This window comes from Ciconia boyciana, chromosome 1 (assembly GCF_034638445.1).
Source record: "Ciconia boyciana chromosome 1, ASM3463844v1, whole genome shotgun sequence".
NCBI lineage: Eukaryota > Metazoa > Chordata > Aves > Ciconiiformes > Ciconiidae > Ciconia > Ciconia boyciana.
The window spans coordinates 190133709-190205797 of record NC_132934.1 but is presented as its reverse complement, the minus strand read 5'-3'; the positions used below and the strand labels follow the sequence as shown (position 1 = coordinate 190205797).

Here is a 72089-nt window from a genome sequence, read left to right as displayed (position 1 = left end):
TAAATCACCTGTGATTGTGAGCATGAAAGCCCTCCCATAGGACCTTCTCCAGTGATCAAAGACAGCACGTCAGATGGTCAGGTGATAGAGCAAAGGCTGCAGCCTTAGGCTGCAGGAGGACTCCTTCGGGAGCAGGGGACCCACTAACAGGACACACCTCAGCTGTTTTGTGGCCACCAGGTGATGAGTAAGCTGCTGACAGATGAGGCTAGGTAGCTGTCCTTTGAAAGGGAGGTCAGAGAGTACTACAGGGTGGAACTGCAGATGTATGACTGCAGAATGACAAGGCCCCAAGGGGGACGCCAGATGTGAGATTTCCCTGCTCAGTACATGAGATACGGTATGTGTGCACCCAGCAGATGTACTCTTGACCCTTCTGTGATGGTCTTAATCAAACCAGGCCCTGCATGGAGGCAAGAGACTACAAACTTTCTGAGCAGAAAGGAGTCACTTGAGTGCCTTAGGATGTTCTCTCCTCGGGAGAGCAGGACAACTTCCTTCCAGCTATCTCCCTCCTCCATCTTATGGACCACGTCTGATCTTAAAAGGCCTGGTAATGAGCATGCTTTGATTAAGGCCACTGAGAATTATTGATTTTCCATTTGGGGAGGAGACTATGCATTGAACTGAAACAGAAAGAAAACAATTCCCAATATTCAGCAGAATGAAACAATTAATTCTGGCTGACTGAAGCATTTTAAGTGACCCCAAACAAATGCTTTCCTTCCATTGCCTTGGGGCTTTAAAAAAAGCCAAGAAGCAAAGACAGTCAGACAGGGAGGCTAGGTGTCCTAGCCAAAGCCATTGAAAGAAACACTGCCTTTCTCCTCACTTTGTGGCTGAAGGTCTTAAGCAATAGAGAGTGGGGACTCTTGCCTGGGATGTGTATAAATGGGCTTAAACCTTTGGTATACCCAGTTCAGACTAATGGACTTGCATTGACATCTTATGAGAGGGTGAGAGGATGGACACATGCTCTGGGTGATGATGTTGTTCCAATTTCTAAAAATGGTAACTGTGCAGGCCAAAGGAAGTAAATGTGTGATGAGGAGGACTTGAGGCTGGAGCTGAGGGCAGTGAACACCCATCTTCCTGTGCCTGACACTGAGAATGACCGAAAACCACAAGTGAGTCAGGACAGCTTCAACCAGGATGCTGGGGAGAACATCCTGATGGTGGGGAGATTCAGGGGAGACTCCCCTGAGCAGAGCCGTGCATCAGGCAGCAGGGGTATTTGAACTCAGGTCAAAAGTATTTGAACCGATTGCCTGTGCACTAGGTAGTTAGGGGAGGCTCCAAAAACAACCCTTCTTTGCAAAAGGGGCCCAAATCCCCCTGAGAAACCAACCCCTCCAGATGGAAATCGTTTGTATCAGAAATGTCAGCACTGAGCATAAATAATGCTGGTGGCCACCCAATGTTGGCTTTTGGCAAATTAAAGGTGTGCCCAACCCCTCATCTCTGAACGCATTCCTTTTATCAGCATTGCCACAGGTACAAAATGAAGGACAAGCATAACATGGGACTTTACTGAGCCTTTGAACACACAGTATGATGGCACATTTGTTACCTAGACTCACTGGCTGCTAACCGTGTCATTTACTTGGGTTGCTTGTTCTGCCAAGTGCGCATAAGTCATGAGGAGAAATGCAAACACATTTCCAATTTTTTTACATGAATTAGAGTCACGACACAGGCTTTCTTATATTTTGCTTCTATGGAAAATGCTTTTTTTTCTTTTTGTACCCGGCAGTTTTCCTCCTACACATCACGCAGACAAATAAACAGCTCCACAATCTAGCCAGGGAGGTTAGCAGGCTTGATACTGTGCTGTGTCTAACCGAGCCAGTCTTTTACATATGTTATATATTCACCTTTTCTCTGGCATCTGCATTGCACTTGGGAAAACACTCGCACGCAAAGGGATGGGCTCTGGGGAATGGAGAAACATTATCTAGCACGGGAATACTCAATTAATTTTCAGCAAGCAGCTTTTATAATACATAACATACACTTAACATAATACACTTTGGTCTTGTGCCAGAGATTCTAAATGATTAGGCTGTATCAATTTACTCTTGAAACACTGATTAAAATCTCAAAACTTTCATAGCAAATGATGCATGAACCAGAATCTGAAATGTGATGATTGAAATATTGCAATGTCACAGATTCATCACACAGCCTTTCCAAATCCACTCTCGGTTTCAGCTGGCCCCTTAAATGTTCTACTCACACGTCCTAGTGATCAGCTTTTTTCTCCCGCTCCATCCCCCCCTCCCCAACCCTCTGCCTCTTGGAAAGATAATAGCCAGGCCTTAATTGAAGCAAACAGGTCATTAAAATAGTAATTTTGTAGACATTTGCAATGACAGACATTCATTCACTGCCAAAGACAAGCAAAGAATCAAGGACTGGATATTCCACGCACATTAATTCTACCATAGACCCAATCAAAGTTAAACATCCTCCTCCCTTCTTACTGTGACAAATTTCCATTGGGCACAGAATTTAAACAAAGAAAAATGAAAAATAACTATTCAGCTCTTGCCCTGTGAATCGTGCCCTAGCCTCGAAGCAGGTCTTGACAAATGGTGTCACACCTTCTCCTCTGAGAAGGACTCTCATCTCCTGTTTCTTGGTGCACAGTCACATCTCATCATTTGTTGCAGATAAGAGAGGTCAAATCACCCCAATTACTTTTACAACCTCTCTGTAGGATGACTCTCATCAGAGTGTCACTAAAATGCACTTAGTTCTCAGTGGAATCCGGAAACTCCAAGCCAAATTGCCTGCTGCGTGAAGCACGTTGTCCAAAGAAGATGCCTGACCTAGGAACCATTGTACAAGAGTTTCCTTGAAACAATACTTTAGCAGCAAGCCATTGCTATAAATCTAGTATGGGGTCTCAAAAGTCTGTAAAGATAAGTACACTTGGCCTTCTTCAAACTGCCAGTTACAGGTCCCCTTACGTAGCTGTCAAACTGCAGCGTCTCCAGGGAGAAGTGATGTGCGATTCAGATAGATAGTCTGCTGGTGAGGATGTCCTGACCTGCTCCAGCAAAGGAGAGCAGTCATCGCCCTGAAGGTAGGCATCTGAGCCTGGACTCATCCCATTTAACCATTTAACTTCAGGCCAAGTTGAGAGTCTTATTACACTAGGATTTTTTCCCACAATCGGTAGAGAGAGGCACTACCAGACCCTTTGTCAGCACTCAAATGAAGACACATTTCTATCTCCAGTGACTCTGGAGGAAACTGCTCCTAACAAAATGTTCAGTTAAATGCCTAAAATGAGGTGAGGTGAGCTGGACCAGGCAGTAGCCCAGTGTAGCTGCCTCCTCATGAGCTGCCTGTGTGTCCATTGCCAAGTCCATTGACAGGTTAGGACCAACATGCCTAGCCATGACTAACATCACATTAGCACCTAAGGATACAAGGAACTAGGGCCTGGGGAGATGACCTCTGCTCCAAACATTTTAGGGGCCATGCAAGGGAGGGAGAAGTCAGAGGAAAAAGCACATTATCATTTCAAGGTGCAGCGTAGATGCCTCACTAGAACCAGCAGCAGTCCCCCGAGGGCTCCCCTCCTCCCAGCTGGCAGTGCTCTCCGCTACGCTTTCTGCATGCTTGAACCCACGTCCGTGAGCTCTCCTGGTCCATCACATGCCACTGTTCGGGGATAACTTCTGTGTTCTTTTCAGAGCTTTTACTCTGCTCCAGCTCAAGCTGTATGTATGCAAGAAGGGAAAAAAAAAAACAACCAACTGAATGAGATCATTTTTCTCTTCTCATCTCAGACATTCAGCCTGCTAGCCAGGGTTACTGGAATAAAGCAGGGAAGCTCTTTTTCCATAGCAAGCCATCTGGTTGACATAGACTCACACTGATGCTAATCTGTTGGTTTCTTTCTTTTTATTTTTATTTTTTTTTTCCTGAGGAACACTTCATCTGCAGCTGTAAATTCAGACCTGCTCCCTCTGTGTGCGGAGCATTCATTTTGCACACATATTTATTACCGCATTATGCCCCATTGTAGGTGTCAGGAAATCATTGTTATCCTTGGTGTGTCTACGTTGTTCTAATGTCAGGGATGTACTTTCAAATGGAAATTAAGCAATTATGTTTCACATGGGGAAACCTGACAGACGCATAGATTTTTACACCACTGGCAATGTCGCTGTCACAAAAGCAGACATTGTTCTTGGCGGACTGTCAAAGAAATATAATGTATTTCAAGAGCAAGGCGGGGTGGGGGAGGGGGACAAGGAGGGGGTACGCGGGGTAATTAACTGTGTGATTCAAGTTCATAGATCACGGAGCTGTTTAACTTCAAAATGCAATAATGACATAACAATGAGGCTACTTAACTCATCCTTGAAAATGAGGTTTTGAGTAGTCTTTTAAAACACAAATAAATGCTTTCAACCCTATCTTCACCTCCAGCCCATTTAAACTGTGATGCTACTGCATGTTTACTATTTGCATTGTTTATTGAATTGGTTTAAGGAGCCGCCAGGACAAGTGCTGTAGGAGCGAAGAGCCATGCTGGTTCCCAGTTTATTAAACATCAGCTCTCTAGCCAAGCTGGCTGGGCGGTGTCCTTGGGGCAGGGAGCTGGGGGATCCTTCACCTGACGAGAACCGTGTGCCGCAGGTTGGTGCCACACATGAAATAGGGACAGGGACCTTCTGCTCGGCCCCCGTGGCTCCGTCGTTGTAATGCAGCACACAGCGCCAGTCTAGAGCCTTGTGCAGCCCAACCCACCTTCCCTCCTCCTTGCCTCCCCCCAGTTATTTTTGGTTTGTTACAGGCTTTATTCAGCAGTCTTTTGTGTAACTCTCCTCTGCCCTTGGTCATTAGCTTCATACTACTCCCCTGGGTGTAATAGACCAACAGCAGTCCAAAGCTGGCAGTCCGTGAGCGCAGGCAAAGGGCTGTACTTGTGCCCAGCTGAAATCAAAAGGAATCTGGGGCCCAAGGAAGAGAATATCTAAAAAAATGAAGTCTTTTTAAAAATGTTACAATCAAATATTCACTAGTAAACACACATGTTTTACAGCAAGGGCTGTAAAGAAGTACAGCGGTATACATAGAAAACTAAGCATCCAGTTAAACAGATTTCTAGACAATATCGAAAAGCACTTAGCACCATTCAGGGAGAATTTATTTGTTTAATGGATATTTTAGATGGACAAATCCTGTAGTTTTCACTACGGCAAAATTCTTACGATTGAGATTACAGAGGGACAACAGAAGATCAGGACTCCTGTAAGCCAAGAGCTGCATGAACATGGCTGAGGAAATGGGCCTTGCCTCAAGGAGCTCACATTAAAAATACAAGGCATCACAAAACCACTGACAGGGGGGAAAAGCAGACATTTCTATCCTACCTCTCCTCCATGAGGCAAAAAAAGGTATATATCTCACCCCAGGTCTCAGTGGAGTTTTGGAGCAAGCCAAGAACTGGACTCAGACTGCTCAGAGGCCAGTCTGGGCTCTTAAGTTCCTCCTCTGGTCAGTCAGGTCACCTTTACCTGTGTGAGAGGGGAATAAAACCCACAGCTGTTGGTTTGGGTCCAGCTGGGTGCAGGTGTCTAGGGTCTGCTGCTCCTATAGATGCAGAGCAGAAGCACTTGTGGGCACCTGGACACATCTGCCAAACGTGAGGAGACCCTACTCCATCCCCACAGTCCAAGAAGCCTCACTGGGAAACTGTGCCTACTGCCACCCATAGCTCTCAGGCTGGGAACCGGTGTTGATGTCATTGGCTTCAGGACATGAACCCTTCTGTCCCTATCTTCTGCAGCTCCCTGCTCACTTTTCCTACCTACTCACCAACCCTGGCTGCAGGCTCTGGTTTTAATTCTTTTCCTGGTCCCTCAGGGAAGGCATCACTTGTTCATTAAGACACCCCCCTCCTGATCCTTCCTCCTGTCTCATTTATTTCATTCTCAGCCCCTTGCAGAAGATAAACCACATGAAACCTGAAAGCGTTCCTTGAGGAGATGAAAGATCACTGGACAAACAAGTGCTGCTGTAACACCAGCAGATTAACACCACACGGCTTCTTCAAGAAGAGACAAAAATCAATGTCCCACAGATTAAGTGGGTAAAATGAACAAAAAGACCAAGCCCAAATGATAGAGCTTCCTGTAAGTACAGAAGGGGCATCAGTAGCAGCATCAGCTGGGCTTCTGTCAAGCAAGGCTATGGTGGAGGGAGATGACCTTTTTTGGCCCTCCACAAATACATATTTTACAACTTGGCAAAACGCACAAAATCTTTCCTAGGAATATTTGCAGCTGATTGGGTGCTAAAGGAGAAAAACAAGTTAGTGACACTGTCAGGACAGTGGGCCACAAGCAATCCATAGGCATGGAGCGCTGCCATGCCTAGGGTAACGAGCACAGGCCACCCCAGGAAGCAATGAATCTGAGAAAAAAGCATGGTGTGGGCCCAGTGTGTTACTGATGGACCACCCACACCATCTGCAACATTGTGGTCAAAAGGGAGAATGTGATCCTTGGATAAGGAATTGCAAAATCCCAAGTAGGATCCAAATTTTGAAAAATTCAGACTTGAACCAAGAGAATGGGAAAGTAAGTCTTATGATGAAAGATTCTTATCTATTCAGCTTGCCCCAAAAAGCTGAAGGGTGACAACTGAGGGTACAGAGGGTGGTTATGTTGTCCACCCCACAAAGGAGGAAGAAATCCAGTGGCTAGAAGGTAAAGCCCAACGTACTTTGGATAAAAATAAAGTATATACTTTCAGTCAGGAGGTTACTTAAGCACAAACACCTTGCCAAGGTTTGGATGAGCAAATCAATGCTGAGTGTTTGTTATTCTCCTAAGAATGGTGGTCTGCTTTATATAGGAGGTCGTCTAGGTCCTCTATTATCATAGGACAGTAGAATAATTCTGGTTGGGAGGGACCTCAGGAGGTCTCTATGCAACCTCCTGCTCAAAGCAGGGTCAGATATGAGATCAGACCAGGTTGTTCAGGGCTTTATTCAGTCAGGTCTTGAAACCTTCAGGAACGGAGACAGCACAACGTCTTTACTGTGACACTGCTGAACTGTTCTCATGGGGAAAAAGTTTTTCCTTATTTGCAGTCAGAACCTCTCTTGTTTCCACTTCACTGTGTTTTGTCCTGTCTTGTACTGCTGTGAAAAGCTTGGGTCCATCTTCTCTGTGACTTTCCTATAGGCACTGGGGTGCTGCTGGTGGGTCCCCCAAAGGACATCTCTTCTCCAGGCTGAAAAAGCCCATCTCTCCCACCCTCTCCTCACAGAGCAAGTGCTCCAGACCCCAACCATCTCAGTGGCTTCCCCTGAGCTCCCTCCAGTTTATCAATGTCTTTCTTGAACCAGGGGCCCAAAACTGGACGCAGTATTGAGATGACTGTAATGAGTGCTGATCGGAGTGGGATGACCACTTTCCTAGACATACTGGCGCTGCTCCTGTCAATGCAGCCCAGGAGGCTGTTACCCATCATTGCTGCCAGGTCATGCTGCTGGCTGCTGTGCAGCTCGCTGTCTCCAGGCCCCCAGGTCCTTTCTGCAGAGTTGCTCCTCGGCCAGGCAGCCTCTGGCCTGTGTCACTGCAGAGCTTCTTCCTTTCCAGGTGTAGGACTTGGCATTTGTCCTTGTTGAATTTCATAAGGTTCCTGTCAGCCCATTCCTCCAGCCTGTCTCAGTCCCTCTGGATGGCAGCCCTACCCCTCAGTATATTGACTGATCCCACTAACTTGGTGTCATCTGCAAACTTGACGAGAGCACACTCCTCACCTCATCCAGGTCGCTGATAAAGCTGTTAAACAGGACAGATTCCAGGATAGACCTGCAATACCCCAGTAGTCACATGCACCCAGGTAGGGTCTGACCAGTGACCATGACCCTTCAAGCCTGGCCATCCAACAAGGCTTTTACCCATCTGGTTGCCCACCCATCCGGACCATAATGTCCCAGCCTGGGTACAAGAATACTATGGGAAAGTGTGTCAAAAGCCTTACTAAAATCAGTGCAAATGACATCCATCGCTCCTGCTTCAACCAGAAATCCAGTCATTTTATCATAGAAACCCATCAAGTAGGTCAGGTGTGATTTACCTTCTCATAAATCTGTGCTGTTTTTCTCCTTCATGTGCCTGGAAATGTGCTCCAAAAGGACCCGTTCCATGCTTTTCTCAGGGGCTGCAGTGACGCCAACTGTCCTTTAGCTCCCTAGATTACTCTTTTGGCTTTTTTTTGCAGATGGGTACATTCACCTTTCTCCAGTCATCAGAGACCTCCCTCAGTCTCCACAACCTTACAAAAATTATAGAGAGCAACCTAGCAAGGGCATCAGCCTGAACTCTCATCAACCTTGGACGCAGCCTGTCAGTCCCATGGACTGGTACAGGTTGGATTCACTCAAGTAGTCCCTGACTCAGTCCTGCACTGCTGGGTGTTCTCCTTGAACCCTTTCAACGTGCACAGAGGTCTGAAACACATTTTTTGGTTAAGATTGAACCAAAAGAAGGCATTGAGCACCTCAGCCCTGTAGGTATCCACTTTCAATATATCACCTGCCCTATTCAGCAACAGACCCACATATTTCTTGTTCAGCCTATTACTACTAATGTAGAAGCCCTTCATATTGTCCTTCATGTCCCTTGCAAACCTCAATTCCAGTTGTGCTTCATGTTTGATGACACCATCCCTTCATGCTTGGGAAATTTCTCTAAATTCCTTCTCTGTCATCTGGCTGTGCTTCCACCTCCTGTATACTGCCTTTTTGCACTGGAGCTCTACCATGAGTCCTCTGCTTTACCAAGCTGGTCTCCTGGTCTACTTGTTTTCATGAGTTTTGGGATGACCTGTTCCTGTGCTTGGAGGATGCTGTCCTTACAGACATGCCAGCTGTCATGAGGTCCTTTGCCCTCCAGAGCAGCCCCCATGAGATCTCACCTAGCAGTTCCCTGACTAAGCTGAATTCTGTTCACCTGAAGTTCAGGGTCTGCATTCTGCTGCTCTCCTTCCTCACTCCCATCAGGATCTTAAACTCCACTACTTCACAGTCATTATAGCTAAGCCTGCCATTATCACATCCCCAACCAGTTCTTCCTTGTTAGAGAATAGCAGATACAGCTATGCATCACTCCTGGTTGGTGCATCCAGTTACCTGAGCAAAGGAATTATCTCTGACACCATCCAGAAATCTTCTTGACTGCTTGTGTCCAGCTGAGTTGCCCTTCCAGCAGATGTTAGGTAGATGAAAGTCCCCTGTGAGAACCAGGGTCTGTGATTCAAAGACCTCCTCAAACTGTTTAAAGACTTCATATGCTTCCTCATCCTGGTCTGTGACACACTCCCACCATGATTTCAGACTCACTGTCTTCTCTTCTGGTCCCATCCCACAAGCTCTCAACCAGGCTGTTGTTGGTCCTGTAGAGGAGCTCCATACATCCAAAACGCTCCTTCATGTAGACAATGGTCCCTCTCTTCATCTTCCCTGCCTCTTTCCTGAGCCTGTATCAGTCCATCACAACCCTTCACTTGGGCAAACTGTCCTGCTATGTCTGTTATACCAATGGTGTTGTAGTGTTGTGGCTGCATGCAGAGCTCTAGTTCCTCCTGCTTGTTTCCCAGACTGACTGTATTTGTGTAATTATACTTGAGGCAAGTGCTCCTTTGCCCTGCTTTATCATTTATGAAGTCTTTCTTTCATCCCACACGCCACAGCCTCTGCTTTTGAGCCTTGTACACTGCTACCTCACTTAACTGGGTCATCATCGCTGCCTCCCTCCCTTGTCCTTCCTAGTTCAGCTCTCCTTACCAGGTTGGCCAGCCTATTGGCAAAGATGCTTTTGCTACACTTAGTCAGGTGGAACCCATCTCTCCCTAGCAGGCCTCAGTCCTCAGAGTGGGTCCCATGGTCGTAAATGCCGGATTCCTCTTAACACCAGGTGTGCAACCAGGTGTTCCTCTCCAAGCCCTTCCCTTCACTCATGGAGACCAGGTATTGTGAGCATAATGGCTTAGGCTCTGCCAACCTATAAACATAAGTGTGTTAATACACACTGTTCATTTAAACTCAATGCTTCCAAACCCCAGGACAGAATTTAGCTACACAACTCCCATTCTGCTCAATAGGATTTGTGTGGTTACACTTTGGCAGAGTTGAAAATACTCACACACACATAGAGCAGAACACATGGACGCAAGTATGAGGACATCTGAGAATGTCACTGTTTTTAGTTATTCTGCAAGTCCTCTGGGACAGATACCTCATCTCTCAGCGGTCTTCAAAGCCAAGTAGGACATTTTTGTACACTGTGAAAATAAACAGTCTTCTATAAAGAACTGCTGAAAAAAGCCCTGGAAAACTCTGGACCCAGAATCTCACTGATCCTTGTAAGTGCTACTGGCAAACTCATTTCAAAAGTGGTGGTTTTCTCTTAAAAAGGTCCAGTAAAGTTTTCTTCTTGCCATGGAGTAGCATGTCCGTTCTAATGAGTTACTGCTTTTTAGTAGTTGCCTGCTACCTAGTGGTTTTCACATACCACTGGCACAAGTAAAGAAGAACATTTACTGCACAACTCCCAGACAAAATGAGAGGATGGAAAAGTGCTGAACCACGGTCCTCTTTGCTCCCCTGTGCTGTCCAAGCTCTCTCCCTCCTCTCTGCCCTTCCTACCTCTTCTCCTTTATTTCCCATCTTGAGCCTTTTTCCCCCTGTAACTTCCTGCAAAAAAATTACTCTGATCCCTGCAGGAGATCATTTGGCCCATGCTGCTGGTCACTAGGCAGTAGCCCTGGAAGGGAAATGTCAATCACTTCAAGCCCGACATATGCACACAGGGACAGCTTGCCTTGGAAATAAAAAACACAGCAGACAATCCTCCCTGAAGGTCTCCCCTCTGCCAAAGCTGCACTCTCTAACCAACTGGCTGGGAAAAAAGGACATAGCACACTTGCTGCAGTTCTGTGGCAGCACATCCATTACAGATTTCATAGAATTATAGAACAGGCCAGGTTGGAATGGACCTCAAAAGATCATCTGGTCTAACTTTTTGTGGGAAAGTGAGCCTAGATGAGATTATCTAGCACCCTGTCCAATTGCATCTTGAAAACCTCCAGCGACGGGGACTCTACCACATCCCTGGAGAGGTTGTTCCAGTGAATGATTTTTCCTACTGTAAAAAATTTCTTTCTTTTGTCGAGATAAAACCTCTCCCAGTGCAACTTATACCTGTTGCCCCTTGTCTTCTCCATGTGACTCCTCATGAAGAGAGCACCTCATTTCTCTTTGTAGCTCCCCTTTAACTACTGGCACACTGTGATGAGGTCCCCCCTGAGCCTTCTCTTCTCCAGGGTGAACAGACCTAACTCCTTCAGTCTTTCCTCATAGGGCAGGTTCTCCAGCCCTTCAATCATCTTTGTGGCCCTCCTTTGGACCCTCTCCAGTCTGTCCACCTGTTTCTTGAATTCTGGGGACCAGAACTGGACACAGTTCTCCAGGTGCATCCTGACAAATGCTGTGCAGAGTGGGATGAACATGTCTCTCTCTCTGCTAGATTTCCCCACAACATTCAAACTTACTTCCTCATTTCAATCTCACTCCAGTTCCACCACTGCTCCATCTACTTAGAGCTGGAGCAGAGCACGTGCTTATGCCTGTGCTGGGTGTGGAGAACTTGCAAAGGTTAAAATCCTGTCCTGCCTGGGAGGAGTGTGCATGGGGAATCTCTCCTTGTCTTCACAGATCTTGCAAGTTGCCCAAATAACCTGCCACGGGAGCAGCCACCCTGCTAAAACCCCACAAACATGTTTTTTTGCCAGGCTTATGGTATACCCAGACTCCAGGAAGGCCAGAAGTTACAATTGGTGCTTACTAGAGGCAAAATCATACCAAAGCAGCACAAAAACTGTAGGGACTTTTGTTTGTGGGAACAAATGGCAGAATTAAGTCCTCCATAAAGCTCCTATTCCACAGAGCTCAGCCTAAACCAACAACTCATGACTTGGATCTAGAGAAAAACTTCCCTCCATCAAGATTTGGGAGCCTGGGTCAGGGCCCAGTTACTCTGCAGCAGGTTGTCTGCCTCACATGGTGTTAAGAACCAAGTGGTAATCTCACATTGCGTTTCCTGAAATCAGAGCAAATCAGTGTCTCTGTGTAGCTCTGGTCTCCAAAGAGGTATTCCTGCTTGTGGTAGGCATATGGGAATTCAAAGAAGTTCAGGTTGAGTTCACTGGATTCAGTTTTAAATGTATTTTTATTTAAACTGTAATCCTGTGAGCTAGTAACTGTCACAACTGACTGTGATGAGGTAGGGAGACATAATTCACAGTTTATAGATTGAAGGCTGCGGGACAGAGAGTTGAAGTACACTTGGATATATTCTTTCAGTTGAGCCTTAACAGCTTAAACAGTTACGACCCTCTGGCTGTTGGTTGCTGTTTTAATTCACACTGAAAGGCTGAATGTGCCTCACGCAATAAGTCACAGCATCGCAGCCAAAGGGGCAGGGGGCAGTTAACAGCTGAGAAACAATAACTGGAAATTAAGGGGCTGAAACTCCTTAAAATCAGTCACAAGAATACATCTGGAAAGGGGGGCAGAGGCCCAGATCAACTTACCTACCTTCATTGCTTGCAGATAAAGCAGATAGTCTAGTCCAATTCCTCAGTGCTTCCTTGTGGGCTGATGGGAATGTTTTAGGCACCAGGGAGTGGACTGCAAAATTATTACAAACAAATTTTGCCCTCTCAAACATAGAGGAGTAATTTGTGTGCGTGTGTGTGAGTAATAGGGCAAAATTTCAATGATTGTTTTAGTGGGCTGTAACGGAAAACAACATGGCAACACTGCAGAATATAATCTGTAGGGTGGAGAGGGGAGGTTTCCCCTCCCAACAGAACAGGTTAAAAATTAAACTTATTATGTATTTATAACACGAGGAGAGATAATAGAGAGAAACCCAAATTAGAAGCCAGATTTTAAAGCACAGCTTTTCACTTTTCTATTACCTTCCCTTTTTTAAAACTGATGAGCCTCACTGGGGCATTGTTTAACCTGTTTGCAGGTAAAGATTGCTTGCATTGCAACTATCTCAGGGTATCAAATGCACTTTAAAAGGGAGCTTTGGAAAAATTAGGGCAATTTGCAATGTGACAGACAGACCCTAAGAGACAGAACAGTTGTGCACACAGAGGGTACTAGCAAGCTAAGCTTAGACACTTGAGCTATGGCAGTTCTTCAAAGACGTAAAGCAACGTCCCATTTTCTTTAGTCTTTGCATTACTTTGCAAACTGACTCTATTGAGCTAAGTGGTGTAAATGCTATTTCATATTTAAATAGAAGCTGCCTTAGTGCTTTGTCCTTCGCACTGGTAATTCTGTTTCTACAGGTAAGTGCTGGTGAGTGACGGGCTTATGAAATGGTACAAATCTTAGTGCTTTTCTTGCTGGGTTCACCTTAATACCAATAAATGAACTTGACTGCCAAATAAAAAAACCCACCACCTTTGCTTTGCCCCTTGTTCTCTGGATTTTACAAATGAAATGGCAGTAACTGTCCTAACAGCCTTGAAGCCTCATGTCAGCACTGAGCACAGCATCATGGTGATACCGGCATAATGTTTTGGCAGAGGAACAGCTTTTCCCTTGTGTTGGATTAACTGCCTGCTACAAAAAACATGGAAAAAAATTGTCTGTAAGTTCTGTGTAAGTCTGTGACGGAGCACCTATATACTACATATGTGATAGCGAAGAACGCAAAATATGCAAAAAATGACATGAATATCGCATAATTCTCTTCACCTTGACTCTCCTCCTCCTGCCATCGCTCAGAGATTCACCACCACGTTCATGAAAATCAAAATGGCCAGAGTACTTGGGCCAACAACTATATGTACACAGAAACGGGTTTTCACTAGAACATCTGTACAGTCAGGTCCTCAAGGATTAGCCTAATTGCTTCACTGAATGTCTTAATGAATTTTTAGATTCGCATCTATCTCAGGATTCATTATTTCCTTCAACTCAGCCTAAGGATTACTGACTGGCTTATGGAGGCTAGCAGTATTAGTAGTCTGATTGCACTGCATTTTTTTTTGCATTTCTCTGTGAAATTAATGAAGTAATAATCAACAAGTTATTCCAAAGGTATTTATTTCTTTCTTGTACATGAATTAAAAAAAAAAATCTTACCAAAAAATTGAACCACACTTTACTGAAATATATAATCTTATTCATACATCAAGCATTTTTTTTAATATAAGCTACAAAAATAGAAATTTCATCTTGGACCCATATAATATTCTTGCAGTACCGCCTAGAAAACTATGTTAAAATAAATATTTTTTCCTTGAAAAGGGACAGTACACATTGCTTAACCAGACAAGCGTAAAAGTAACAAAAAGAATTCAGTGCAAATTTCTAAAATAAGCATTCAGATTACGTTTCCTTTCATACATGATTTCTAAATGGTTAACAGTTCAGGTTTTTCATAATCTGAAACAGAGTTGATCAGAATCAGCTGAAAAGAAAGTTGAATAAGCTATTGCCTCTTTGTCTTGGAATTTTGTTTTCAGCAATGTCTAAGGTCCCTAATAAACTCTTCTTAGAGCTCTCGTTTGAATTGAAGTTAGGCAGAATTTGCCAGAGTGGGAGCAAAATATTTTTTTCTTACCTGGAATGCTTCAAATATATTCAAGCTTTACAGGACAATTTGGCCATTTGCTGTAGGTGTCTGTGAACTGGGGTCATAGCTAAAATTTACAGAAGTACATATTCATTATGTTCAAAATCCTGTCAATTATTACTTTTAAAAAGTTTTGTAGCAAACAGATATTAACGGTAGTTTGATAAACAGGTATTTAAGTTAGAAACATCAGACTGCATCTGACACAGATCACTTAAGGATCTCATTAGCATCCATTTTCTGCATGTTTTATGTAGACTCAAGTTGACCTTTTGGTTGAAGTTCACTCCACAGAAAGTGTCTCTTACATGATTAAAAAAAATAATAAAGAACTAGGTAGTTTTTTACTTGGAGGATTACATAGGTTTTTGTTTAGTTCTCAACACAAAATGTACATGATATTTTATACATGTTTCTAAGGTTTCAATCCCTTAGAAAAAAAGAAGTAAAATCAAAACACAACTTCTCCATCTGCCCTTCTGAACACACACCCTACCTCAAGCTTTAGCACTTCAAGAGTCAGACTGTTCGCATAACCAGAGCTAGGTGACATCTTCTGGATAAAAGGTCAGGGTTGGACAAAACCATTTAAATCAAACTCAGTGAAATAATTTCAAAAAACATAAATGTCCTAAAAAATAGCTAACTTTTTTTCATTTTGGATGATTCTAAGTCTGAACATTGGAATTCTAGTCCAAAAAGGCCATCTTGCTGAATTTGGCTAGATTTTGAAACAGAAAGGAGAAAATTGCAGACAACATATTTTGCTATGCAGCTTCTAAAACTTGTAATTATGGCCACTAAAATCATATATTCTGTTAAAAAACAAGTACAAAAAAAGAAAATTCATACAAAATCAAGTAATTATTTAAGACTTACTCAAGGATACTGTTGGTCTGATCTTGCAAAATACTTAGGCAGGTGCTTAATTTTAAGCATGTGAGTCATTGTGCCAAGAGAGATTTTATGGTGAACACTAATGCACAAATATTAGTTAGACTGGCTCTTCCACTTCAAGATAAGCATGGACGTAAGTGCTTTGCTGGATATGGATCAGGATGCTCAGCACCTAACAAGACTTTAGGCGCTGATCCAGCAAAGCACTTATCCACGCGAACAACGCTGCTGACTTTAAGATCACTGCTCATGTGCTTAACATTAGGCATGCTCGTAAGTGCTTTCCTGGAAGGGCCCGATAGACCAATAGTGTATAAGCTATAAAATTTGAAGCAGTGTATGTTTAACACACTGCGTATTTAACAATGTTAATCTGCTGAGATTTGCCTTTTCTTGGAACAGGGCATGTCTAACTTCAAGCATTTATTTTCAGAAAGTGCATAAAAAAAGCCTTTAAAAGCTGCTTTGAGATTATGGCAAGTTAAAATAATATTAGCGAGTCTCCTTATGCTCCTTTCATTTCTTCTTTGCATGTCTTTGTGCAGGCATCTAAAAAGGAAAGAGAAAACCCTAGTCATAAACATTAATCTATTCAAATAAGCATCCATGCATTTAGTTTCCCTCTAAAAAACATCAAGTCAGATGCAACTGAACACCTGAAAACAAGCATCCCTGAACTCTTCTAAATTTCAGATCTGAATGCAAAGTCTGCCAACTATGCCACCTTTTTCACTGAAAATATTCAAATCACCAATTGTCACTTCTACAAATAGAACTAAGTTTATTACTTAAGACTGAAAATGATGTGCAAGTCCAACCCTTACATATCCCTAAGCCAGTGCTGGTATTTCCATATGAAGTTTTCCATGCCCACTGATGTCAATCCATTTGCAATGTGAAGTCTAAAAAAGTGGAAATGTAAGAGCTGCTTAATCCCAGAACAACAACTATAAAAGTATCACAACTCATCAGATATTTGCATGAACAGGTAGAGATGGCATGTAAATGCCAAAAAGAAATAAAGTAAGACCACATTTCTGTAATGGTGCTGGCATATTGTTTCATACTAAGCTAACCAAGGAAGAAACAGCAAAGCAGCACTTCATAATGACCTACTGCTACCGCTAGCCAGGCATAGTAACTATATTTAAATCCTCGTTGTGGTAGGAAATATTGTTTTATGTATTTGGCACCACGTGCTCTTCATAACTTCTTACAGCTACATGTTGAGGAAGTTTCAAAGTTACTAAATGTATTTCATTCTTTCCTAAAGGGAAAAGAGTTTTTGTTTTCACGGGAAAGCTCTAATGGCTTTTGGAAATGGCTTATTTTTTTTGTCATGCACAAATTCCTGCTCAACCAAAAGCACAGTCACTAATAAAATTACTATTGTTCTAAGTTACGGCATAGCTGACAGCTGAAGTCGAGATGTGACACACTAAAGCACAACGCACAGAGGAAGAACTCGACTTAGTCCTTGAGTGCAGTGGCCGATGTGAAAGTCATGTACAGAGAAAGAAAAAAAAAATCGGTACCCCAGATCAGAAGTCAGCACAAAGGCCTCCCATCTCTATCACAATTGTCCACCTTCTGTCCTAAATTCTGACCAGAGAAACTCAGACTTTTTCTTAGAAGAAAGGTTCTTGAACTGTTCAGTTGATGAAAAGATGCATTTCCAAAATCTATTTCACAAAATTTTGAACTATTAAAAACCAAACCCCTAAAACTAGCAGATTTAAATATCCAGACAAAGAGCTTCTACCATGTATCTGTCCTACCTCACAGTTCCTGTTTCTAATGTAACTCTCTCCCACTCTTGGCTTTCCACTCAAACGTCCATCCCATGCTTGTCTGCCTTCTCAACATCTTCTAGTGCTTGAAATTGGCTTTCCTTTAACAGATGCACAATTCCTTTCCTCTTATTTACCAAAATACTCCCTAAGATGTTGCTTACTGCACAAAACTTCTCCATTAACATGACAGTATGTGCCTGTTCTTTTTCTTTTCGTAACATTATCCTGCACTTTGAGTTGTGGTTTTCAAAAGTTGTCATCACTGGTGCATCCCTTCTCCTACTGATACGCAGCTGCAGGGTTTCTTTGTCAAATAAACTGCTGGGCTAGGCTGAATGTTTTTCAAAATCTCACCTTTCCAGTTCATGACCGCAATTGCTCATTCTGGGCTCACCAAATGCTAGTTCTTTCTAATCATAGCAAGGACCCATTGGATAAACCAATACGTGCTGCTACGGGGTGGTCTTCACTTACGGCCCAGAAAAGTAAGGTAGGAAAAAAGCAAGATGGCAATTCTAAAGGTGGTGGACATAGAAATTGTCACATATCTTGACAACTACTACTAATTTTTAAACTCATCTGATAGTTAATGTCAGAAAAGGAAACTTAACTGATAGGGCTGCTGAAATTCTGCTAAAGACAGCTGAACAACAAGGCAGTGTGGTATAACAGGAACTTCTCTATGGCTCCACATAGCAATTCCTGGGTTTTTTGGTGTGCCCTACTGCTCCCTACCCCCTTATACTGTTTCAGAAAGTTGACATTCATGGCTGGAATTTTATTAAAGCACCAAATAGCTTGGGATGATGATTCTAACTGAAAAATCAATAAAGTCTCTGCATCTGAATCACACACTTCTCAACCTACATTCAAACGCTAGTACTACAGGCTGATTTTCAGAGATAAGGAAGACTTACAGTAGTGATTCCTTAGAATGCCTGAAAAGCATTTTTTTCTAAGGAAATTAATTTTTGTTCTAGATAATCCACTTCAGACAAACATTTTTAGAACTGGGAACATTAACTATACGCTATTGGGAGGCCATCCACATTTGTTAAATAAATCTCTCTGTAATCAGAGATAATAATTCCATAGATGTCGAAATATTTTCCTCTATCTGGAATTCCAACCATACCGACTTTCCCATTTACAAACTATGCCCGAAACGTTGAAAAAACCACTGGTTTCAAAGGCATACAAACCCCAACAACAATTGCAAAACTACACACAACACACAGTAAGGCTTCTCATTCATTTCTGGTTGGAAGAGAAAGCCAGAGAGCTCTTTAACCTAACAGACAGCACTGTCATCCATGGGTTGTAAAAGGCAGCAAGTAAGTCTGAAGTGGAAAAATGGCATAGTTACTAAATATGAAGAAACTCCTAGTTTCTCGGAAACTCCCCATTATCAAGGGATACAGGCAGATTTTCTACTGAGCTGAAGTAGCAAAGAATGACGTATTTTAAGAGTGTCTTTCTAAAACACACATTGTAGTTGATCCACAGTAATGGCTCAGTGCAACAACTGGTGGATGAAACTATGAGTAAGTGCCGTGCAGAACTGGCTAGACCCATACAAATGATCCCAGTGATTCCATCTCTTTTTCCAGTTTGTGAATCAGGGAAGTTGCAATGTAGCAGACAGCTATCCCTCTGAATATATAGGAATACTCTGTAATGAGGAAAGAACACACCCAAGAGTGAGTAGTGCGTTTTAAGTAACAGTCCTACCTTGTGCAAAACTTCATAAAACTAAACCTTATCCAAGACATTCATACTTAAGCTTTTGAATTACACATCCAGCTCCAAATAGGCTTCTTTAAAAGCCCCAGTTTTGCCTTTAAATAAATCTTTCCCTAATTATTTTTGTAAGGACCTATTGACCTTGGAACTGAACATAAAAATACCCTTATACTGCTATGTGTTAAGAGATTTATCATGTAAGCCCAAAGTGATGTTGTAATTCTTTAAGGATTAAAATTTATACACAGGAAAATACCAAAAACCCTTAAGAAATATCCTGAAGCCTAATCTAACTCTTGAAACGTACAGCAAATACAAGAAGCACAAATTTGTTACACAAAGCACTTTATTGCATTACATGCACATTGACGTTTATTGCAATTTGTTTCTAGCATACCCAAACCAACCAAAATCCCAATATAGACACTATCTCTGCCTTGATAAATTGCCACCAATGGCAATGCTTACATCAGCACTTGGATTTGGGTCAACATAAAAGTCTAATGATGCCATCCTACTCTGGTGTTATACTGGGTAAAAATCTCCAGAAAGTCTCAAAAAATAATGCTCCTTACTAACTAAAAAACTCTCCTTAAAAACTCATCAAAGGAGGGCATGTTTCCAGCCCAGAATGGAGTGCAACGGAGAAAACTCTGTGGTGACCTTGACTGAGCTTGCTCTAGAACAAGCAGCAGGACAGTATGGTAGCATGCTAAACCTTGCTTCTCTGCCCACAGGACCATGCTAATGCAGCTAAGCTGTCCTCCTGACCCAGGCTGAAATATCTGCATGGTACTGCCTCACGCCAATGAGGCATAACAGCTCTGTCCCACACTAGCGCACAGATCTCTTCAGCACACTCCACCATGTAGACAGACATGCCCTGCATATACTACACTAACAAAAAACCCCAGGAGACATCTTTAGCTTAACATAAAAATAACCACTACATAAAACTCTTTCAAGAACAAGTCTTTATTTTGATGCTTTAGGTTTGGAACTGAAGAAAGTAGAAATGGATTTCATTCCACTCTTATCAACTTTGGCCAGAGCCTTCTGTGCTGCAGACATCTTGCTGTTTGGCTGTTAATGAAATGATAAACAGAAAAAGTTAAGCAGCATCTCCATAAGAGGGGAGTATAAGCTACAAACTCCTAAATACAGAAGTCAAGCATCAAGTTGAATTGCTTTTTCAGTATACAGCAATAAAGATAATGTTATGCAAGCTTTAAATTGTAGGAGAAAAACCTTACTAAACAAACTTGAGATTATTCAAACAGAAAAATACTTGTCACGAATTACTTAACCTCAGACAAAGACAGAGAATCAACTACAAGGACAAGGAGGTGAAACATCTTTCCCTTCTGCAGAATGAGGTATCCCAACTCAAACGTTTACTTTGGGATAATCCCTGAGTGTACATTAAGAGGAATAATGCATGCAATATAACAGATGCATACTGTACCCTCCGACTCAATCTCATGATTATGCTGTCAGCAGGCTGAATTACAGCCTTGCATTACAGATGATGAATAATTCACAGTGATTTATTATCAAAGACTCTATGCACAGTGAAATAAAGGGAAAAGAGATGGAAGAACTAAGAATGAAGAAGGCAACTAACATTTGCAAAGCACTTCGAGGCCACTGGGACAACTTCCCGGACTTTTACACCTAAAACACATTTTATGAGCCATGTTTTATAGAGCTGACCTCTTTTCTTTCTTACATTTTAAAATGTTATGTTTTAAATCTCTAGCTGTTTTCCCTATTAAGAAAACTTTGCATTGACCTTTCTTTGTGATACCCCTCAGTCTGCAGGACTTCACAATTACAATACTTGGGATCAGCTAGAAGGTTATGGATAGGATGGAGATATGCAACAACAGTATGATCATCTGTGTTACTACACAAACAAAAACACTGCCAAAGTATTTAAAAAAGAGTAGTATACTGTACAGAGTCCAAGAGCTATCTTCTTTTTCCCAGATTCTCTCACCAATGTGCTTCATTATTTCAGAAGTAAATCATATTTAATGTTAAAATGAATTATCTCTCCTCAGTCCATTTCTATCTTTATGCTCCGTTCAAAAGCTATAGGTACATAATGGGGGAAGTGGGGAAACATCATATTTTAAACTATTTATCACCTTCACTTAGGGGGCAATCCTCTTCTTACTTCAAAACTAACATATACCCTGAATACAAAACATTCTGGGGGTTTTGTGGGGAGGAAGGAATGCATCTGTTACCAGCTGCTTCTCTTTGCAAGGGGATAAAGAGTAGTCAGCATTGGTCTGAAGGTCACAAGACCAGCACAGTGGGCCTTTTTGGCTCCCAATGGACGGGAGAATAATTAATTTTCTTTCGATGTTCAGAGAAATAAGCCAGTGCAAACCTCACAGCTTTGGCACACACAGACATAATCTATGTCTTTTCACATCTCTGGTGCTCTCTTAGGAATAGTACAGTGGCAGGCACCACTGGACTCACATTTGAATTGGCCTCCAAACTTGCATTGGAGCTGGCAATCAGGAAGCTCTGGGTTGATTTAACTTCATTAAGTTGACATAAGTAAGTGCACAAGCAGTATTTCTAGGTAAAAATAAAGCCTGTCTTAGCATCCCTGGTAATTTAAGTGAATGCTGCCATCTTTGTTTCTTTTTCAAAGAACTGAAATTTAACAGTTGCTATCACTAAGCCATAGGATTTCTCATCTAAAGATCTCAAAGAGCTTTGCAAACATTAGCTGAGCACCTTAACACATGTCAAAGTCTGTGAGGTTCACTGGAATGTTCACTGATAAAATCGTCAAACAGTAACAGTATAGAAGAGTTCAGAATGGGACATCAAACTACCAAAGTCAAATTAAACCTGAATGAAAAGTTCAAGGAGGTATAACTACAGACATCCGCCATTTTGTATTTGTTTTTCTGATGTGTTTTGGAGGAGAAAAATAGGCACTCTGTGCTAATGTTGGATATTAATCTATGCTTTAGCAAAACACGCATGAATGCAAAGCTTGCTTACCTTTTTGGTTTTCAGATTGCTGTTAAACTTGGTATAGTCTTCTTCTGCTTCCACAGGGACATCTGATAATTTCCTTTTCTGAAATGTTAAGAGTGAGGAAGTTGCTCTGTCAACCACTTTTACGATGTACACACATGGAAGTTTAAAGCTTTGGCTTTATAACATAACCGTAGCACCAAAACAGGACTGGCAATCAACTGAAGAATCTGCAGTAACACTGGAAGACTTCTTTTTGCAATTGTCTTCTTTACATGTAAATATATACCATCTCTACAGTACTCAGAAGAGATGATTCAGTGTCATGGGAGGCATTTTCTTCTTCCTAACCATCTGAAGAATGACTTCTAGAAATCACTTGAATCCCGTTTTTAACTTCCATGATTGTGACTTTGGTGTCAGAGTCTATTTAGATAACCTTGACAGAGCAGCTGTTGGAAGTTAGTGTCTAACAGCCAGGGAACCTAGACTCTGGCCCTCATGGTCTCATGGAACTGTGCAGCAACTCCCGTGTTACTGCTATCTGCCAACACCAGTGGATCATCATCTAGTCTATTATCTGTTTGTGCACAACCTTTAGAAGTAATTAGTTTCTACAGTTTGGCAACAGTGAAACACTGACATAGTTCTGCTGACTGCTTCATCACTTGAATCCAACAGTATATTAAGAAGCTTGAGTCTGCATATGCTGGGTGCCTTCTAAGTTCAGAAATAATGGAAGTGAACAGTTCTCGGCACTTCACATGATCAGGCCGTAAGAATGAGTATTTCTTTCCATAAACTGTGAGCGTGTGTTTAGTTTAAAGGTGAAAACTTCCTGGTATGTTTCCAAAAGGGAAAAAAAAAGTATATAGTATTTTACAACACTGTATTTTTATTATTATTATATAACTGATATTACTACCCTGTCCTTAATATCCTGTGAAATCTAAACTGTGGCCTTCCTAGTTTTTATGCCAAAGAGTGATTTTGCAAGCAACTTGGATGGTACCATACATTTTAAGATCCTGTTTTATTCATTTGGTTTATGGTGCTTGTGATCTCTCCCTCCCGCCCCCCCTCCCCCACCTTTGGCACAGAAGCCAGGTCTGCAGCTTCGATTTCTCAGCTCTTAGAACCAGATCCAACAGCAGCCTTTTCTTTTGATTTCAATGGGATCTGGATCAGCCTCTCTAGGACGCTGTTTACTGAGCTGTGATTACATTTTCAAATGACAATCTAATGAATAATTACTATTCTCCTCTTTTTAGAATCTGATAAACAAGTTTTTAAAACTTACAACAAAACGTTTGCATTTCAGCAAAACATTTGCTGTTTAGTTGTAGCAGAGCCTACACATTCTTTGTAGATGTCTGTCATCATCTGCCAATGGCCAGACTCCCTGTGCTGACGAACTGGACAGTATGACGATTACAACACAAGATCAATGGCTTACAATTAATACGAAGAACATGTAATTTTGATTTAATCCTTAAATCACAGAGTCCCGATTGTACCCAGTTTACTCTTGTACTACAAGAGAGAGAATCTGTCATAGCTTTTCTGTTAACTACTGAAGTTTCTAAATCTCTCCTCCCTTCAGAATTTAACATCATTTCTAAACATGCAATTACTTTACCATAATAGGAAATACATGTTAGACTTCTTTATTTGCAATAATCCTATACTATGTCTGTCAATACACCTAGCCCTCATGAAGAGAAATGTCAATGCAAGTGAATAAAAATGGTCTGAAGGAGACTAGGTTCCAATGCACAAGCCTGCCTTGCTCCTCTGAGATTGTGAAATAAAGGAGTGTTTTAATCTCTGAAGTTGCAAAGACTTAAACACAGAAGCATCATACACACCCTGGTCAGTGCTCTGGAAATTAATCAGATCCTCAGCAAGATTTCACTGCCCAACAACTGAACAGTTCTAAGCCTCATTTCCTCTGTACCAAACTGCTGAAATAAGACTATGTTTAAAAATAGATTCTCAGAACTATCCCAATGGTATAAAAGCTATTCGTACATAATATGTAATGTACATCACATGTAGTTTAATATAGTTGTTGTAACATGCTTATATGGCTAATGAATATCAGTTGGCTCCTGATGTGTGTTTAATATTTCTTACAATGCATAAAGATAATTCTTAACTGAATCAAAGGGCCAAGTAACTGTGCAGCCAGAACAACTGTCCAACCACATGGAAATAACTTATATCCATGGATATACATTGGAGAACAAATGCTATTAATAACAGTAGGGCCCAATTATTCCTGCATGTGCTAGCTGACATACTGCTTAACAGAACAGTCACTGAACCAGCCAGAAATGAGGTTATTTTAGACTTTGTTTCAGTAAGTAGCAGGCACATTGCAGGAAAGGTCGGTGTAGTAAGTAACCTAGTTTCAGTACACAGAGGGTGCCTCAGTTTAAATTAAATGGAAAGGATAATCAAAAGTGGGGTTCTTGATTCTAGAGGGGCAAACTTTGCAAACCATATGCCTTATTTCTCTAAGCCAAAGCAAAGGGATTTGATGTGTGAGGAGGACACTTGGAATGTGAAACATAAAGATGGAAGAAGTTATTTTGGATCTTTTACTTCAAACAAGGTGAAAAATCTTGAAAGAGCTTCTTACACTGAACTATATGAATGCTCTCCCTTGCTCACACAGATGCACACATATTCCTCCTCCCCCCCACCCCCCCCAAAAGATACTAGGAGTAAGCAGAATTCTACAATAAATGGGGAAAAAAAGACTGCCAAAAAAAAAAAAAATTTGTTTTAGGGGTCAGGTAATACTGGGATAAAGTGAGAACTGCCAAAAAGTCAAGCTGAGTTGGACCTTGGAAAGGAAATTAAAACAAATAGTAGAAGGTTGTTTAGCCACAGAGGCAAAAAAGCAATCAAAAAAGAAAAGTGAAGCTACTATACAGTAAGGATTGGATAGATATTAAAGCTAATCTATGTGTGGCCCCAAAATGGAATAAATCCTTTGCCTCAGTAAATTGTTTTCAATAAAGATGAAGAGGTTAAACACAGAGGCAGAAAAGAGAACAGAAATCACTCTATTCAAGATAGAAGTAAAACTTAATATGCTGACACTGTTGGGAGACTGTCTCAGAAATTGCAAGTCCAGAGGCAAAACCTGGCAACTGTTCCATCAGGTAGGGACCATATTGCTGCAGAATAGCCAAACACCCACCTATATGTAAGGAGGAGGAAAAAGTGATAGTAGGACTCAGGAGAATGGAGGGGGGAGAAAAAGTGAAAGAAGGAAGAATAATTAAAGATGTATAATAAATGAAAACTAAACATAGGTGATGCCTACCGACTTATCTTTTTTTCTCAAAGATAAGACATTTTATGGTGACAGAAAATGTGAAGGATTGCCAGAGGGCTTGACATGGTGCCACTTAAGCAACTGAAATTATAGAAAACAAAGATTGCGTAAGAATTTTAAGGTAGGTAAGAAACTGGGTAAAAGGGAAACAAAGGCAAATAATGCAGAAAGGGATGTCATTGGATCAGATGGAGATTACCGGTGGAGTGCCATGAACAATATGTATTCAAAATGTTCATTAATTGTTAATTAAAGATAACAGCATGATAACATTTGCTGAATGTACACCACTTAGTAACATTATGAATACCTAAAGAGCTTTTAACACTATGAAGGAAAAGCCAGAGAACCTTCAAGACTGGAAACATTAAAAACAGATGAAATGTACAGAAGTACAAGGTCATGTACACAGCAGCTAACTGCATGAATTTCTTGTAAATCTGAATGTTGATCAATTAAAAATTGCAGTGGAGAAAAAAAACAACTGTGTGTCTTAACTGTTCACAGCATGACTGTGAGCTATCTGGTACATCACATAGTAATAGAGGCAAATGGGACTCTAAGATGTAATGAGATAAAGTACTTTCAGTTAAGACAAGAAGGGAAGAATGCCATCATATTGTACTGGTAAAGGTTTTATCATGAATAAGTATATATGATTCTGGTCACCTGCTTTGAAACAATTGAATTCATCTTGGAATAGGTGTAAAGAAATGTTCCTGCAATGATGAGGGAATGGAGAACCCAACTCACACAACCAAGTTTGGCTTCACAAAATGAAAACAGAAAGGATGTATGTTTTCCCTTTACACATTCAGAGAACTAATGTTAGGGAGGGAAAAGAGCCATTTCAATCAAAAAAACCCCATGATAATGTTAGCACAAAAGTGCAGGGGAATAAATTGGCCATGAATAAATTCAAGGTGGAATTTACAGGAAGGTTTCTGAGCATCAGAGGAATGAGGTTATAGAAGTGTCTTCCAAGCGAAGTAATGGAAATAAAAAATCCTAATGAGACTTGCAGTGAAGAATGGTCAGTGTATGAGAGATTATCCAACATGGTTGTCTGGGAATCCATGACCCAGGAGGTCCCTTTCAGGGTCCTCATAAATTACATATGAAAGAGAACTTATGAGGTCATATTGTCCCATCAACCTCAATAAAACTAAATAAGCAAAACACGTATGAAAAGACTGCTGACTAAAACCATAAAATACATCTCTCTCTTTCCCTCCCTTTTTAAACAGGAAAACCAACCAAATATGAAGTGCCTGGTAAATTTCTTGCGTTATTTCAGACTGGCTTTTCACAAGGCCAACTTACTTATTGCATTGTACCCAGTGCTTGGCCTAGTCTAGTTTTAATAATAATTCAGAGAAATTAGCTTACAACACAATGTATCTGTTGATATCTTAATGTTCTCCTACCTTCAATGGTGGCTCTGGTGCTAGGCTTTTAAGTTCTGGGAGCCTGTACAATAAAAGATTTTAAGTTATAAATTAAGACAGCTGGATTGCACAACCTAAAGCTTATAATTTCTTCCCTGCAAAGGCTGCTTTGGTTATCAGCTGCTCACACATGGCATGCGTTTACAAAAAAAGCAGCTCATGGACTCTGTATTTCTGACTTAGATAACTAAAACAGAGCCAGGCACCATACAGAAATGTGGGCTCTTTTAAAAGTTCTTAGATCTGGCAACCAAAAGAGGAGAACTCCACTTTACTTTTGAAAACTTTGGCTATTAGTAAGATGATTATTATAAAGCACATAACATCTCTTCAATGAAGCTGTTAAGCTATGAGACTTCAAGCTTGCAAATTACACATTTTTCCATAGGCCACCATAACAGAACCCTTTGAACAGAACTGAACTGAGGGGCAGGTGCAGAGACCCAGTGATGCTCCAAGCAAAGTCTGCTGCTGGCAGGGAACACCAGGATGAGGATGATGGCTCACCTTCCAGATTTAAATATAAACTAACACAGGTTAGATATGTGAAGTCAAACCCAAGCAGCACCGAGTGAGTAGGGAAAAGGAAAGAGGACTGGGGATGAGGATTCTACTCCTGGCTCTGCTGCTCGTGCTTGACAATTCTGGACAAATTGCTTTAACTCTTTGGATTTCCACCCCCCCCCTTGCTTTAAAATGGGATACATTGCTCAGGGATTCACAATGCAACTGTGATAACAGACACATCAGACTTATATGTCACATCTCTCCTCCAGCCCATGGTCCTTAGCATCATAGGAACAACAGAAGGGCATAATCTACATTTGAAAAAAATCACATTTAAAGTGTGGCAAATATAATTCCATTGTGTCATTCACTGCAACCTTGATGAACAAATCTCAGTATTCAATAGAAATGACCAAAAGGACATTAATGTATGCCATATAAAACTAGCAGCTAGCTGGAACAATACTTACCCTAAGTATTTTAACAACTCCTTACTCAGATCTTCAGGAATATATTCTGATATTAACCCATGGGCATACCGTACATAGTCTTCAGGAACAGGGCAGGGAATGGGAAGGAGAAAAAAAAGAACATTCACATTATATAGTCACGTTGCCTTAGCCATGTTGCATGCGCCACCATAAATCATAACGTTGAATTAACAGTAAGAGATTTCTAACGGATACGCTGTGATGGTTCTCTGTGTTGAGTAGTTTATGTTATATGACACTTGTAGGTTTATTTAAAAAGTAAAGACTTACTACACTCACTTTGTCAGCACATGTTATTAATATCTGTTCCATGTACTTTACAAAAGCTGTTCACTTTCTGAGAATAGTAGATATCATGTATTTTTCCAAAGAAATTAAATTTTTAAAACCTGCAAAAGTAAAAAGCTGACTCAACAGAACACGCAATCATTAATTTTAAAGCATCTGGATCTTACAATTATTTGGCAAGGGCTTCAGCACTAAAGTACATTTTTTGGCTTCAACTGAAAACAATTAGATGAGACAATGAGTCTATTTCAAAGTCTTGTACTTAATTTCAGTACTTTACGGAAAATGCCAAGGCCTATCTAAACATCACTGGCAAGACGGGATAATTATCTGTGGAAATATGAACTACTAGAAGCTGTTTTCAGCACAGGGCACTCCTGCTATAAATGTTTTTCTGAGAGACTGGGGAAAAAAAAGTGACCCTTTTATAACATGAACTCCTAAACCAGATCTTTTCCGGTCACGTTCTACACAAGGACTTACTGATCATGGGCTGGATCTTTTAAACTTGCTGCTGTTGGGGCTGCTAGAGAGTAACTGCACCCATGCACAGGAAGTATTTGCCAGACAGACATTAAGCTAAAATCTCATCTCTGAATTCCATCTACAACAGGCCCGCTCTATCTGTTCATATGCTTACACACTTAGAGAGTTCAGAAGCACATGGTAAACTAGCCTCAGGGTGGTAAGGAACTATTTCTTCCGTGCCAGAGATAGTTTCCTCCTTTTTTTTTTTTAAATCTAAAAAGCCCAATGCAAACTGGCATTGAAGCAGAAAGCATTAACAAACTGACACCAGCATATGCATTTCAACTATACTGACATCAAATTCTTAGTATCTCCTATCTGCACTTCTTCTTCCTCCACTGCCTAGATTCATCAAGGATTTGTCATTCCCTAAGCCCCATTTAGGGTCAGGAGACAACAAGAAATAATTCCAATCCAAGACAATTTCACCTCAGCACTTAATATGCCCAATTTATTGCTTAAGAAAAATATTCCCATCATTTCACTCTTTGCATTATGACACTGAATGGTGAGCCCAAGTCAACTGCTATTACGTACTAAATACAAAATCCATTCTCTTTGCATTTCTGCCCTGAAGCAATCTTCATTGACTTCCTTTACCTGTAAAATACCACTGTTTGCCTTCTAGGGAGTCTGTGTTCTCACCCTAGCCTTGCTTTGCTATTAACTTCCTGTCAAACATCAGGAATATTTGCGTACCTCCCTTCTTTGTCTTCTGAATGAAATATTCAGGTCCCACATGTTAAATCTCCCCTCCTTCCCCATTTGCACTCATTATATCCTCCCAGATTTTTGCCCTACAACATCTGTAGATGCTAACTACATATACCCATCTATTTATAAGGTACTGAAATTTCATAATACCCCTATGAAAGCAATTCTCTACAGAAATAAATTGCACTGTCATGGCACTGAAAGGATCAGACAAGAAAATTAGTCTTATTAAAAATAAATGTTGAGTAAGGTCCATTTGACTTCCTGTCATTCATCTTGCTACATACAGTGGTACTGCCTCCAAAACTTACCTACTTTTAACCTCCAGTATTCCCTATTTCAATGCTGCTCTTCTAAATCTAAAAAAGGCTTTTTAAAAGACTATTATATTCATGTTACTATGAGTAAGGAGGAAGGTGGAAAAAACACTGCAGATGAGCTATTTAATTACAAATTTCAGAGATAAAGTATTTAAGCATGGTCAAGATGGTTGCTGTCCAGGCAATTTTCCTTTTCTTTAAAAAATGGGGGTGGGCAAAAGGATGAAAAGCTACTGTAAAGTTAAAGTCACTTACAAGTTTTGCAGCTTTGCCTCTTTTTAAAAAACATGTATTACAATCTCTGTTCTATAAAACTGTCTAGTTGCCTCTTAAATCTCATTTATGTTGTTTCCTTTGATATCATTACTTAGTAACTCATTTTCCACTTGGTCAGCAAGTTGCTTTGTTTCTCCTTATTTTTCAGCAGCATGCAGACTTCTGAATGTCTTTGTAATAAGAAACAATTTGCTTTTGTCGTCTTGTTCTAAACTTTTCTTAATTTTCATTAACAAACAAAGAATTTATTCTGAGTCCATTTTCAGGTTTCTCTACACAACATCATATCCCAGTAACATTCAGGACATTGCCCTCCCCAGGGAAAAGGTGACTAGAAGCAAACAGGATCACTCCAGACTTTTTGGTACCAGCATTGTCAATTTCGGGGCAATTTAATACACATAGTATTAAAGTTCTTGCCATTAATAAGCATACACTTGTGTATTCTATACATTTGTCACATAAAGTAATGTTTGGACCAGGAGCTTTTACTCTGTGACTATGATTTCCTAAGATCCCTTCCTTTTTTGGAGAAGTCTATGAAGAGCATTTGCATGCTAATGTAATAATAAAAAAGAAGTCTGTTCTAATACTGAGACACTTATTGAGTAGATACTCATATATATTATAAGCATGTGTCCTATTGTCCAAGACAGTCTCACTTCAGCAAAGCACTTCAGCATATATTTCACTGAGAAAAACATCTTCCCCTCGGACTAAGGAGAAGCTAAAAGAACCCCAGCTGAGACCTACTGTTAATTACCATGTCATCTGATAATGATAACCCAAGAACTCCGAAAAGTCAAGGCACACAGTCACAACATATATGGAATTTTCTGTACATGGAATAAATTTACTGCAAAGGCCAATTTCAACACATTTTAGATTCTAATTGTGTGTTTTAGCTCCACATATGCGATTTCACAAAAATGGAATTCATTACAATGTTTAGTTTTCTTACCTTCTTTAGTATCTGTGATTTGTATACCACTGATATATGTAGCTGCATGTACCCGTTCACCTACAGATATATTGTTGCTTTTAAGTGCTTTTACTGTTTGATTGACCTATAGGAAACCACAGAAAGAAATGTCTGTATCAGTGTTGTTATGCTCATGTTAATGCAGTGACAAAGCTCTTGTAATTTTGTTTCAAGCATATAAAACACTCAAGTTATGGACTGTAGTGAAATTTAATATACATTTGTAATGACTAGCATATGAGCTCAAAAAACGCAAAGGAACTAGCATGTCTTTGAACGTGTTGCCTTGGCAACACAGCATCAGTTTTGCAGCACCCTAAGATAAGCTGAGCTACTCAGATGCAACAGCCATGATCATACAGGTGAGAAATACACCTGCTCAGAGAACAGAGAATGCCTGAGCTCAGCTGGATTGCAAAGGCAGTCCTGATGGAAATCAAAGATAAACAACTTCACAGGGCACTAATACATACTGGACATAATACATACACTAATACATACTTCACATACTGGATCTAACAGAGAGATAACTGGCAGAAGATATTTTCAACAACAAAACCAGGTACCTGTTAAAATGTAAATATTCAGGTATTCATTGCAAAATAGATATCCCCATACCTCATTACTGCAGAAACTAGACCAGATTTTGTGCTTGCATTGACTAATTTAAATAACAAGGCTTCCTTGTATCGTGATACATACAATCTTTTTCTACAAAGTGGCATCATAGTAGGGGCACATGTGCATGTGTAAAATGAGATTCGCCTTCTTTGTATCAAAACACAGACCACATCAAGCTTAGCTGTAAGATTAGTTTATTTTCTGCACACTGTACAGGCCTCTTGAACAGCGTGATTGGATCAGGATAGCAGCAACCATACCAGGACCATTCTGAGAGACTGCCAAAACTTCATGAGGAAACCCATTTGTAGCACAAAACCAAGCCATTCTGTCCAGCTTTAAAGCACGGCAGAATTTAAAAGTTCCAACAGTCAAAGCTCTCCTCTAGCCCATCTGTGCAGTGCACGAAGCAAAAGACAAGCCCCTCACCTTATGCAAAGCCTACAGAACACAGCAATAAGCTGAACTTCAGCTTCTTCTCCTGCCTCCTCACACTCCATGAATCCCTTTCATGCCAGCCCCGTCAGAAAGAGAAACGTAACAAACTTGACATTTCTCTAATACCTCATCACATTCCCAAGCGCCACAACTTTACTGTGATGTCTGTCCTTCTTGGACAGGACACGTACCTTGAGCTGAGGCACACCACATGTCTCAAATGAAAATATGGACAAGCTAGTAAGTATTTACATTTTAAACAAAAAGCAATTTTGAAAGCAAAAGAGAAACACAATACCTTTTTCTTTAACCACTTCAGTGTCTTCTCTTGGCTGTATTTGTGGAATTTCTGACTGCCAATCTCTGAGAAAAAAACAAGTAAGGGGAAGAAAGACATGACTGGTTTGGATTGCATTTTCAATACATTTAAAACCTTTTAAGTTGTAGATACAGCATGAAAGTTAATTTACGGCTTGCACATGTTTGATATCAGGGCAGTAAGTTTCAAAAATATTGGAAATGCGGAAAAATAAACAGACCGAGCTGATACGCACAAGTCTGAACAACTTGACAATTCTTTAATTAGGCCCTAATCCAGCAAAGCACATATTTTATTTATGTGTAATCTTGGGCTGCCTGAATTCACTAAGACTCTTCTCAAGTCCTTATAGTTTGCCAAACCTTCACTGCCCTGTGTCACCAGATTGGTCATTTTAACTACATAGTTCACAACACGAAATGTTGGTTCCACTACTTTTTTTTTTTTTTTAACATAATATCTTAAATCTTTACTTATTGAATTCCAGCACCTAGTAAGGGGCCAGGACAGAGAGTTGGTTAGTGAAGACAAACCATCCACCCTTTCAATAAACCCTTTTCCTATCAGTTCTCTACTCTCACTTCACAGGGTGACTAAAGCAAAAGTTTTACTTCTATCCACCTTTTACGTAGTTTAATATAGTGTCAAAAGAAAATACAGAATCCAAAATAGTGAAACACGCTCCTTGTGGGAGGAAGTACATGATTCATTTATGATTTACTGAGCAACATAAATTAACTCAATGATATAAGAATTTCAGAAAGTGTTTTCCCTGTGATAACTAGGGTATCATGAACACTTGCTATTCACAAGTGATCAGTTATCTGGAGATATGTGAATTCATGATGCTGAGGAAAAGGAAAGAGAAAATTACAAAGGCTCATGGAAATTTCAGTATAAAAATTCAGTATTAATTCACAGAAAGCTACATTTTGGAAATGGAATGAAATGCCTAATAAGATTTCACAGGGGATTTTAGAGCCCACTGTGTTTCAGTCTTTAACAGGTATTTCAGTAAGTTTTAATCTCCTGTATACCACTCCCGTAAATACCTACATGTTTCATGTCAATTACTGATTCCAACACTCAGGTCATGGAGTTTCCTTCTCCGCTTGCAAACAACAACATATTAATGATTTCTTCAGCATTTCCTTCTTTGGGGTTTATCTCGGCTCTTTCAAATTGCATACAAATAGCTAACTGTTATGTGCTTTGCATATGCATGGTGGGGGTATGGAGAGGTCGAGGAAAGCTGTTTACAAGATAAAGTTTAAGTCTCTCTCAACAGTTGTAGAAAGGTAACACACAAATATTCCTCAGAGCAAAAAGGAAAAAAACCTGCTAATATACACTTTGCTTCATGAAGCTGATGAGTTGCAGGTCAAGTAATTAGCTGTGACATTGCTGGCTGCAGCCTTTAGGACTTAGAAGCTTCTAAATGGCTCTGAAATAAAAGCAGCAGAAAATGGGGGAGATGCTCTGGGTACTTGAACCTGGTCCTCAAAGAGCTAACATGGTTTGGGTCAAAGTACAGTGAGTATTATTTGTGGATTCCTCTCTTATCTAAGAAAGTTCGAGGAAGGGACATCCTCTGGCCACCATCCCTGAACCCATGCTGAAAAGTAATTTTATTCTGGATTCCCAGGCAGACTCCCCCACAACAGCACGATTCAGAGTGACTCAGTTAGGGAAAGGAAACGTAGAACTGTGAAGCCATTTTCATTAAAACATGTGAAAAATAATTACACTGAACCCTTCAGAGATCACTTTGTTTGAAAATATTTTGTGTGCTTGACAGTTTTGACTATTAAACTCTAGAAACTGACAATATTTGAGACCTCTGAAGAATTAAAGTGAGTTATGAAAGTCACAAACTGCTGACAAAAGGATTCAATATTGGAACGTGGATTTAACATGTGATGCACATTTGATATTGGTGAGAGTTAGCGACTATGTTTGATAATATGAGTATATATTGGAAAGCCTTTTGTTCCCTAATGTGTCTGGTGCCTGTAAAACTGGTCTGAGACATCTGGAAAGATTGGGTTTGAGAAATACAGATGGAATATAAGTGGTTCTACAATTAAATAATATGTTCAGCGATCGGGTAATCGCTATGTAGACTTGGAAGTTTCCCTGATGTATTGTTGAGCAAACTGCCTAAAGCACATTTTAACATCCATTTTCTCAGTGTTTTCCATAACTCTGAAACTCATATGGCCCCTTTTTTCCTACCTTCTGGGAATACAAGCTTGGCAATATTACTTAGTTATTCTAATCAGGTAAGTTTTTTTGGCTCTTCATGTTAATCACATCAGACAAGATCACAGTGCAGTTTTTGCCTTGCAAAATGAAACAACGAGTAACACTCTAGAACTGGAATTCATAACCCTTTTTTAAACCTTCTCTATTGTACTTTCTATCTGATGTTTGAATTCATCAGCAAACAACATGCCTCACCCAGATACAGCAAGCTGTAACACACCCTTTCCCCAACTACTAAAGCAGGTAATGGGGAATTTAATCCAGCAAAATGAATTTTCAGTGCCCTTCAATACTGAGGCAAGGGAAGGTGGACTTTCTGCTAATTCAGTAAGTGTAAACTGTGAGCGCTCTAGGGTAAGAATTTGTTAGACAGATGTTAAATGCCTTAAGATTAATTATGATGTTATGTTCTGCCAAACAGATCAGAGCTGCAGAAGACTCAACAGAACAGATGCTTCTTGCCCTAAAGCCCTACTCCTTAAACGAGAAAGGCTACAAAGTGGACAACAGGTCTTAAGAGCTAGAAAAGAGTACCTTAGTCATAATATTGGTATTTTTTACAGGCAATAAAAGACATGAGAATATGAAACACATAGAAGTGGACTGAACAGAAAGGTGATCTGTGCATGACAGGCAAGCAAGCGCCAATGTGTTTGTTACATAATATGCTTGGTGTTCTAAAAAATAAAGAAAACCTAAGAACAAGCCCCACTCTTGCTTTCAACCCAACCCAAACCTGAACAGAAAAGCAGCAGGTACATGCCTAGGGACATCCAAAAACATCACATACAGCTGGTATGTGCATGTGTGTACAGCTTTAATGACAAAAGCAATTTTTATCTTACATTTCAAAACAAAAACCAGGAAGTGAACATAACTCCTTTAACGGTTAATATAATTTGCTGACAAAATGAGACAAAGTTATAGGTGTACATAATACATTATTAAAAACATCAATGCAAAAAACCAATGCAGTAAAGCATCTTCACTACTGTCTAACAGAATACAGTTTATCAGAGAATGCTCTGATGGGTAACAACTGCAAATACAACTTCAGAATGGATACAGCTTAGTCCAAGATATAAGACCTTGTCTATAGCAAATACTTTTTTTTAATTTTTATTTTGCTGTTAAGAAGGGAACATAAATACTGCCCAAAGGCAGCACTATTGTTTGGAGGAACTGCCCCTTCAGAAAAATAATCCAGACATCCTACATTCCTATGCAGACTTCTTAGTTTGACAGCCAAGAGGATCTGGCATGATTTTTCACCTTCTCAGATGGGTGCACAGAAGCTTGGTACTCCTTCTCTCACTCCTAGCTCCTTAGCCAGTGTTAGACAAGTTGTAGGGCACAGCAATTGCCTAAAAGCTTAATAATAGTTTTTACTGGAAGTATTTATCACTTCATGGGAAGACAAAAGTGGTTTTGCAGTTCAGATGCACCTTTCTTAAAGAAGCCTTCTCAAAAGTCAGAACTCACACAAAGAAAAAGGTTGCCTGTGCCCAATGATACTGAATGTAACTGTTTTCCAAAGGTTCTTTTGGAAATCCAGGAGTATCACAACAGCACATAATTCCAACTACCCCAGTCCCAGCAAGAATGTAACAGTCTTGCTGCCCAGATTTCCTACTCTCTTGTTAAAGTGATAATTTTCAATGGAAAAATGTCCTGCCCTAAAGTTCAAATTGATTTTCTGGGGGAAGCAAGTGCCCTACGTTACTGCACATACACCATATCACACAGGAAATACTTAAACTTGTGCATCTAAATCTTTCAGGAAAAACTCACAGTCCCCCCCCACTGATGTTCTATACAGCAATAAAGAGGTCTGGTGTTTTACTTCTTAGCAGTGTTTTCATTCTTCCATCATCTTTCCTTAGCCACTTCCCAGTTACCTGTAGATCACCTAAATATTTCTTCTTATATGTATCAATGACAAGGGCAGAGTGCTTTGTGAAAGCAAATTCCTAATATTTCTGGCTTTTAATCTGTATACCTCAACTCCTTGGAGGGGCTCTACAAGCATAAGGGTCAGACAGCTTAGTTGTTTTGCACTTGGTGGTAGACTCCATGTTCTCAGACTCCTGTACCTCCTCCTGTAGATCTCCATCTGTGTGTAGGTAAATCTCCATTCACTATCAGGAAGTCAGCAAGCATAAGGAGAATGCTCTTTAAAGGACTGAACATAAAAAATGAGGTCCTGCATCTTTTGCAGGTCTGCCAAGCTGTGAAAATTATGTAATGCTCCTTCCTCTTCCCTAGAAAGCATATATTGTCCTCAAATAAAAGCCCCCATACCAAAGGGAATTCTGGGAAAAGGTTGAGGAAACTATGTACAGAATTGATACTTTGCTCATTTTTTCCATTTAGGTTTTCTCTCTCATACACTTACGCATCCCAATCAAGTTTGCTATTTTAAAAAAAATAGGTCTTTGAACTTAAACCCACAATACTAAATTATGCAAAGCTAGAAAACTTGTGCTCTCCTTTCTCAGCAGCATATTCTCTCTTCTCCTGCTTTTTCCTACTTATCGTTTGCATGCTTTGTGACAAAGGGAGAAAAAAAAGCCGAACGGACAATGGTGAACTTCTTCCACACCAGACCATCCTACACTAAATACAGAATTTAGAGATGTAAAACTTTCATCAAAAGGCAAAGAAAGTTCACAACACATACGATAATTTCAAGAAGCCAGCTCTGATCAGTTTATCATTTTTACGACACCTAGGAACAAGACTGCACAAGTATTTTAGAGTTACAGCAGATAATCTGAGATCCATGCATTACTATTAACAATACTGCAATGACGACTTCTAAGCCTAGGCTTCTGTTTATAAACTACAGCTTTGTCCAGCACCTTGGGTGTTTGGTAAAGCAAAACCCAATATTTAAATCTATCTTATAATGAAGTGACACTAACAAATTAGTCTTTTTTTTTGCCCCCCAGCCCCTTTTTTTCACCTTTTTCTTCTGTTACATGATGTATGTACTGTTTAACATCTGCACACTTCAGCAGCAATGGGCAGCTTGGGTACTCTGAGTCTAGCACAACCTGATCAAGTGGCTGGAACTTTCCTTGCTGCTGAAAATACATCAAAGGGATTATAAAAGCATTATTATAATGTTAAGACACATATACACACTACACATATATAGAAATATATATGCATGCAATCACCACAGCTTTAAAATAAATGATTTAAAGAAGATCGTATTTTGAATGGTAACACATGACACGTTCAGAAACTGATTACAAAGCAAGCTATAAATATTTATTTCAAACCAGTAAATACCTGCAAAATGCTGAACTCTTCAATTACTGCACTTAAAAGACCAAACTTAAAACAACATGGGGAGAAACTAATGTGAAGTACAGCGGGATTTTTTGGAAGATGACATAAGACACAGTAGTCAGTGTGTGCCAACAGTGTTTTAGACCAAAACCTGTTGGATTAAACCCAGTGTCATAACTTCCATCCAAATTTTGCTTTTCCTTCCATAAAGATAAATCTCAAAGGAGCAGGGCAGCTTCTGGAACACAGTATTAACCTTTCACCTCTGCAAAGTCAATTCCAGTTTGGCCAGAGCATGTATATAAAGTGATTTTGGCACAACTTAAATAGCCCCACACATGACAGAACCATCAAACAAATTTTGCCGTTGCCAAATAATGCATAATCATTCAGCACGGTTTGGCACAACTGGCAGCCTTCCCTTTGGAAAGATCCTTTAGCGCATCAGTACAAAGACTCAGTGAGCTCTCCATCCTTAGAGAGTGCATGGTCTCAGGAGCCAAAGCTGAAGTCATTATACTGGACAGCATGAAAAAAACCACTTGGGTATACTGCTTTCATTATTAATTAATCCTCTTGCTAGACAGTCAGAGGCTTAATAAAAGTAACCATCCATCATTAAATCACAATAAAAACAAGCAAAAAAACCAAAAAAAACCCCACAAAGGATTTAAAGATTTTTCTCCTGAAAAAGAAAAGGCACAATAACAATGGCAAAAAGAAGGTTATGAGATGCAGAAATAAAGCTGCAATAAACTGTTTCCTACAGATAACTGCACAAACCTGCTTGTGTCCCAAAGCAAGACAGCCACATTTACATTATGCAGGGGCACAGAGCCTAAGCCAAGGAAGCCTGCTGGATAGGCGATGGCTCTGCTCAGAAGACACATTAAGCAACCCTGCATCACACTATCAAAACCAAAGGATGGTGCAAAGGATGATCCTAAGACACCCAGTGAATACCTTCATACTCATTAATTCAAGCGAGAAGTAATTGTGCTGCATTCAAGCTGGTCTTGCACGAGGTATCTGCAACACAGTCCTCAAGACTTCTCTTTACTGAAAAACATGCTGACTTAGGCAGGGCACTGCAGGAATGCATTTGCCCTGATTTAGGACCCAGAACAGCTCTATGCCTTTATCTGGCATCATGCCTGGCCTAGAAAACCAGAAAACCTAGAAAACAACGTACTGAGAAAGTAAAGGGCAGCACAGGACTCTTCCCATCCACAGAAACACCAGCAGTAGTTGTTCTTTACTCAAGCTACCTCAACATTCTACCACATAGACAGAGATTTACTGTTTCCCCAATTTGTTTGGTATAAAGCTTTCAAAGGGATGCTGAATTTAAACAGAACACAGTGCCTAGAGAACAAGCTAAACTATTCCTTGTGAATGACTTCTTCTGATAGGCCACCCTGAAGCAGGAACAGACCACAGAAATACAGAAAATGTTTGCACATCCTATACCATAAATAATTTAAAAATAATTACAGAACAAGAGGTTACTATTACAAACGTGTTGTAGGACTTCGTTTCTTCACCATACAAAAACTGTTCTCTTGCATTCTTGTCCTGGTTTTAGCTGGGATAGAGTTAATTTTCTTCCTAGTAGCTGGTATAGTGCTGCGTTTTGGATTTAGCACGAGAATAATGTGATAACACACTGATGTTTTAGTTGTTGCTAAGTAGTGCTTACACTAGTCAAGGACTTTTCAGCTTCCCATGCTCTGCCAGGCACACAAGAAGCTGAGAGGGAGCACAGCCAGCACAGCTGACCCAAACAGACCAAAGGGCTATTCCATACCATATGACGTCATGGTCAGTATATAAACTAAGGGGAGTTGGATGGGGCACAGCAATCGCTGCTCAGGGACGGGCTGTGCATCACTCAGCGGGTAGCGAGCAATTGCACCGTGCATCACTTGTTTTGTACATTCTTTTATCACTATTATTTTCTCTTCCTTTGCTGTCCTATGAAACTGTCTTTATCTCAACCGATGGGTTTTACTTCCCCCCCTCCCCCCCCCAATTCTCTCCCCCATCCCACCAGGGGGCGGGGAGGGGGGAGGGTAAGCAAGTGGCTGTGTGGTGCTTAGTTGCCAACTGGGGCCCCTTTTTGGGGCCCAACAAGGGGCCTCTTCAGCATGTGTGACCACCTCCTCTGGCAATATTCCAAAATCTTTGCCTTCTGGCCAGTCCAGGATCACTTCCAAGGTTCCTGGGTGACTGGGGTTTCCTATTTGAGCCTGTTGTGTAATCAGTGCAACCCACTACTCCACGTAGCATCAGTTGCATGACGTGTAGAGGGGACCCTCCCTTTGAACATCCAGCCCAGCACCAGAACTTGGGGTGCCAGGAGGAGCTGTGCTTCAGTACCAACCACTTCCGAAGCAGCTCAAACCCCTTCATATGCTGCCAATCTCTCTTTTTCAGCTGCAGTATAGCGGGCCTCAGATCCTCTGTATCTCCGACTCCAAAATCCTAGGAGTCAACCTTGAGTCTCCCCTGGTCCTTTCTGCCAGAGGTTCCAGGTAGGGCCATTCTCCCCAGCTGTGGTGTAGGGCACATTTTTTACATCTTGGCCCGAGGGCTACTGCATGAACTATCTCTTGTTTAATTTGTTCAAAGGCTTGTCATTGCTCAGGGCCCCATTTGAAATAGTTCTTCTTCCAGATCACTTGATGGAGAGGGCTTACAATCAGACTGTAATTTGGAATATGCATTCTCCAAAAATCCACAACACCTAAAAAAACCCTTGTGTTTCCTTTTTGCTAGTTGGTGGGGACATAGGTGTTTTGTTGATCACATCCATTGGGATCTGACGATGTCCATCTTGCCATTTTATTGCTAAAAACAATCTCCTGTGCAGGTCCCTTGACCTTACTTTGTTTTATGGCACAACTGGCTTTCAGAAGGATTTGGACTATTTTCTTCCCTTTCCCAAAAACCTCTTCTGCTGTGTTGCCCCACATGATGATGTCATCAATGTATGGCAGGTGTTCCGGAGCCTCACCCTGTTCCAGTGCCGTCTGGCTCAGTCCATGGCAAATGGCAGGGCTGTGTTTCCACCCCTGGGGCAGTCAATTCCAGGTGTACTGGACACCCCTCCAAGTGAAAGCAAACTGTGGCCTGCACTCCACTGCCAAAGGGACTGCGAAAAACACATTAGCGATACCAATTGTGGCATGCCACTTAGCTGCCTTTGACTCCAGTTCGTACTGAAATTCTAGCATGTCCAGCATGGCAGCACTCAGCAATGGCGTGACTTCATTCAGGCCATGATAGTCTACCGTTAGTCTCCACTCTCCATTAGACTTTCGCACTGGCCATATAGGACTGTTGAAGGGTGAGCGAGTCTTGCTGATCACTCCTTGGCTCTCCAGTAGATGAATCAGCTTATGGATGGGAATCAGGGAGTCTTGGTTGGTGTGATATTGCCACCAGTGCAAAGTTGCGGTAACGATCGGCACCTGTTGTTCTTTGACCCTCAGCAACTCCACAACAGAAAGGTCCTCTGAGAGACCAGGCAAGGTAGACAGCTGTTTAATTTCCTCTGCCTCCAAGGCAGCTATACCAAAAGCCCACTGGTACCCTTTTGGGTCCTTGAAATACCCTCTCCTGAGGTAGTCTATGCCAAGGATGCATGGAGCCTCTGGGCCAGTCACAATGGGGTGCTTTTGCCACTCTTTCCCAGTTGGGCTCACTTTGGCTTCCAGTACAGTTAGCTGTTGGGATCCCCCTGTCACTCCAGAAATACAGATGGGTTCTGCCCCTGTACAGCTTGATGGCATTTTGGTACACTGTGCACTGGTTGTCTAGTAGAGACTTATACTCCTGTGGGTCTGATGTGCCAGGCCATCAAATCCATACAGTCCAGTAAACCCCGTTGTCCCTTTCCTCCACCTGTCTGGAGGCAGGGCCCCCCTAGTCCTGGTCATAGTATTCATTACTCACTACTTGTAGATATGAGTCAGGAGTCCCTTCATTAAGATCAGAAGTAAGATCAGCCCTTCTACTCTGTCTGGGGAACTGCCCACTGGAAACTGGAGCAGCAGTTTTCCTGGAAGAACCCCCTTTTGTGATTGTTCTTCCTTGCAACTCACGTACCTGTGCCTCTAGGGTCGAGGTAGGTTTTTCCATCCCACTTCCTCATGTCCTCTCTGTGGTCACACAGGTAAAACCATAGGGTGACCCATGGTGTGTATGCACTATATCGTCTCTCTTGAGCAGAGGAACACTTACTCCTAATAGCTGAGATACTGGTCCGTACAGGTGGGGAGCAGGAGATATCCTCTGAATCGTTGGAATTCCCAGGACAGTTTCTCAGCTAGCATGTCCAGCAGTTTCTCCACAGCTGAGATGCAGGCGCGTAGGGAGGAAGAGGGACTTTCTTCATATTGCTGGAGTTGACCAACCAATTCATCCACTGTTTGCCCCTCTCTGTCTTTCCAGGTCATTACTGCCAACGAGTTGGCATACGATGATGGTGTGCTCTGTACAAATTTCCGCCACGTGCGTCGTGTGCACTTGACTTCATCTGGATCTTAGGATAACTGCTTGTTGTCCAGGTCATCATAAATCACCTCCAGCACAGCTAATCCCCTCAGGTACTGGACAGCTCTCTACATGGTGGCCCGCTTGCCTGGGTGACATATAACATCTGACTTGAAGGGATACCCTTCCTTCGCACCTGACAGGAGTCGCGTCCAGAGGCTGAGGGCTTGTGCACCTTTTCCAATCACTTTGTCAATGCTCACTTCCCTAGGAAGGGATCCCAGCTGCTTGGCTTCCTTACCCTCTAATTCCAGGCTACTAGCCCCATTATCCCAGCATTGGAGCAGCCAGGTAACAATATGCTTCCCTGGACAACAGCCGAAATCCTTTCGCATATCTCGCAGCTCACTCAGGGATAGAGATTGGGTGGTTACTGTCTCCTTTATGAGTTCTTCCACTCCCTCTGAGGCAGAGGAGGAACCCTCCCACCAAGTTCTTCCTTTGGGGGAAGTGGGTAATTCTTCCTCTTCCTCCTCCTGTTCTCATGATGGCCCTGTTTTAGAGTAGTCTGCCTCCTCGCTGGTGGGGCAGTATGCTTTTCGTCCTGCTCTGCCTTAGGAGAACCTTCTTCATCCCTTACTAAATGAGCTGACTTTTGCTTCCAAGATTTCTTCTTGTGTACGGGGGCGACTGATACCGGCACGGGATATGTTTCCAGCCATCCGGTGGTTGCTTCCACCACTGTAAGCACATGGTGCTTGCCTTGGCAGGTTTGTGGGAGTGTGATATAACCAATCTACTTGCAATCTAAAGCAGAAAATAGCAAGCAACCTTACAGGAAATGCTCTCAGAGCAGAAACTTAGGATGAATAAAGTGAAATTATTGCCTCCATGAAACAAAAACCAAAGATCAACACTTAAATTTTCTTATATGCCCTTTTTTCCACAGGTAGATTATAAACAATAAATCAATAACTTTGCCTATGCCTTTTGATACACTTTGGAAATTTAAGTGAGGTTTTGCCACACCCATGATAAATCAATTAAGCCATTTATTAATTATGCAACTTTTGGATATTTGATCATCCCGTTGCTGTTCCATGATACAGCATCTCTACATAAAAAGGCAATATTTCATTCAAGTTCAAACTGCCACAGAAATGTTCCTTCTTCCTCCCCCATAGGATCCAAATTCTTCTTTCTTTTTCCCTTCTTTCCAAAATGACTCATCTACTGATGCCTCAGAAAGGACACTAGCTTGTTTTACTCTGACGACATCTCATAATTTTAAATTCAATAGTTCTGGGATAGGCTCTCACAAAAGGACAAAAGAGATTCTCTGGTTCTCTTAAAAAGAAGGTGATTAGAGTTTGTTGAGCTTGCAAGCTGACTCCTGGAATATAGTTTACTGATCAAAAAACTTGATGCAAACAAAAATACTTCTGCTTTAAATGCAAATTAAATTTCCATTATTATGGAAGCCCCTCTTTGTAAAATTAACATAACTTCTGCAGAAAATGAAGTCAGAAATAATGTTTTATCCTGAGAATTCCACTGAAAAAAATAAAGCAGGCTTACCTCCTTGTCTGCCTTTATGAGGTAGTAAAGTATCAGAAATAAGGGGTCCATTGGTGTAACAAACAGCAGGCGCCCATCTAAGTGACAGATATGTAAAAGTAAGCTTAGTACCAAGAGGCACAATATATTGACATTTTTTTCTTTTAGGATGTTTTCAGGAGTGTAGGCAAGAAGAGGAGATTTTTTTTCAGTAAGTATCCCAATATTTTAATAAAATGGGCAGGAAAATAGTATTTGTGATTTTATATTAAAAATACAGAGAGAACTCAATTCTCAACCCTGCCAAACCAAAGCACAAGCTCCACTGCAGGTCTGCTGGCTTCACGCACTCCTACTTTTGCCTTTTTCTGGATTATATTAAAACCAGCAAAATTGAAGCTGCCCTCTATTGGCAGATTTGGGTGTAACAGAAACCTGTTTGGGATACCAGATATATCCAGTATACTCCACCTCAAACACTGGGCAAGGCAACACTGTGCTGGCAGAACAGGTAGGCAGGGCAAGAATGAATTTCAAGAGCTAGTTAAGTTAGAGCTGCCTCTCATCTGTAAGGGGAGAATCTGCATGCAGACTCCTAATAGACCAAAATAAACTTAAATGGATCAGAAAATATGGCTCAGTATGTTGTATTCAAAGTTACACACAAAGGAAGAACTTGGTCTCCCATTGAAACAGACACCTCTGCCCATCTGGAGCTCATTGCAGGACAATGGCTTAGTCAGACTTTTTGTATAATTGTAGATAATTGGAAACAATGTAACATCAAGGAAATTCACTAATGAGACCAAATAATTGATGACAATTTGACATTAATTAGCAAAGCAAAAGCAAATAATTTTTTTTGTTTTAAATCACATGATTAAGATAATTAAAGAAAAGGAAATCCTATTGTGATGGCCCTAAAACTAACAAAAGATGGGATGGGAAGAATGTGGTTTCGACAAAGCTGATACTCAATCTAACATCTGTATTACTAACATGATGCATTGTGTGAGGCAAAGCAAGCATCAGGACTACTTACAAACATGAAAGCTTTGATAATAAAACTGGAGGGAAAAAAAACCTAGCCACTTTTTCAAAGCTTCCATTTACATGCTTTCCACTGTACCTCCAGGAAGAGGTATTTTTATTTGTTCTGAAGAGTTCAGACTCACTATAGGTGTATAAAGACCTCTGCTCTTCTCTGCAGATAACAAGATAATTTGCTTTAACTGCAAACACACAGCTTTTTTCTGTTGTTCTTCCCTTGACCATTTCAGAGATGCAGCAGCCCTAACATTCAGGAACAGTTTTTCCCCCTGTAACTTTTAAAGAAAACTGAGGCGATGATTCCTTAAAGCAACTGTTTCCCAAGGGCCAAAATAGAGGTTAGAAAGGGAGGGGGAGAATACAATGTGGACATAGTTGGGAGCAGGGAGCAGACCCAGTCTTTTGGCTCACCCCCAGATGGAGCAAGGAAAAGCTCACAGACATACCGCTTGCATCGCCATATGCACCTGCAGAGGATGTTTAAAAGTTAATACACACTTTGGGATATTACCATTAAAGAAGGCATATGTCTGGTGGGGTTGCTTTTATTTATTATTATAAATGGCCTTTTTTCTAGTTAAAAAAGTACAAAATAAATATACCTTCATCTCCTGAATTAATACTTATTGCTTGGTCTATGGCCATGCTGGCAGAGAAACACTATTCTAATGACATCCTTACTGATAAAGGATTGTTAAAGCTGTGACAAGCAGTTACAGAAGTTTCTTCATTTTCAGAAAGGCGAGCTAGGATCAGAGAATGACTGGGACGGTATAGATGAGCTCACTTCAGTCAAAACACTGCAATGGCACCTTCAACAGCAGGCCTATCGTGAGATTCCAGCACTCACACAGAGGACTACAGAGGTAATTAAAAGAAAGCAAGATCATACATTCCAACGCTTGGGGCTCTAATGCACTCTGCTTAGCTAGCTAAGGCCTTCCAGCCCTTTTTCGCTCCTGTAGGATAACACACATTTTACTTACACTGAGGACTTGCTGGTCTGATTGACAAGGCAAGCTAAGTATTTTATGGCACTTCAGTTTAAATACAATTGAATGACTTCCCCCCCCCCCCCCGCCAAAGACAAATGAACATCTGTCTAATTGAGGCTGCCAAAGGCAGCCTTTTAAAGAGAGACCACAAAGCCCCCAGCCCTGGTTAAATCCAGATGGCAAATGAGTCAGAAGGTGGGGATGTGATGCAGCATGCCTCAAACAACTAGGAAAAACACCTGTAAATTTACTAGAAGAGAGAGGGAAGGTCTGTGTATGAACATTAGTTACAGTTGGGGGAAGGATATGTTATATTACTCACCTTGTTGAACAGTCTGACCTATAAACCAGGAACGATATTCCTCATGAAAAGCTTTTACTTCAAACAGCTGCTGTGCACCACTGTTGAATAAGTAAAGGGTTGCTTCCCCTGTTGAAAAGAAATCTGGTTTGTGTTTGTAAGCTTTCACAAAAATCAAAAGAATACCCAATACGTCTGAAGAATGTGCCTTATATACATACAGACACACAAACATACACACATTCTACATAAACTCACTACAAAGAAAACTCATACAAAGAAAACTATTATATACAGATGTTCATTTACCAGCTCTATAAACCAAACTGAATTTGAATCAATAAATAAGATGTGTGAATAGTTCATCTTACAACACAAAGCCTTTGATCCAAATCCAAATCACTCAAGAAATCAGCTTTTGTCTGTGCTGAAGGGGAAGGTGGAAAACAAGAAAATTCCCTCTCCTTCCATCATGTTTGTCTTCAAGATATCAGATTCTGGGTTAGGGGAACAAAAGTCTCAAACCTTCAAGTGACAATCTGAAATCTTTTTTTTTTTGTGTGCATCAAAATGGATTGCCGATGACTCAGTATGGGTAGACAAATAAGGTGAACAAGGAAGCTGAAAGAAGTTGCTTTGAAGTGCCCATCAGAATCTTGACAGTTTGGAAAGGAAAAGGAAAGCTTTATTTTAGGCCACCCCATAGCACAGCTCTACCGTTTCACATTAGTTCTGGGTTATAATGAAAGGGTGACGAATATGTTGCAAACAGGATTGGCATTTTCCATATCTAAAACAGGACGTTGCCAGAACTACAGAAGGGGCCACTGAAATTTGGTCAGCTCAGTCTGTTGGCTGGATTGGTCCTGTCTTGGTTATCAATCAATCTTCAAGAAACAAGAGCAACTACAACATGGCAGTCCTGCTCAAAACACATAAATTGCAAAGCTGCACTGACTTGCAGATCAGGGGCTGGCTCAAAAAAGTCTCAATGTAAGCCCCTGCAAGCTGGCGTCAGCACTGCTGTTCTCAGTCTGCAGAAATCCCTAGGTGCGGAGGGAGGTCAGCGAAAATAGGCAGACACATGCCTTCCCCAAAATGACTGATAATGCATTTTTCCCCCTTTATCCAAAAGGCTGACCAGATGTTTAACCTCACCTAAGGATATAGTTTCAGTTCTCTGATAATTTTTCTTTTGAGGAGGCGGGGGAAGGAGAGGAGTGAAGACTAGATATAAGGGGGAGCAGAGGTTTCAATCATTACCATGTGCTTCTCGACAAGGGTCTACACCATAGTTTGATCAGCACCAGACAAACTACTCACAGAAGTGCTCACTGAACAACTTAAGACTCCTACCAGTGAGCACGTGCCGTGGTTTAACCCAGCAGGCAGCTAAACACCCCACAACTATTCGCTCACTCCCCCCCCACTGGGATGGGGGAGAGAATCAGAAGAGTAGAAGTGAGAAAACTTGTGGGTTGAGATAAAGACAGTTTAATAGGTAAAGCAACAGCTGGGCACACAAGCAAAGCAAAACAAGGAATTCATTCACTACTTCTCATTGGCAGGCAGGTGTTCAGCCATCTCCAGGAAAGCAGGGCTCCATCACGTGTAACGGTTACTTGGGAAGACAAACACCATCACTCCAAACATCCCCCCCTTCCTTCTTCTTCCCCCAGCTTTATATGCTGAGTGTGACATCATATGGTATGGAATAGCCCTTTGGTCAGTTGGGGTCAGCTGTCCCAGCTGTGTCCCCTCCCAACTTCTTGTGCACCCCCAGCCTCCTCGCTGGTGGGGTGGGGTGAGAAGCAGAAGAGGCCTTGACTCTGTGTAAGCACTGCTCAGCAATAATGAAAACATCCCTGTATTATCAACACTGTTTTCAGCACAAATCCCAAACATAGCCCCATACTAGCTACTATGAAGAAAATTAACTCTGGCCCAGCCAAAACCAGCACAGCACGCTAGCCAAATGCAGTGGTGAGCTATGAAATCTTGGGAAAGGGACCATTCCTATTGCCTAACTCCAGTTCCTTTATTTATTTGCTTATGTTAAAAGGATAGTCATCACAGGTTCCCAACAGTGTCATTAGACAGAAACTCTAGGGGATGGGGAGAGAAGCTAGGCAGTTTTGCTCACAACTTTACCACTTCAATTAGTTGTTTAAGTCTTGTGGTATGGTTATTTCCCTTCTTTTAGTTCAGCACTTTGAAAAATGCTTCTTGTGGTACTTCTGAACTGCAGGCTGAACCCTAGTTTCTAGTCTTTGTAAGGGATAGAAATTTTGTCCTTTTCACCTGTCTATAAAAAGGACCATGCATACTTTTATTACATAAAGTGGTTAGCATGAATTCTATAGTGTGCTGAGTCCTTCAGTGTGTATTTATACAATATCTGGCATCAACAATGCATCTGTTAGACCCAAATGTAAGGAAAATACATTAATAGGGTGTTCTCAATTCAATTTTCAGACACTATACTTATAATAGGCTACATAACTGAAAGTTTATGCAGGTCTATAAATAAGGTCCTGTAAATTCTAAAGGAACACACCCAGGCAATCATTGTACTTTAGGTTTTCCCCAGAAACCTTTCCCAAAATCTCTGATTCTACAAGGTAAACAGATCCCTTCTTCCATAAAGAAAAGCAAATTAATATCTACACTTTAAAAAACGTAACAAATTAGAAAGCCAGTATAATACAGCAGGTGGAAAATATCCACAGCTATATATTCCCACTGTAAATCTGAGCAATCAAAAACCAGGTATAATGATAAGTAAGTGATTTCCATTCTGTATCTATTGTTTCTAATTATTTTTCTCTTTCAAGAACAAGTAGCAGTTACCATATTGTGATATTAAAATGTACCTGAAGACTTTAGTTACAAACATATACAAATATGAGCAGTGAATTTCAAAACAAAAACATAGAACTTAAATCTATAGAAAAGAAACAAGCTTATGAAAAGAAAAAAACCAGCATGAAACGTGTTTTTCAAACAAAATATGTTAACCTTAACAAAGGCTTACTGCAAGTTTCTGTGCAGTATCTCATACTCCAACTATTACATTACTCATATAATAATAACAAATCCTTGACAAAAAGAACAATCTGACTAGAAGAAAGTAACCGTGGGATGGTAGTGTCATTATATCGCCTGCATTTGCTGGTCTTTCCAATGTATTTTGCATTCAAAGTGCCTCATCATCTATTAACAAGAAAAGAGACACCACCACTTGGACCAGGGAAAGACGAAAATTAGATTTAAAAATGAAAAGACTCAAAAAGCTTGGTAAGTATAACTGAACCACTTCTTCTAACTCTGACTATTTATTTTATAGCATAAGATGAATGCTATGAAGCCTAAAATTGGATTAAAAAAAAGCCCAGACTCAACACCCAACACTGTAAGCTCCCCAAAACTAATGCACTTAAAAACAGAACTTAAATTACACCTCTTTTCTGTGCTGCCAATATTCCTGATGAATAAACAGTTCAACCAATTAAAATTATAAAAGAAATCCTAAATGTTTGCACAGCATTAACTATCTGGCATTACCAGCAGTATCTTTGGCACATAAGACTTATACTATCATCATTATTTCAGCTTGCAAAATATGAATCTTTTGGTGGTGAAGGGAATCAACCAGAACATTAAAGGCTCATGTCACAATTCCAAAACTTGCCTGTGCTTGGATTGCGCAGTTTTGTAAACAAAGGTTCGCTGTCAGGTGTCTTAGGGGGGTCAGTAGCAGCCTCTGTAGGGGGAGAGGAAAAAGTTATGAACCTGTAAATTGAGAATTATTTCATGCTCATGCTTCTCCAAGACATTCAGAATTAATTGGATTGATACTTTTTGAAAACTGACATATTTTCTGCCTAAAAGTTATATGCCTCAGCCCAAATTAATCCTACCTGATCAAGGCACCTAAATTATGATTCCAGACTTTCTGGCACTCTCTACCTGCCACAGGAAAGATATGCACCTGGGGATGATTTAGATTTTGAAAACCACTTCCCCCTAGAGAGCCTCAGGCAAGAGAGCTCCTAAGTTTGACATCTCAGTTAAGTGAGATGAACTGATATGTTGCCCTGATTAGTCACAAAGACAATGAGAATGCTTTGGTAAGTTAGGCCAAGCACAGTGTGGACATTAAAAAGTTACAAGTGCAAAAGGTAAAATATTTGTGGGAAGAAACAGAGTGGTCCTCTAAAGCTTTCAGGAAGACAGATTATGCAGGAATATGGGGCAGGAATTGTCTGGGTGGTTGTTACTTCTGTGAAAAATATGCACACTTGTTTATCTGTTATGTATAATCTTGAAAAATAAAGAGTGCATTTAATTCCCTCTACAGGAAAAAGAAGCTGAGAGAATACAGCACCTCTGGCTTAAGCCTCTGACAGTTTTTCTCTTTTCTGTGTCTTTAAGCAAAAAAAGACAAAAAGCAGAGCCACAAAAGTACGATTTCTTTGTGAAATTAAAAAAAAAATTAGAAAGGAAACAGCTCCCATAAGGATGCCAATTCAAGTCTGAAAAAACATCTTTAAGGAACCCCACTTAATTATATTCTATCCAAGTACTGTTTGTAGGGAAAGTCTAACTCATATTTATGAAAACAGCTTCCCACATCTGAGTGAAGAGCAACATGACAGCATCATCTTTCTTAGCTTGCACACTGCCAGTTCCGTCCCAATTCCTTTCATATAGGCATTCATTAGAGCAAGGAAACTTACTAAAGCATTTCACATACATAACCAGTATCCAGACCCCAGAGAATGGACTGACAGGGATCAGGCTGACGTTTGCGTTATGGTGCTGCTGAGGAAAGCAGAGAGGAGCAGCAGAGGCGGGCTGCACAGCTATTCACAAGAGAGGCTGTTGGAAGGAACAAAAGTGCCACATCGTCCTTCCCCTTTCAACAGCATTCAGGAGGTTTATGGAAAGGGAGATAGCACAGTTCTTTTCTATGGAAAACAGGGAAGTAGGGACCTCAAATACAAGCAAAAATAGCTGTCCTCCACTCTGGCTGAAAGCCTATCCCCAACACATCCGGAAAGGACAGGCGGAGTTCTCACAGACTATTCACTGGCACCTTAGTGGCACAAAAAGCCCCAAATAACCCTCATCTTTCACATCCACTCCTGGTTATTCAGTTGTGTCACAAACAGAAATTGCCCAGATAAAGACATAAGCAGGGCTTAAAAAGCAAGTGCATTTTGTGATAAAGTGTTGGAGGATAATAGTTCTCAGAGCGGTTTGGAGAATTTACAGTCATTTTCTTCCCCTGAATTTTAGCTGACTCTTCAGGTGGCTTGAAAAAGTGCTTTTAGAAGTTTCAATATAAGTTGAAAGTTTTCAATGGAAAAAGCCCGTATTTGCTAACCAGACTTGCTTCATATGCTGATACATAAACACACATGGTTGTCAAGCTACATTTGCCCTGGCAAAGGAGAACTTCAAATTTCTAGAGCTGTATCTATTTCAATTCTTGACCACAGTTTAACATTAGTGTATTTTTTGTTACTTTTTAAAACACTACGGTGATTAATGATAGTGAAAGAAATACACTGCATGTGTTTACTTTCATGTGTTTCATACGAACATGTTAAAATATACATACTAAATGTGAGTTTCAAAATTTAAAACAAAAAGCAAAACAAAAAAAAACCCAAAGGAACTTTTAGCACTCACTTGCTCTTTCTTCATGCATAGATTTATGAGCACTGGGAATGAGTCCAGCTGAGCCCTAAGTTGCATCTCATATAACATGAACAATTAAGTAGACAATCCTTCCTAATGTAGCTGTTTTTAATGAAGTTCACATCTTTATTTAGTTGATATGTTCTTTTCCTAACCTTCTAGTAACACACTGCATTTATCCATCCCTGATAAGCCTTGGAGACACCTGCACATAGGGAACACTCAGAGTAACAAACCCAAGGAATACAGTGTCCCATCTCTTCCTCATCGATCCTCTGTCTTCCCAACCCAGATAACTGCCCTCCATCACTAAGGCTTGCCCCATGCTATCCCAGGCTCAGCACCCTCTGCTCTGCCCCTTTGTATACACAGCCTGGCTCTGCAGCTGCCTTGGCTCAGCCAGTAGCTCTTCCCCATGTGAAGAGAAGCACAGCTCTGCTCATTTAGTTCTTTGGTCCTCCCCAAGCTCCATGGGGTTCATCACTGCACAGAGGACAGCACTGATCATACCCTCATGAACAGTCTGAGTTGCAGCCTTCAGTCCCAGTATCTCGTGCTGATGGGATCAGAGGATACGTCACATTCTCCACACAGCTGCCACAGAAGATGGTTTACCAGAAGGGACACGTACATGCATGCACACACAAAAAGAAGGGAGGAGTGGGCAAAGGCAAAAGTAGTTTCTTTGAATTTCTTTTACCTTCAGTTTCCTCAAAACGTAGGCAATACCCTACTCCATTTCCAGGAGCATCTGAGGTATATTTTTGTTACAGATTGGCTCTACTAGATGTCAAGTTGGCAGATAAAAAGAGGCAATTGGGAGAATGACTGCTTGGAAAACTGGATGCAATAGTAACGTGGCCTTAAGGGCAAAGAAGGCCCTATTTATCTGAATTTAAACACTTCATGACTAGGAAAATGCTGAGCAAGGGATTTTTGAAGTTAGGTGCCCAAACCTAACTTGTGTGTGTTCTGGCCTTTAGCCAGGAAAGGTAACTGGATTTCTTTAATGTCATTACATTTATCAGTCCTTGTATTTGGGCAAGGATCTCTTATAGCTAAATAAATAAAGACTTCTTAAAAAGCAGTACTGTAGCAATTTTCTACCAAAACTAAGAGTGAAACTAGGTCTTTTTTTTTTTTTTTAGTCTTAAGGTTCACATCCAGATAAGAAATAATCTTACAGAAAATAAGCAGACAAAAGGGACATTACAGGAAGAACTTTTTTGTTAAATCCTAAAGGAAAACATCGGATGATTGCCACTACACTTACTACAACAGTTTCCATAGCTCAGCCCTGAGAAACTTGTTCATCTACAAGAATAACAAGTGAGAGAAGCAAGACCTTTCTGATTGAATATTATACTCCCTACCAACTATCTTGCAGCTGTAAGCTGCAGTCAGTACAGGTCAGCTTACTAACAGATTTGCCTGTACACCATGCTATTCTCCTCGGACAACGTTCACTACAAGGATACAAAAACCCGATACAAGGGTACAGAGGGGCTCAATTAATCCTGTCCCAAGGAGGCATCTCAATTAGCAAGCCACTCTCTAAATTGCCAGAGAAGACAGATAACAGGCACTTCCAGGAGACAGCTGAATCCACCTAAAGCCTAAACCCACCTATTTCATCCCCTGCAAGTATATGCCTGTGTCTTTATCGAGCTTACAGACACCTCCAGCAATGCAGAATGAATCCGGATGCAGTACCGCTACAGCCTTACCAGAGGAGGGAGTTCTGAGGTAAGCACAATGCAAGACAATTAAATGCCAACACTGGGCTGATAAGTATGTCTACTTTGCTTAAGAGATAGTCTACTGTTCATTCACTATTAACCAAATCACACAAAGCCCATCTAAAAATGTGGGTGATATATCCATCAGTTGTACTGGAGCCTACAGATGGAACCTCAGAATCCTGAAGCTGAGCGAGAGAGACTATAAAAGCTTAAACAAAACTTTCCATTACAGAACAGGAGAAAAGCCTATCATATTTTGTGGAGGTCAGACATACAACCAGGCAAATTCTATAAAATACATAAACAGAACAAAGTGAAAATGAACCAGCCGTCAAAGGATTTCTGGCAATAATTTCTTCCACAATGGATAGATATGAGGCACTAATGAATCTGGCCATTAAGGAAAAAAAAAGTGTTAGCTGGTACAGCAACATGAATAGATTGGAAAAGAACATAAAACTCCCACTAAGATCTAGGAAACCGTTATGGATGATGCAAGGTCTATTCACCTTTTTTTAAAAAAAAAAATTGCTTATAGAATACTATATATAACATACTAATATCAAGTTATATGGAATTCCCATTCAAAAAGCTGCCAGCCAAGCAAGCAAAAAGGCTGTAAATATCTGTCAATTGCGTAAGAGGAAAAAACCCTCTGAGAGCACAAATTTCCCTACTACCATCACCCTGCAAAAAAACAGGATTATTTAAAAGTCTGGAAATATAAAGTTAAAATTTCATTTAAAAACAGGTATTAAACCATACGTCACCTACACAAGTCTTTTCCATTCCCTTCTTAACTTCTAACTATGCATGAAAGGTGTGTCAGATAGAGACATTATGATGAAGCCCATTAAATGGACATTTTATGGAAGACGTTAAACTATGTAGCCTAAGGGTACAGATATGTTAGATCTAATAATCATTTTATGTTCTTTTTAGAATCAGTCAACCCTGAAGTAAATGGTTTTAATTCAGTGCCTGTGTCCTCTGTCCTGCAGCATACCCTGAAAAAAGCCCAGTGAAAATTAATTAATAAATCCAGTACTTTGTATCAACCAAACTTTTGTCAATTTTTATAAGTTACAAGGTAATTAACTATTAGCATAATGAATGAATTCGGGCATGCACAGACTCAGGATACAGTTTCATGAATGGCTTCAAATGACCAAAGATCACAGGCCATCGAAAAGCGCAGTCCTTAGGTCCCCACCTCTGCTCTCCCCCTGTTGCGCACTTCTGCTGCTTTCTTTCCATCAAAACTAGCAATCTCGTGGCCATACAGCAAGTCGGCTCAGTTCACTCATCCAGCTGAGAAACAACCAGTCACAAAAAAGAAGTATTAATTTTCATCCAGATCAGTAAGCTATTCTCACTCACCATATAGTTACATGGTCACCAGAACAAAGGGACAGAACCCATGGCAAGAGCAGATGGCATAGAATGTAACCCACTCTGTATGTGACACTGGGGTCTTTGACCAGGGTAAGCTAATTAGGAAACTAGATTGTATGTGACTTCACAGAGGTGGGAAAGCAAGAGATGAGCCACAAGACTACATTGTTGCTTCCTTGGCTTACAATACTCTCAGGGGAGTACTAAATGGAACACAGCTCAATCTACCTCTGCAAACAGCCTCTTTTGCGGGTGCTTACATGTAAGGTATGGCTTTGCACTTGCACACACTTGATTTTTGGAAATATCTTCTTAGTTGTTACTCAGTTATGTTAACTTGATGTTACCTCACCACCTTACCCTCTCCTTGACCATACATAATACTAGCTTCAGTGAGGGGACTTTTGCCATGCCTGCTGTAAAAGATAGAATGGTTATCAGTTTGGTAACCACGGCATTTATTATTTGGTGCCCTGGGGAAATAATGTTTAATGTGACATAATTTACACCCCTTAAAGTCTTTCTGGCTCCCATGTCACCTGAAAATCCTATGATAAAACACAATGATATCTAAAAATGGCACTGTTTTCTATCTTGAGCAAAACTTCACATGGAAATGCTACTAGACAGTTTGCGTAGTCTTTTGCTCCACTACACAGCCATGCAATACAGCTAAATATTAGGACTTCTGCCTGCGAGCATCTTTTGGCTTCCCCTTATGCTGGCACAGTTCACTTCTTAGGCCAAAAGAACATGTTCATGGACTCACTGGCAGCAATGGACAGTACTAACTCATCCGGTACCAAAATCTAGATACTAGGCAGGTCATGCAGGGGTTTGAGCTGAATGAAGGAGAGGTCAATCTTGAGAAGTTCAAGAACAGGTTATCACTGGAAAGGATAAAAACTTCAGACTTCCCTTCTCAATATTTATAGGGTCAACACTGGTGCAGCTGTATTACTGGCTGAATCAGCCCTATTCCCATGTGCAGAGAGGCCTAAGTTGGCATAAGTTGGTCTCTTCCAAGCCAGATGGCAGAAAGCAGAAGTAGGAGATGGTGTTACACATTAAAACATCTCTTTTCAGTTACTTTATTTGCTATGCTTCCTTCTGGCTCCTTAGCTTGCCAGTTATATCTGCTTTATACACAGCTGAGCTCAGTATGCCTTTTAAGAGATGACATATAAGAAATGGTGCAAATTACCTGCAGGCAAAAGGCTTTGTTCAGGAGATACAAACACCAATTTAGGGGGAGGTTAAGTAAAATATGCCCACGGAGTGCTAACTTCTAAAATAAGCGTATTCACATTCACCTTATTAAAAAGGTATATAAACATGTGCACATATTTTATATGATCTTTCTAATGTTTTAAGTTAGCTGTTAAAAAACATACATATTTGTTTATTGTAAACATTATTTCCAAGTTATCTAAATTATTCTGGAAATATTAATGTTCAAGTTTCCTGCTCAATTTTGACAGTTATTACAACTTCTGAATTAAGCTCCCTAACATCCCAGCAGTGTGGTCTTTTTTGTAGCAGATAAATTGAACTGCTTTTTAAATGCTAAATAAAAGCATGCATCAAAGCATTAAGTGCAAGGTGTGAGAATGGAAAAAAAAAATAATATAAAACCTGCCTACTTCAGATTTTAAAACAAATTACTCCTATGCATTAAGTATTCCACAGTTTCTTTTGCTATGACATCTTCTCTCAACATGACCCAAAATTTTCAAGTCAAATGCTTCCTCTGTTGTTGCATGGAGACAAAAGTTCCTTAGTCTCATTTGAAAGAATGAAGGATTAATTTAATGTGTGCTGATGCCCTATGGTTTGGCATCACAGTCCATTTATTTCTGCCTCCATCTGAATTTTGGCATATATGAGATTTGTTCAAACAACTTGCCAAGTCTAATGTGAAACTGCTCCTTTTATTTTTAAATAAGTAATTCCTAAAAATAATAGGATTGTTAAATTTCCCTCCACCCTTGCAATCCTTCCAGTGCTATTTATATGGCAGTTCCTATAAAACAATAAAAAAATCTAATCAATTTACTGTTTAAGAAAACAGCAGACTGAAAAAATGTAGTCAACTAAACTTGTCTAGTTCAGAAAAATAAAGGTTGAAAATAATTTTCAGTTTGCAGCTAACCCCTACCTCTCTTCCTAATACAGACAAACACAGAACAAATTAAATACAGCAGTCTTAACTTTAGGTGTAGAGCGGAACACCAGACTTAGAAAACTGCCTTCAATTCCTGACCTCTTTGCTAAAACCAGTGAAGGCTATAAATAGTTCCAGTTCTGACATAACACCTATCCTTGAGAAAGTGTACTGAAAAGAGACTGCCCTTCGCACCCATCCTGTTAAGCAGCTAGTGTGATTTCAGTTGCTATTGGTAAGACCAGTTTGAAGCCATTACATAAGAATGTTTATTTGTTATACAGAGCCCAGATCAGATCTATGTCATGCACAGCAACTTTATCGCAGTATTTGAGGGTTTTCCAGAGCCCTGCCCTTAGAACCCTACAATTAGGTGGGGTCTCAGTATTACTCCTCTGTCTAGAAAATAATTTCTAGTTCACACGATTTTCAGAGAAAACATTAAAAATGGTAGTTCCATGGGCCCAACTCACAAAGCAAGTAGAAATTTCCTATATGCATATAAAAAAATCTCATTGGTTCAGGTAGTAGGATTTAAAAAAGAAAGTACATGAATACTCAGTAAACACAGACAGACTCTCCTCTACTAAAACACATCATTAGCAACTTTCTAGCTGTGAGATGGCCAGGTTTTAATCCTCAGGAGCTACTTCTTTTCCCTTGTACCTGTTCAGTAGCTAGACCAATACAACAGGAAGCCTGTATAGGAAGCTCTACATTCTCAAGGGTAAAGGGGGGCTTGGATACATGGGTAATATAACATCCCTGATTATTCAACTACTATGAGAAATGCAGAAAAGCACAATCTGGAAACTCGGCCACCCACCAATGAAGTCCATGTGGGTCCTTCAGGACTTATTAGCACTTTGGTGTCTCTGTACCATGATTCCTCCAGAACTCATTCGGGAGGTCTTCTTAACCATCGACGTCAACTACCCTGCACAAAGCAAGTTCAGATCCGGATTTCCAGCCAAGCTAATAAAATCCCCTGGAACGTGGAGCACAGTACAGAAACACCCAAGTGGGTCTGCGCAGAGCCAGCTTGGATCCATCAGGACTTATTAGTTCAGACACTGTCTGAAAGCAGCTGCACTGCAAAGCTGGTCCTGGAAATAGCAGAGATGTGTTAACATGGCACAGCACTTGAACTAATAAACTGTTAGTGCTGAGCTGAGTCTGCTCTAGGCCAAATCTGCTGCCTGTATATCCACAGCATAGTTAATCTGCAACTGGAGAAATTGCCCAAAGAGTTGACTCCATTTGAAGCCCAGCATGCACAGCTCTACCCCTACCCACATGCCCAAGTTTTCTGTCCTCATCACCTCCCTCCATATGACCAATCCCTCCAACTACCCTCTTCCTGTTTGTTCATCATTTTCTTTCTCGACTATTCACATTCATTTCTCAACCTTCCTCTAAACGTCCATGATAATGCTGCACGATGTACACCAACGGCTTCCAGCCTTTCAGGCGTGATTAACATGGTTACCACCCTCTCCTCATCCTACCTTCTCCACCAGACCAACACTTCCTAACTCCTCTCCCCCTGACTTCTGGCTTCTCTCCTTGTCCTGCCCTTGGCGTTTCAATCCCTGACATAGGAACAATTACGCTTATAAAAACAAAACAAAACAAAAATATGATTGTATTGGCATATCAAATTATCCTGCCTCCATGGAAATAAATAAGCATCAGGATGAGGGCAGGCTACCATTTCTAAAGGTGAAATTTGCTACCTCACCTAGAAGTTATGTACCAGCCAGCCCAGATATGACTGTCTAAGGCTCTCCTTTCCCTTTCCTACTCTGACTTCCCTTGTGTGACTCTCCCATGCCAAACAGCCCGAGTGTCTTGGTATGGCAAAGGGCTGGTGAGAGCAAAGACTGTCAGGCTGCTGCTAAGAACAGTGAATGAGGAAAGAATGCCATAGGAAAGAATGAGGGTAGGCAAAGACTGACTGAAATGAAGCACAGGGTGACTGGCCTGCTGACTGAACATCAGCTCTGCCTCTCAGCTCAGGCAACTCTCCTCCTTCCCACCTTCACCCACCTCTATAATCCATGCAAAATACCTGCTGAGCTGTGTGGTTTGTAGCTCTGTCCTATGATGTGTAGGCATGAGACGGACACTAACGATCAAAGTTTTACAGCACTGGAAATATAATGATAGAGTTAACCACCTGAAACAGAAAATGACAGTCTGGCCCTCTAGAACGGCTCAAGAAGGCTTGGGATAACACACATCATCGGTAAAACAACCACACCAACTGCATTACTTCTCTAACCATAATCATGACTTCAACAAAGAACATGGGCAGTTCTACCTGACAGAGGAGATTCCTTGTTTCCCAGCTGTTTCCAGAACACTGAAATCAATATAAAAATTAAGAAACCAGAAACAAAATTGAAATTCATCTCCTCAGTCATCAAACATGCTCTGAACAGCAGAGCAGCAATTTATTGTCTATGCAATATAACGCAGTGTATAAATGTGTACTGAAACAAGGAAATTAGTAATAATTTTATAACCTTCAATACTAAAGCAGACAAGCATACTCTGCTTACTTTCTATGGCAATTAGAAAATGAAATCTGCCTGCTTTTTAGCTGCTGTGTTCCAGATATCAACCCGATGTTGTCAGCAGAAGTTCAAATAAGAATCTCACCTCTTACATGTGCTTTTTACACAGTTAAAGTGTTTCTACATGTCACATAAGCAGCAAAACCCCAGTCAGAGACTTGTGCAAAATCAGACAGATTCTCAGAACGATGTAATAACTAAGGAATTGGAGCAACACATGCATCATCGTTCAGAACTCCAGCCATATCTTTGCCTTGTTCTAGGAAGCTACTGTTGAACCTCTAACAGTCTGAACGATTGAAAAATACTGATACTTAAGAAAGCAAGTTCCAGTTCTCATTGTTTTACTTCTGTATTTCTGACAGACCTCAGACTTTTTTAGACTAAAGATATCTAGCCTCTTTGCAGAACTAGTCACCATCTCCATCCATACAGGAACTTTTAAGATGTCACAATCAAAGCAAGATGAATGGCATATATCCAAGTGGAGATGCTATTAGGTTGTGTAGGATGGTATACATTATTAACCTTACAAGCTGTACCAGGAGGCAGACTACCCAGGTGAGTAGTTCAAACTAACTTAAGCACTTGAAACCGGGACCTTAGAAAGTGCCTTTATTACCAGAAGTTTTGGAGCTTCTTGCATAGCATTAAAACACACCATGCTCCTTCCTCCCACTATGCCCAGGATAATGGCCACAGATACAAGAAGATAAATAGGCTATTTACAGAAGGTGTTGGTAGACTTACTAATAAATGGTATTAAACTGACATCCAGCACCAGATCCTGCAATTATTTACACCAGTCGTTTTTATGCATGTGCGTAGCATAATGCCATGCAGGTATTATGAAGATATGGATTGCCATATGAATAAAATTTAACATAGTCAAAGTAATTTTTGTTATAAATCCAACTGCATCCACCTTCACTCGTAAAAGTCATCAGGTCTTCCTACTGCTTCATTCTGCTAAATGGCCAATGAAGAACTTCTGAGATCCATTCAACAAAGCAGTTAAGAAATGCAAAACTTTGAAAAGTGACAGACATTAACTTCAAAAATATATTTTCTGAAAAAAATGTTAAAACCAAACTAAAATCATTAAATCTATTTCATTTCAGCAGTCCTATTCATATGATTGGCAAGTCTCATCAGCTGTGGAGTTCTGAAATTATCAGCCACAGACTTTTTTTAAAATCACTATGTGCTTTGAGGTTCTACTAAGGCTTAATAAACTTCCTTACAGGTCTGGAGTACTATATAAATTTTGTCAGAGCTGTGCTGGCATAACTGGTAATACAAACTGTCTGGCTTCATGAAAGTTACAAGCTCTGGCTCCAATCCTGCAAACACTTACTGAAGAATTTAACTTACTGCACAGAACTGACTACTCATGCATAAGTTAAGCATATTTGTAAATATTTGCACAGTATGGACATCTGTTGGCATAGCCAGTCATCTGATACAAGATTCAGCTTTAAATCCTAGTCTGCAGAGAGTCAATATTAAAAAAAGAAATTCCTCGCTTATAAATTCCTTTCTTAGGCATCAAACATGTCAGATACCAAAGGGTGGAACTGAAAGTTAAAACCAGAGGAAGAGAGGAATCAGTGAAATCATAACAATTGGTTCTGTTTCTCATGTAACTAGAGAAGCCTGGTTTCTTACAGATGCATGTCTCAAGACAGAGCTCCTGCCTTGTTTTTAAACTTTGCTGAACTAAGCTCTCGCTACACCTTCCCTTCAGTGTGCCATTTATAGCATTTCTCACATCATCGCAGGCATTTCCACAAAGCTCATAAAATTACTCCAAAGAGCTCCTCCTTTTTATCAGGTTTGGTTGAAATTAACACTCAAAAGTTTTGGGTAGGGTAAGAAACAGGCACAGGACAAAGCTGACCCACAGATAATTGTGGAAGTTGCATTTCCTTAGGAAATCAAACTAAAAAAAGCACTTATGAAATGCCTCCTTCTTACTGTTTTGGAGTATGAGCACATCCTGTTTCACTCATCCTCTTTAACACAGAAACCTTCTGTGATCTGTGAATTTAAAATTTTAAAACCTGATACACGACAGAAATAAATGTAAAGGGGGAAAGGCATCTTTCCATTTATTCCACACTAAGTGAGAGAAACTAAGCCTACAGTGTTTAAGGCCTTGTGCATACTGCATCTGCTGAGCTGCCATGTGGAGGTCTGCTTCTTTAGCCTATAGAGAGGAAGAGCTCAAGAGATCTCACTCTGGCTTAGGACTTATGGTTTTCAAGAAGTTTGTTTTAAAGCTGAGGCTTAGGGCACTAAACCGCTTCCTTCAAGAAATGCAGGAATGGTGACAAGAACTCTCTTCTACAGCTCCTCTCCCCACAGCTCACAACGCTGTTTGCAAACCAGGGGCGAGCTGACCTCTGGAAAACCCTAATGACACACAAATATAAAACGCACAGATGCAGTGAAAGAAACAGGGTCCCTGGAGAGGAGAAGGGGAGTACTCTGTAGGGCCTTGAGTAAAGGCTGTGTCTCAGAACGTCCTTACCACACCAGGGCTGGGGCTGGCTGCACACAGCAGCCCAGAGACCTGCCCGGCCCTCGGCGAAAGGCACCCGTCTCCTGCCCGAGCGACGGCCCAGCCCCGCCGCGATGCGGGCGAGCACCGCCAGGGCCAGTCAGCGGGGCGCGGTGGAGAATGAGATGGGCGCTGCGGCAGAGCCTGTCCCACCTCGGAGCCCCGCTGAGTTACCTGGTGCAATGAGCACCCACTGCCCAGGGTGCGCGTCCGCGGGACGCTGCTTCGCGCCATGCATGCTCCGTACGCCGCCGGCCGCCGCCCGCGCTCCCGCCGCCGCTCCCGGCGCCGCCGCAACATGGCGGCTGGGGCGGGGCCGCACGGCGGGGGAGGGGGAGAAAGGCGGGAAGAAGCGCCGCGCGCTACTGCCCGCCCGGCGGCCGCGCGCCGCGCAGCCCCGCGCGTGGCGGCAGGACGGCGCCACCCCGCGGGCAGAAGAGGGGGGCGGGCGGCAGCAGGGCACCGAGATGGCTGGGGCTGCGCTGCCGCTTCCCCTCTCCCCCCCTCCCACGTGAAAGGAGTGGTACAAGCCATCGCGGGCGGGACAGAGAGCGGCAAAGCCTCTCCTCTCGGCCCAGGGGTCCGCGGGCTGTGGGGCGTGGGGGGCGGGAGGCGGCGGGGCGGGAGGGAGGGAGGCGGCCAGTGGTACGGAGTCCCTCGGAGCCTCTCTTGCTGCTCTCGGCCCAAGAGTGGGCAGGCAGTAGGGCTGGTTTCCCATACACCTCTTCCCCCTCACACCCCAAGGGTTAGCAGGCTAAGGGCTTCCTTTTAACCCTGTCCCATCGCAGGCCGGGAGGTGACCGTTTTGCAGGGGTTTGTGGCAGACGCTCGGGCGGCCATAGCTGGGCGGTGCCTGCCACTGCCCCGTCGCCGCCAACCCCTGGCAGGTGGCAGCACCTCTGCCGAAAGCTTTGGCTTGAGGGGGGCACAGCTTCGATTAAGCGTGATGAGTTTGGACCTAAAGGCAGAAATGCAGGGCCACGGAGATGATTAACAGATTTGAACATCTGACGTGAGGAAGGGCCGAAAGCTGGGGCTGTTCAGCCCGGAGAAGGGAAGGCGCGGGGGGAGGGTCTTAATCCATGTACATAAATACCTCACGGGGGGAGTAAGGAGGATGGAGCCAGGCTCTTATAGTGGTGCCGAATGACAGGGCTCGAGGCAAAGGGCACAAACGGAAACGCAGGAAATTCCATTTAAACATAAGAAAAAATGCCATTAGTGTGCGGGTGGTCAAACACTGGAGCAGGATGACCTGAACGACTGCAGAGTCTCCATCCACGGAGATGTTAAAAACCCGACTGGACATTTCCCTGAGCACCTGCTGTAGCTGGCCCAGCCCTGAGCAGGGAGCTGGACTAGACCCTCTCCAGAGGCGCCTGCCAGCCTCCACCGTTCTGTGAAACTTCGGTTCTCCAAGGCTGGGCATGGGCAGAGCCAAAGTCCTCTCATAACAGTCATCCTCCCTGGTGTATAATATGATCCTGTTAAATAGGTCCTATACCTACAGATCGCACCAAGGAGCCGTAGTCACAAAATAAGATCCGCACTTATGCGTGTTTTCATACACGTGTACATATGTACATAAACTTAGCTTTACCAACACAAGAATAGGTTGATGGCCACTGTCCCAGAGATTTAGGAGACATATGTTATCGAAAGTATTAAAGTATATGTATCAATTGTAAATCTCAGAGATATGAAAAAAATATTAAAAACATACTAATATGTATGCCCCAAAACAGAGCAGAACTAACCAAGGCCAACATATGCAAAACAGCTGAGTTGATGTAAGGCTGAAAAAAATAATTTCCTGAAGTTTGAGCATATACATTCGTAACTCTGAGATTACATTAATCTAAATTGGGTTTATTTTAATTTTCCTGCTTTTTTTCCCCGCTTGAAGTAGGACAAGATCTAAGTGCCAAAGACCACACCACACCATGTGTTTTGAAGAAGTCCCCACTGAAATCACTTGTTTTCAAAGTGATTGCAATTTGCCGTAGCATATGCCTGGATTGCAACATTCACTGATGGGTCTTGTAAAACCCTCCTCAGTACTTGTGTTAGCAAAGAGAGAAAGAGGCTCCCGACTGCTCCACTGTAATCCGTACAAGAGCATGGGAAGAGCAGAACAGAGCTGGTTGCTGTGTTTGGAACCTTCCTAGAAGGAAAGCCTTCCATATGGAGAAAAGGTTCTGTAAATAACAACAAACAATGTGGCCTCCAGTCCTGAAAATGACAACGAATCGCAGGCTGTTGTACATCGCTGAGCTCAACAAAGCTCTGGAAAAGTGGGGAATCAGGCCCTGCAAGCCTCCAGATGCAGTGTGTGTCAGGGTCAAGTCTAGAGGCGTAACCTGCAGTTGTTCCAGACATCCTATTTCCTCCCCGACTGTGGTGTGTGATGGAAATGTTATAGCAAACATTGCTGTACATTGCTGTACATTTACAAACATTGCTGTACATTTACAAAACTGACTTGTTAAGCTCACATTTTCCAAAGCACCGATCCATCCTTATTTAGACACCTGGTAAGCAAGATAATTTTCAGAGGTGCTGAGTACTCCTAACATCAGTTAAACTGAATGTACGTTCCAGCTGTTCGTTTCTTTGATTTATGAGCGTCTCCCACAATCTCTAGATGCACATTGGCCCTAGGATCTATAATGTCCTTTTCCAGGAACTTTCAGATAGAAATGTTTTTCTCAGATACTTCAAAATGCCCCAAATGAAATTCTCAAATGGGCCTGAATAAGGTCTAGAATGACATCAGTTTTGGAATAAAAATAATGCCGTAATTTATCCATATTAAATATTTAAAACTTTCTGTTGTTACTCATGCACATTTGAGACGTACTAGCTGTCTTTATAAACAGAGGATATACTATATCATTATAAACAAAAGATATACTGATTAGGGATTTCTGTCAGAAGCTGATGATACTAAAATCTTATTTGCTTAAGAATTAAATACTTTCCCTCCAGGCTTGCCAACATTTTAAACCTTAGTGATATCTCCCAGAAAGAAAATGCTGAAGTTTAAAACACGAGACTGATCTGAACTGCTGTGGTGATATCACTGTAAATACTCAATTCTTAATTTTACACACATGGGTATTCTCATTTGGGTCCGTATGACTCATCACATCCAGAAAGCTAAATGCATGCAATATGGGACTGCATCCTATCTGAGGACAATCGATTTACACATTGGAGAGCCATTTGATGTGCGTTCAGTCTTCACCTGCACACTGTCCATTCATTCATTTCTGCTAGGGCTGCTTCTCATAATCCAAAGGTCTGTGCAAATGCAAGCATCCCTTTTTGCCAAACAAAAATTACATACTTTCTGCTGCCAAAGAAATGCTACCTTTGTCTACCTTCAGCTGCAGAATGTGGACATTCCTTCCTCCTCCCCTACACGAGCTTTAAGTGAAGCAACTTTTAAATCTTGCCGGGAGCAAGAAACGAAAGAATGTTTAGAAAGAAGTGTGATTCATTGTTAAGTTGAGGCTGTCATTTAAAAGACAAAAATGTTTCCACTTATGATGATGTTTCATTTTACAGTGTTTCAACAAACAAATTACATTTATGGGCCAAGTTTATCTATTTTGTGCCTCACTGGTTCAAACATTTACATGCATAACTTTAAATCCATTGACCTGCACATTTAAGGGTCAGCTGTATGTATGCAAGAGTGTTACATTTCGTCCCAGTAAAAGGCCTATTGATAAGTGTAACTTTAGCTCATGTACCAGGATAATTATGATTCATTTTAAGTTATATCTAGTTTGAAATGCTGTTTCTGGTTCATCACAGGTCAAATTATTTTTTTGTTTGGTTTTATTCAAAACGTGTGGCATTGAAACAAATGGAAAATATTTTATTCAGTCTTTTTTTTCCTTATTTTTCTTCCTATTAGACAAGAATCACTCCCCTTTAGCCTCACGACTAATGGTGGCTACACACAAAAAAAGAAAAACAACAGATAAATACGAAAACTGAAAAGCCTAATAAAACTATATAAGGAAACATGAATCATGCTTCATTATACATTAAAATAAGCTCATTTAAATGACAAACGGTATATTCTTAGTGTACTTTAACAGAGCATAAACCGGGGATGAAGTATCTGTGCTCTGACCCACCAAAGCAAATCATAGTGCTTCCTCTTTGTGTGACCAAAAATACTCTCTGATGTGACTGAAATGTGGCATCCACCTCCCTCAGTTCAGGTGATGGGATCATCTCGGCACACGTGCCTCGGCACAGTCTCATTCTGTGGCAGGAAAAATTGCCATTTTGGTCACATGAAACACACACATGCTGGCACATAGGAGGGAACAGGTCCAGGTGTGCAGTCTTCTTGTCCTCCAGAATAGGTTTGCTTGCCTCACAAAACAGTTTCCCAACCTCATTTTTTTAAAACTCAAAAATACTTAAGAGCTGGTTAATGCCTATATTTAAATCCTAGTGACCTTAGAAGGTTCTGCTGTGACTCAAAAGAACAGAGGTGGCATTGGCCAGAAAGAACACATATAGGCATTACAAATTTATAAAACAACTCTCAAAACCATGTTTGAATTTCTAACTGAAATTCCAAGCCAATTTTTCAAGTTGAAAAATAATTATTTTAAATAGTTCTTCATGACAGTATTCATCTAAGCAAGTACTTCTCTTACTGAAAATAGTCCATTTTAAGGAACATCACAGTATTCATTTAAAAGCATTCAGGCAATGATGAAAAAGATACTAACCAGCTCTGAGCAGAAATCGCTTCGTCCTTTGCACTAAATAAGGTTGTGTCACACCTATAGGTAACAATTATCAATTTTTGCCTTAACAGAAATAACCTACTGGGTTCCAAAGTTTGCCTGTATGTCAGGTCATATAGGAGTAAGGGAGAGAAAAGGAAAGAAATCAGAATTAGATGGGGAAATATAGGCACACCCACAGAAATCATGGGATTCATATTGCCTAATTTTAGACTGTAAATATCTAGCTTCAAGCTGATTATTTAGTGTCTTTTTACCGTTAATGGAGAGAAGCAGAGTAGCATTCATCTGGCCTGCTTTGTAAGTTTATCTGAGAGTTAGCCCATCTCTCTAGAGGTAGATATTCAAACTGCAGATACCTCAGATCAGCAGGTAAGAACCTTTCTCCATTACCTTTTTCTGTACTGGGACAGGCCCCCTTTTACATACAGTTGTTATCATTATCTCTTACTATTTTTCTCCATCTTTTGTGCATCCATCACACCCTAAGGATGGATGAGGACCTTACTGTGGGGTTAGCACAGATATTTGTTGACCCAAGTATGCCGAATCTCAAAATTTTCTTTCAGAGCACCTAAGAAAGACTATTTTTCCGCTGTTTAATCAACCAGAAAATTCACTTATTGGAGGTGTGTTGCTATAGCAAGCAGAACTTGATCTGTTTATAGAAGCTGCTCAGAATGATGTATACTGTTTGGAGAAAAAAGTTGAACGAGTATACAGATTGTGAGCTGGCTTAAAGTGAACAGTAGCAACACTCGTTCAATGTGCATGATACATTTATCCACAGCAGCAAGTTACTGCAAAATATCCTCCAGATTATGACTCAGACACTGGCAAAAAAAAAAAAAAAAAAAAAAGAAGGAAAGAAGAAGAGACTAAATTTTTTTTTTAAAAAACACCAAACATATAGAGACTTTTCTGAACATTTTCAGATTAAAAGTTGTTGCATCAAAAGTGTTATAGTGTCCATATTAACTCTGCCTTCCTGTACTGTGGATTTCAAGGGATTTCTCAGCCCCATCAGAAGTCTCAGAAAACACATGTCCACTTGAAAAGCAGAACACGAAAAAAACCTATGTAAACAAAATGTCCAGGTGGTAAGAAAGAAGAGAATACTTGAGTTTGAATGTTACAGTGAACCTCATAAGTGCTGTGTGATGGTATTATTATTATAAACCAACAGTACTTTGGCAGTCTTGATGCTGCCCTTTCCTTTCACAGTATCAATGGTTAGAAACGTAGTATCCGTAAGGTAAAAAAACCAGAAACAATACCTTTCTACCACAGTTCATACACACGGATACATATAGAGATATGTCTGTGTACACAGACACAACCATTTAAAATATATATAGATATTTTTCATATAAAATATGTATATGTATATGTCTATCTGTGTGTGTTTGTGTGCACCAAAATGTTTCAGAAGTATATGTGCCAGTCTATTGGACCTGAGGCTTTGTCCCTTTGATGTTGAGGAATAGAAGCCTAGATTTCTCAGACAAATCAGTACTATTTATCCTAGAATGCTATGTATCTAGTCCAGAAAATGCCTCTTCTTCTTCTCCTCATCCATCTTTCCCTTTGATCTTCTGTGTTCCCATTTTTCCCCTTTGAGGAATTCTCTCTGAACAACCACTGTGTGTTTAATGGTTTAACTTCTGCCCATTTTTTTCGTCCTTGCTTTTTACTAACAGCAATCCTGTTACTAAAGCAACACATTCATAATTCTAATATCTAGCAATAACTAAGACAGCATTCCATGTTCAGAAACCATTACAGAGGTCCATCGCAGTTAATTATGAAACTTAAATAGTTAACTTCTGCTTCCAGTCATACAAGTGAAAACCAACAGACTTATCCTCTTGCAGAAAAACCTCCAGGTGGGATCTCAAAGAACAGAACTGTTTATAGTGCTGTCTTCAGAGAGATCCTTCCGAACAGGCTCAGTTTCTTTTCTAGCAAATACTGTGTGCCAGTCTGCCAAGCACAGTTGTCGCCAAAGATGGTCACTCATGTACTTCAAACCCAGACTTAGCCCCCCAGCAGACCCACTGAATTTCTGTCACTGGGACTGGCATAACAGTCCTCCTCTAGGTCAGGTAGGTCTCTGTCCTCTACCATGGATAGAATGGGATAGGGAACTAGCAGCAACAGAAAAATCATTATGGAAGCTCTGAGTGGTGCTGTCTTAGGGGAGCATATTGTGTGGATGTATGCATGTCGGAGTCCTCCCTCAGTAAGTGGTCACTGACTTCAGCCACCTTTCATGCAGGTTCATATTTATGAGAACACACAGCTAGGCTGAGGAGAGGAACACCCTTCAGGTGACATTCAGCTCCTCCTAAAACAGACGCCCATCTCTGGACAGCCCAACAGCTCTCTCACATCTGTGGCATTTATTGACTGCGGGCTTGATTTGGTTGCAGAGTGGGAACACCTGGCCACCCACTTCTGGTCCAGTGGGGCACTGGTCTCCCGCCGGTCTTTTGTCATATCCCCTAGCTCCATATGCATGTGTCAGATATCTTAAGGTATCTTAGATGGCTTTAGTGACCTTTATGGGGGAGAAGAGGATTGTGAGATGAAGAAACACAAATTCTAAACACCTTAGCCACGGGTATTTTGATGTTCAGGCCCCACAAGGCAGTGGAGTATAAACATCATAGCCAGGATTTCTCTCTTCTAAGAATTCTTTCATGTCAAAATGAAATGTCATTACATTCTTTCATGTCAACAAATATTCTTTCATGCGAATGTTCTTGAAAGCTTCCCAGATATGAATGATAGCATTCATAAAATGGCTAGCATTTGCATGGATTATCTGATGTCTAATAAGAACTTGAGCTCATGCCACAATTCAAAGAAAAGTTCAATCAGCTATGAGACACAAATTCATTAGAAACCAGGCTTCACTGATGAATTTGGAACTGTTGTTTTTTTGTTGTTATTCTAAAAAACAAATATATTAGGAGGGGTGATCTGCCTACTCCCTACTTGCATCCCATCTGTGGTTATGCATAAAAATACCTCCACAGGGCCAGAAATGTGGGCTGCATAGTGGTTGTGGGAGAGCTGAACATTGCTTACAGGTGGTAGCAGGGTGATCTGTAAGCAGAGGGCACTTGTATGAGTGGATTTAGAAAGAACAACCAGGTCTATAGCAGTTTGAGACACCTGAGTTCTAAATGCAAGGAGCCTAATGTAAAGCAGAACACAAACACTGCCCTCACAGACAGAGAGATGTATTTAAAACAAGTTATTGGTTCCTCATTTGGTTCCATGCAATTCTGAGACCAGGATTTGGTATTTCCACTGTTAGAGTGGCCCAGTCCCCCAGGACACCGACTGCTTCACCTGCCTCTTCCGTAACTCCTTGTTGTGGCTTCTTTACTGTAATGGTGAGTGACATCAGGAGAAGTAAAATAAAGAGGGTTAGAGCATGGCCTCAAACACTATCCAGAAACTATCTTTATTGTCTAACCGGTAGCAACTCCCAGCATAGTCCTGTGCCAAACAGTAACCTCCCAGACACTGCCCCAGCACAATGTAAGGGACAACATGACTGTTCCCAATAAGCAGTATGAGCAGGGCCACCCTGGTTTGGGGGAAGAGTACAGTGTCAGCATCGTGCTTCTTTCCTTGGGGCCACGGAAGGCACCCTGGCCTGATTTATTTACTAGTATAAACACAGCCATGCTTTAGTATGGTTCACAATGTGGCCAGGGAGAATTTTTGCCATATAGGTCTACTGCAAGCAGGCACAAGAGGTCAATATTCAAATAAATCTTACAAGGCTCACCTATTTCTAGGAGTTGTGGGTGAAGATTGCGTAGAGGTGGCCAGTTCATGCACTGTGAGCCTGACATTTCTGGAAGTATAGGGCTTATTGCACATGCAGAAAACATACTGTACATCTGCATCTGTAATGTGTGCAAATAAACTGTATAACAACTGCAGGCAAGTGCAGGTACTGGTGCATGCATGGTGGCCATTTGCCCAGAACTGACAGCTCAGGCAAAGCTATTGCCATGGTGCCAAATGGACAGCCAGACATGCAGGAATCCTTGACAAATGACCATGTTTATCTTCTTCTGACAATACAAAATTTTGAGGTGGAAAAAGGGGTCTTTTCTGTGGAAATATGCAGATATACCCACGATTTTTTTTTAAATACCTAAGAATTTAAGATTTTCAGTTGCTTCTGAGTTAATGGTTTCAGCTCCCATAGTATATAAAACTTTTTATTTCACAACAGTTTTTCATTTATCTTTTAAAAGTCTTCTGAATTTGTGTGCAAAATTAATCTTGCTGGTAATTAGGTATTTGGTGAATTCTTAGCTTGCTGCACGTGTTAATCATGTTGAAACTAGCTATATTCTAAGGTTACTTTTAAATCAGACTGAAAATCAGAATTCTCCGTTGTATTATATATTGGCTTATGAAGTGTTGTGTCTTCACTAATGCAAGTAAGTCTATTATTTTGTGAGCACTGCAAAGAGATTATATTGTTAATATACATAAAATTTGATTTCAGCCAAGTATGTTCTCAAGGGGAATTCTAGAAGGCAAAAGCTCCTTGTTACTTGGAACATCATTAACAGTATTTTGTGACCTTCAAAGCAGATCGTCAGAAAAATGACTTGTTAAGGTATATGTACCATCCACAGCTTTATTGAAACAAAGGGCCTGTGTGAGATGCTATATCAAAGATTCTGTGCAGATCAAGAAGTGTTGTCTTTGACATAAGCCTTATCAAGAACATCATACCAGAAATGAAGAAT

General features: G+C 41.1%; 1 protein-coding gene and 2 long non-coding RNA genes across 4 annotated transcripts; all 3 read right to left on the bottom strand.

Moving 5' to 3' along the window:
• Positions 1-12671: 12671 nt before the first annotated feature.
• On the bottom strand, positions 12672-16726 carry LOC140648460 (uncharacterized). The gene is made up of 3 exons (XR_012041224.1): positions 15573-16726; positions 14682-14760; positions 12672-12724 (listed from the first exon to the last, which is right to left on the bottom strand). It is a non-coding gene; the product is annotated as an uncharacterized lncRNA (long non-coding RNA).
• A 3356-nt stretch (positions 16727-20082) lies between these two features.
• Positions 20083-62858, bottom strand: RNASEH2B (ribonuclease H2 subunit B). Of its 2 annotated transcripts, none has more exons than XM_072850264.1 (11): positions 62699-62858; positions 50067-50138; positions 46397-46504; positions 44051-44127; positions 37644-37764; positions 32393-32457; positions 31015-31120; positions 27907-27985; positions 26909-26951; positions 22157-22234; positions 20083-20209 (listed from the first exon to the last, which is right to left on the bottom strand). In XM_072850264.1, exons 1-11 carry the CDS (start codon positions 62760-62762, stop codon positions 20102-20104), a joined length of 921 nt encoding a protein of 306 aa, XP_072706365.1. In that variant the 5' UTR covers positions 62763-62858; the 3' UTR covers positions 20083-20101. The 2 variants fall into 2 exon arrangements, with proteins under 2 accessions (XP_072706365.1, XP_072706367.1); XM_072850266.1 differs by having other exon boundaries at positions 37644-37761.
• Positions 54849-59536, bottom strand: LOC140648456 (uncharacterized). Its single transcript, XR_012041221.1, has 3 exons — positions 59454-59536; positions 58209-58488; positions 54849-55134 (listed from the first exon to the last, which is right to left on the bottom strand). It is a non-coding gene; the product is annotated as an uncharacterized lncRNA (long non-coding RNA).
• Positions 62859-72089: the final 9231 nt, after the last annotated feature.

Excerpts from the sequence above, each read along its gene's own strand:
- RNASEH2B (XM_072850264.1), bottom strand. The coding sequence starts at position 62,762 with ATGCATGGCGCGAAGCAGCGTCCCGCGGACGCGCACCCTGGGCAGTGG. Across the intron at positions 50,139-62,698 it reads GTGGGTGCTCATTGCACCAG|AGGCTGCTACTGACCCCCCT; the intron begins GTAACTCAGCGG and ends CTCCCCCTACAG. Across the intron at positions 20,210-22,156 it reads GCAATCTGAAAACCAAAAAG|CCAAACAGCAAGATGTCTGC; the intron begins GTAAGCAAGCTT and ends TTTCATTAACAG.